The following is a 72,089-nucleotide window of genomic DNA, read 5'->3' on the forward strand; positions in this document are numbered from 1 at the left end:
CCTTGTGCCATAAATATAAAAGTAAAATGCCATAATGTGAAAAATGTAATCTGCATGATAACATATCATTTATGCAATTGTGCTACTAAAGTATTTGCAGGAAAACACAACAAAATAATATTTTTTTTTTTTATTATTTTTGCAGTGAAGTGTTGATGCATGTGTTGCAGTAAAGCGCTGGGCAGGACTGTGTGAAGACGTCATTAGTTACTTGACATGCACACAATCAGAGTTACAGTAACACATACAGGGTGTTGTGATGAAGCAGTAATGATCAGTGCTCTTGTGATAAAAAGCCTTTTTATAACCCTCCTCTATTCTGACACACACTGCCTTTCATATTCCTGACCTCTCCTTCAACTCAGAGCGTCCATTACTGACTCATGCTTCACACACACACACACACACACACACACACACACACACACACACACACACACATGCATTATCCTATCCACACATCCCCCACATACAGTGCCATTACATGCACATGCTCTCAACACACACTTTATTTATTTATTTATTTATCATTTCTTCTACAAAAACTAGATTTGAACAAAAATCAGCACAACCAAAGCAATATTCACTGCAGTGAAATCTACGATAACCAGTCTCATGTACAGTTTAACATGCATTTACAGTAAAGCATGACACGATGATAGTGGATAAAATCACACTAATCCTGTAAACCAGTCGTTAACTAAAGCTTCCTCAATCTCAACAGATGCCATAAACAAACTACAGATGAATAAATCATTGCACGCTCACTGTTACAGAGACTGAAACTGAATTATTCCACACTGGAAACATCTGCTGGATCCCATTAGCTCATGATTATAACCGTTATTAAGCATATGCTTACTGCAGTTTGTACTCTCAGAAATTCTGGTTGAGGTTAACTTATACCGCAGTAATCAAAAAGCACATCTAATTAATTTAAATAATAAAACAAAAAAAGTTACAACAATGTATTATTTATTTATTTGTACAATAATAGGGCCATATAAAATGCTTTTTATTTATTTATTTATTTATTTATTTAAATAATTCTGTGTTGCCTGATTTAATTTAATGTGGATGTATGATTTAATACATAATTAAATACATAGTTCGTTCCTTCCATCGCTGCTCGATGAGCGAATAACCGTTACTTTTGGCGGCAAACTGAATGTTAATCCGGGTATTCCAAAAAACTACATTACAAAACATTAGCGTTTTATTTTTGTGATCTACTAACGTTACATACTAACGTTACTATATTCAGCAGGTAAGCGATATGCGTATGTTATTATGACAGGAAAATCAATTAAATTAACGTGTCTGCTTAAAGATAAATCAATTTAACCGTCTGCAGCATATTAGAGTGAATTAAACATAATCTGAGCATTTCCTCGCGATACTGAGGACGTCTTGAAATGAACGCATTGTTAAAGATTTCCAGGCTGCAGGGGTTCATTAGTGTCAAACTGAGCTAATATCGCTAATTAACACCTGCTTGACATTCCTGTAGTCTAATTTTCAATAATTATTAAAACGTTTTTCTGTCATAATCAGTAACGTACTCCGAGAACCGTATTCGCGCGCTATCGTATTTCCTTTACATTATATATGTTTTTTTTTATTATTATTATTAATATTGATGAGTATATGTGGAAATATTTTTATATTGTATTTTACTTTTTATTTTTTTTTACCTGAATCTGTCACTGTATAACTTAACGTAAATAAGAAAGCGGTGACATCTACTGGTTGTTTCTAAAAGTGACATTGACCGTACCATTTAAAACACACAACTATGCTGCAAAAAGTATATAAATGTACTACTTTACATGTAAGTGATTTTTATATCCAGGAATACACATAAATGTGTTTTTCTAAATGTATTTTCGAGCGCGCTCCGCGTCGGCAGGTGGCGCTGAGCGCAGATGAGAGACGCGTGGACGCGCACTGACGTCACAGCGGTGCTGCATGTGGCAGGAGGATCAGACCTTCATCAAACACTTCAGTTTACGCATTTATTACTATATAAATATTTATTTACCTGTAATCCCACGCTGACTGCGTGAACGCGCCGCGGTCATGGTGAAGGAGCAGTTTAGAGAGACGGATGTGGCCAAAAAGATGTAAGTTGGAGTTTTGCATGCAGGGTAAACATGCTTCATCACAACTTGACACACGAATATATGCTAGCCTGTCTATCTAACTAGCTGATTAGCTGTCTAGCTGACTGTGCATGTGTGTATATGACTGTGTTCATGCACGCAAAAGCTGCATTGATGTCTGTTTCTCTCGTTTGATCAGAAGTCACATCTGTTTTGGCATGAAGTCAGCAGAGCAGATGAGACAACAAGCTCATATTCAGGTGGTCAGCAAGAACCTGTACAGCCAAGACACCAGCCACACACCGCTGCAGTATGGAGTCCTGGACCACCGCATGGTGACTGAGCAAATATGAACGTTACATTTGTAATAATAAAACAGAAAGATGACTGATTAAAAGAGGCCTAATCGTGTCTGTGTTGTTCAGGGAACCAGCGAGAAGGACAGACCGTGTGAGACCTGCGGGAAGAACCTGGCCGACTGTCTCGGTCACTACGGGTATCTGGACCTGGAGCTGCCCTGCTTTCACGTCGGATACTTCAAAGCCATTATTGGGATCCTGCAGGCAAGTACAGGATGTGTCAGATTCATCATAGCATTTATATTGAAATATATGGCCACATCTAGATTTTTGTCACATGTTAAATTATGCTGAAAACTCACCTCTTTCGACGCTACTTGACTTCATGCTAAATTTAAAAACAAAACAAAAAAACTCTTTACTTATTCCTTCTCTTTCTAGCTCGTACTTATTTAAACAATGCCTAAAAGAATTGCTTTATGTATCCCCCAGTTGTAAGTCGCTTTGGATAAAAGCATCTGCAAAATGTCTAAATGTAATATATATTTATAATATTAGGATTTATTTCCATATTATGTATTTATAATATTAGGCTTTATACATTTGTTATTTTATTTTAGTGACAAATATAAACATAATGTGTGAATAATATAAAATACTTTAATAACCAGAAATGTAAATAACAATATGTAACACAATATGAATCATAATGTAATTTAATATTAATATATACATATTTTTTAATATTTTAGTTAAATTATTATGCTTTATATTGTGTTTAGTTTTATATTAAATGCCACAAAAACTAGAAGTAATAATAATACTATGTAAATTATAGGAATGTGAATATTTTTTATCAATTTTTATTATGTATTGTGTACTATTATATTGTATTTATATTGTATTGTGTGTTAGTTTATATTATACATTTATAATTCTATAAATATAATACTGTATAAATGATTTATAATATTAGGATTTATACATTTGTTATTTTATTTTATTGATAAATACAAACATAATGTGTGAACAATATAAAATACCTTAATAACTAGAAGTGTAAATAATAATAAGTAACACAATATGAATCATAATGTCATTTAATATTAATATATAAATATTATTTTTTAATTAATTAGATTATTATGCTTTATATTGTTTCGTTTTATATTAAATGCCACAAAAACTAGAAGTAATAATAATACTATGTAAATTATTAGAATTTTTAATATGTATTGTATGATATATTGTATTTATATTGTATTATGTGTACTATAAATATAATACTGTATAAATCATAATAATACAATTATATGTTAATCAGATTGTTATTTCAGATTTCTGTCATGATTTGCGTTGTATTCTTGTAATAGCATTTTATTGTAATGCCGTATAAAACGTTAATATATTAATGTAATATAATGATTTGTATTATTAGTAGTGTACTTTAAATAAAGTTTTTGTATTATTCTATGTTATTGACTTCATTATATTTGTATTTGTGTTGATTCAGATGATCTGTAAGACGTGTTCTCACATCCTTCTCACCAAAGAGGAAAAGCTTCAGTTTCTGGATTACTTGCGTAGACCTGGACTGGCGTACCTGCAGAAGCGCGGCCTCAAGAAGAAGATCTCCGACAAATGCAGGAAGAAGACCACGTGTGTGCACTGCAACGCATTTAACGGTAAGACGACAGATTGGTGAAGCGTACCGTACTCTTCTGCATTGATTATTTATTATTAGCAGCTTGAACTAGTAAGTGTGTGATGTCTCTCCAGGACCTGTGAAGAAATGTGGCCTGCTGAAGATCATTCATGAGAAGTACAAGACCACAAAGAAGGTCGTCGATCCCATGGTGTCAGATTTCCTCCAGTCCTTTGATATCGCCATCGAGCACAATAAAGAAGTGGAGTCACTCCTGACCAGAGCACAGGTCAGTATCCACCAATCAGAGGACTAGTCAAGCTTAAAATAGTGGTTTTTATTAAATTATGTCTTGTTTTGTCTGATATAATATTCTTGTTCCTCGTCATCCAGGAAAACCTCAATCCTCTGGTCGCGTTGAATCTTTTCCGGAGGATTCCGAACGAGGACGTTCCTCTTCTGCTGATGAATCCCGAATCTGGGAAACCCGCTGACCTCATCCTGACACGTCTGTTAGTGCCGCCCCTCTGCATCCGGCCCTCCGTCGTCAGCGACCTCAAGTCAGGCACCAACGAGGATGATCTGACCATGAAGTTAACGGAAATCATCTTCCTCAATGATGTCATCAAGAAGGTACGCAGGTCACATGATTCAGGTTTGTTTGAGATGCCGCACAGCTGAGGAAAACGAGCTGTAAAGGACAGCAACCCGGGTTGCAACTAACAGTTATTTTGATGCATTAAACAGATGTGATTAATTAATAATGATCATTAACAATTATTAGAGATTTTGTTGATTAGCTGTTACAGATCTACCATGCAAGCTTTGTTGCGGTCAAAGTTGGATGCATATGAAATATTTTGGCTGATTAATGTGATAAACATCCATTTTTAGTTGAATAAAGACATTTGTAGGTTGCTTGGGATAAAAGCGTCAGCTAAAAATGTAAATTATTTTATACCAAATTATTAATCAAGTCAATCCAGATGCATTTGTCTGAAATTAATTTTGGGATTCATAAAGGATTGTTGGACAAAATCGTCAGTCTTTGTTTAGTGGAATGTTCTCACAGACAGCTAGTTAATTACATTTGATTAATCTTATCTTATGATTATCATTATTAGTCACATGATGGCATCAGACAGTGAGTAGTTTTAACTTGTAATAAACGAAATTTGCATTATTATATTCAAATATTTGACCGGTCTGTGGCAAGTTTGACCAATTAGGAGGTTATTAACCTGACAGATTAAATAATATATATTTTTTGTTCAACCTTTAGACAAAATATTTTTTACAAATCTAAAAAAGTTTGCAAATGTGTTGTATGTTTTGTATCATATTTGCTCCATCAGGCTTTTCTGGCTCATATAGTCTGCTAGAGTGAGAATCTGCCTCAAACTGAGCAAAATTATACAATTTGGTGCAGATGCTGATATTTCTATGAAATTCTGCTGCTTGAGATGTAAATCAGTGAAATGTTTTTATATAACAGTAGAGCAGATACTGACATAAAATGATCTAAATATCAGTCGTGGCTCTACATCTCCAATAATGTGTCTCAGTGAGATGAGATGTAAATGATCCGAACATATAATGCAGTGATTGAGAGATGAAGAAATAAAGGCTCCTCAGAAGATGTGAGATGTTCTGGAGGCTTGTGAAGATCATTCCTCCGCTGAGGAACAGTGAAAGTAAAGCTTCTGGAAACAAACGCTCCTCAAAAGATCCTGATGATCAGATTTGAGACTCTAAAACATGATTGATGGAGAATCAAGTAAAGCTGAGCTGCTTCAGTGCAGTAAGAGTTCATCTGGAGATATTACTGCAGTTATTCTGACCTTTACTTTATATAGGTAAAGATTTGACAGCAGAAAGACACGTCAAGCTCGAGCTGAAGCTGGACATTTGTATAATTACACTAAAAGACCTTTTACTTGATTAAAAAAGTAAACTATCAATCAATCAGAAGACAGAAGGCGTGGGAGATTGTGTGTGACAGAATCATGTTGATCATTTAGAGACCTTACAGATTTGTGTATCAAATATAATATGGTGGTATCATTATAGGGTAATTTGTTCCTCACTGCATGCATGTGTCAATACATTTGTGAATGTGGCGTACTTGTCTTTGTGTTTACCCTCAGCACCGCATGACAGGAGCCAAAACGCAGATGATCATGGAGGACTGGGACTTCCTGCAGCTCCAGTGCGCGCTCTACATCAACAGCGAGCTGTCGGGCATCCCGCTCAATATGGCACCCAAGAAATGGACCCGCGGCTTCGTGCAAAGACTCAAGGGAAAACAGGGTACGAGCTGCTGAGAGCTCAAGGGCTGCGCTGAACAGCCAGCTTTTCCCACGAGTCTCTGAAGAAATGGCAGGGTTATATTGGGCTGTTTTGACAGCGGACGCCTCCTGGATCCATGTGTCACAGCAGCTTGCCTTGTTTTGATGTTTTCAGGGCGGTTTCGCGGTAACCTGTCTGGAAAGAGAGTGGATTTCTCAGGCAGAACGGTCATCTCTCCCGACCCGAACCTGAGGATCGATGAGGTCGCTGTACCGGTGCACGTCGCCAAAATCCTCACCTACCCGGAGAAGGTCAGAGCTGAAACATGCTGTGGATCTGAGAGAGATTTAGTCAAACAGCTGGCAAAATAACGTTTACTTCGTGGGACCTATACAATCTGTTCAGATTTTTCTCAAATTCAGTTTTTGCTTTTTAATTTTCCTGGATTTCCGTAAAATTAAATTTGGTAACACTTTAGAATAAGGTTCATTAGTTAACATTAGTTAACTACTTTAGTGTGAGAATGAACAATACTTCTACAGCATTCTCAACATTTACTAATGCGTTATTAAAATCAAAAGTCGTGCTTGTTAACATTAGTTAATGCACTGTGAATTAACAATAAACAACTGCTTTTTTTATTAACAAAGATTAATAAATGCTGTAATAAATGTATTGTTCATTGTTTGTTTATGTTAGTTAATACATTAACTAACATTAACTAATGGAGCCTTATTGTAAAGTGTTACCTAAAATTTAATAATTAAAAAGCACGTCTAGTTAATTGAGCTCATGAGACATATTCAGTCTAATGCTATTTATTAAAAGTTTAACAAAAAATAAGTTTTAAAGTAAATTTCCCAAATTTAATTGAATTTTCCCCAAGTTCTGTGGTTTCCATTTTAATAAATATTTTCATTAATGTGTTTAAATAAAAATATTGTTCAATTGAATTCAAACTTTTCTAAATCAAACTTTATTTATTTATTTATTTATTTAACATGAAATTATCTTGGGGGGGTTTTCTGGTTTTTGAATAATCAATGATTTAACTCAGTTGTAATTATTAAAAAAAAAAAATGCTCAATTTAATTGATTAAACGTTATAATTTTAATTAATTAATTAATTTTATTTATCCAATAATAGGCCCGTATGAAATGTTTTATTTTTCAGAAATTCGGTTGTCATTTGTTTTAATTTTTCTGGATATCATTTAATATGAATTTATCATCACAAATGGTGGTCATCAAATGAAGGCATAAAACATTAACGATTTAATTAATCTTTTAAAATGTAATCAAATGGAAATTTAACAGTTCCTTTTATTTTTTTGGCAAACATGGTGTTGCACCATTAGAGGTTTACTGTTAAAATTTAAGACATGGAATAAAAATGTATTTATTAATTGTACTTTTGATATATTCCTCCAAATTTGGCCAAATATATAATAATGAAGTCGGTGTGTTTTCTCTCAGGTGAATAAAGCCAACATTGAGCTGATGAGGAAGCTGGTGCGTAACGGCCCTGACGTTCATCCGGGAGCAAATTTTATTCAGCAGAGACACATGCAGATGAAGAGGTCAAATACACACTTCTCTATTCTCCCCTTTTACTCTTTGCTCAAAAATAATCCAAAAATGCAGATTCTCTCGTCATTTACTCTCTTTCTCATGTCACTGCAAACCAGATCTGATTTAATTTTCTTAAGTGGAACACAAAAGCAGACGTTTAGCAGAATGCTCGTGCTGCTCTTTTCCAAACAGTGTCAATCTCCAGAATGGATCACAGATTAAAATAGTGATGCACTTCAATGCAGCTCCGAAATACTTTGATGGTATAAATCATTGTCTTGTCTTGGCTGTGTGTTTCAGGTTTCTGAAGTACGGTAATCGTGAGAAGATGGCTCAGGAGCTGAAGTACGGTGACGTGGTTGAGAGACACATGTTTGATGGTGACATCGTTCTGTTCAACCGGCAGCCGTCTCTGCACAAACTCAGCATCATGGCTCATATTGTGAGTAATTGTTTCTCACTATTTCTTTTTATGTGGATGATTAAATTGTCCTGATGAAACAAAGAAAGTGCCTTGTAGGGCTGAATTGACAATATTGTTTAATTGATTTAATTGATGAACCGATATCGATTCTTGCATTTCGAAGTTGATCTTTGGATGGATGGACAGTTTGTAAACAGTGTGTCGCGTAACGTCACGTTTGCCTCAGAAAAGACGTTCAGTCTTCGTAAAGTGATTAGTTTGCTAAAAAAATTAACTCTAGAGAGGAGCATTTTGGTAAATATACGCACTACGTTACATATTCATTATGTTTGTTCTTAACCTGTGATGTTTTCATTATTTAATGTACATTTGAATAAATCTGTGACGAAAGCTAGTTTTTATGAATCACCATCTTAAAATATATATCTCAACAACAAATTGGAGTAGAAACAAGGGTTGTTATAGTTCACTTAAACTAAAAATAAACCATAAAACCGAGAGTAACAAAAAAATTAATTTCAGCTAGTTGCCAAGGAAACATTTGTAATTTTCATTTAGTTTAACTTTGTATTCAAAATAACTAAAACTACAACTGAAATGCAAATAATAAACTGTATAGAATTAATAAATCACTATTAAAAATGACAAAAACGCATAACAAAATTACTAAAACTGAAAGTGGACAATATTAAAATAAAGACTAATTTAAACCATTAATAAAAACTGTAATAGTATCTTGATAAAATAAAACTGGTAGAATCTATTATTTCATTTAAAACTTGATACTTGATTATTATATCTTAAAAATTCCCTTTATAATCTACAACATTAATTGAGAAAATTGTTTTGCTTAAGAAAAACTGACATGTACTGTAACTTATCGATATCCAGATGGATTCAAAAATAGATGAATGAAGAGCTTGTGAATCAGTTCATGAACTCCGTGGCTTTCTGTGCAAGTCTCTTGTGTTCTGTTCCAGGCGCGCGTGAAACCTCATCGGACGTTTCGTTTTAATGAGTGTGTTTGCACACCGTACAATGCTGACTTTGACGGAGACGAGATGAACCTCCACCTGCCGCAGACGGAGGAGGCTAAAGCTGAAGCGCTCGTGCTCATGGGGGTGAGAGAGAGAGACCACATCCATCACAGCGTCTGAACGCCGTCTGATAATGAAATAAACCCCTCTTTCTGTGTTCCTCTCGTAGACGAAGGCTAATCTGGTCACTCCGAGAAACGGAGAGCCGCTGATCGCAGCCATTCAGGACTTCCTCACAGGTGAGCGCTGCCTGTGTTTCCTCCTGAGCCAATCAGAATCCTGCATCTGATGTCTCACCTGTAGATGGCGCTGTTAGACCGCTGATGTCCAGGTGTGTTTGTGTAACAGGTGCGTACCTGCTCACGCTCAAAGACACGTTCTTCGACCGAACCAAAGCCTGTCAGATCGTGGCCTCCATCCTGGTGGGAAAAGACGAGAGAATCAAGATCTCCCTCCCGCCGCCTGCGATTCTGAAGGTGATGAACTTTCTCTCTTTCTGTCCAGCATAAAGAATCATTTGATGCTCAGTGGGGGGGAAATGACAGAATTGCACCTGTAGGTTTCCGGTGCTGATTCTCTCCTCATAAAGGCTGTCTGGAGTGGTTTTAGACTAAAGTAAAGTTCTTTATCGGAGAGACCATTTCCTGTTTAAATTGCTTCTGTCTTTGGAGGTTATTTGACGTTTTTCTCTCAAGAGTTTTGTAATAACTGCTCACAGCGTGTAACTTCAGTTATAAGCTTTTTTCTTTAACTATTAGATTCAATTTTTGATATATCCATGTTAGAATACAGGAAGTGACATCATTTGGAGCCTTTCTACAGTATGGTGGAGAGACAAGTAATCAAAGTCATTCTTTTTCCAAAAAATGTTAGTGACTGCATCAAGCTCAGCTATTCAAACTTGTTAAATTATTATTATTATTATTATTTTTTTTTTTTTCATTATTTATGGGCAGTATAAGTTTATCAATAACTACAAAACAACATTTGATTTCACTTTCCCCTACTGAGTGACAACATTTTCTGTTACTTGCAACTAATAAGATGCTGATGATAATAATAATATTAATAATTATAAATTTTCTTATGAATAATAATGAAAAGCATTTTTATTTGTATATGCATTTTATTTATTCAATTATTTATTAAGTTAATATTTTAAAATGTCTATTGCATTTAATGTGTTGCTAGAAAGTCTTCAGTAAAGTATTCAGACATCTAAAATTCAGAGGTAGCAAAAGCGTCAAACTTCATATAAAATATCTGTTAAAATTTATTTATTTATTTATTTATGTGTAAATCAGCATTTATTCTCACTTGTCTCCTACTGAGAATCTTTCAGTTACTTGCAACTAATCAAAAATTAAATACTGATAATTATCAATAATAATGATAATTATAACACCTTTTGAGAAAGTATTATTATTGTTACAAATAATAATAATTATTATTTTTATATGCATATATTTTCATCTTCATTAAATTTATTAAAATATTCATTATTATTTAATTACATTGTTGTTTATAGATAAAAATCAACATTTGTAATATTTTTTCAGACTTAAAAAAAAAAATGTCAAACCAAATCTAAAATACTTAGACAATAAAACAGCTTATGTAATTTTTTTTAGATTTATGAGCAACATTTCCTGAAGGTTATGTTAATTTATTAATTTATTAAGAGTTGTGCACAGATGTTTTGTCAGTGTAGTGCTGTTGATCTGTGAGTGTGACGGTGACTGTGTTGTTCTGCTGTAGCCGATCCGGCTGTGGACGGGGAAGCAGATCTTCAGTCTCATACTCAAGCCCAGTAGAAGCTGTCCGGTGAAGGCCAACCTGCGCACCAAAGGCAAACAGTACTGCGGTAAAGGGGAGGACCTGTGTCACAATGATTCCTGTGAGTGAGCCGACAGCAGGGAGCGCTAGATACAGCACATATGCTTACATTCGTAGAGCCCTGTGAGTGCTGCACTGTGAAAAACTCAGAGGGGTTCATGGAATTTCCTGAATAACACAGAATGTTACGGAATCGAGCAATTTTAGCACAAGCCAAGATAAATGTTTGGTTTAACTTGAAGTAACTGTGACAGAAATATATTACTTCTCAAAGTAGTAGTAGTAATAATAATAGTAACATTACATTTGGAGAATCTTGTGAATATTACACAATTAAGTCTGTTGTTCAGCACACTTGAATTTTAATTATATTTTTAGACATTCGTTAAATTTTTTATGTTTTATGCCTGCGTTTGTTTACCACCGTTTTTGATAATAAATTTGTATTAAATCTTTAATCCAGAAAAATGAAAACAGGCAACATAGAATTTCTGCAAAAATTAAAGATTTCATTGGGCCCTATTACTGTAAAAATGTAAAAAATTATTCAAGTTTTATTAATTCAGTTGATTAGACATGTTTTTTGATTATTGAAATTCAATTAAACCTTTAAAATGGGATAAAAAAATAAAATAAAAATGGGAAACGTGGAATTTGAGAAAAATAAAACAGAATTTGGGAAAAATAAGCCTCATTTCATAGAGCTCCAAAAATTTTATTTTTGTGGAACTTTTAATAAATTGTTGTTAAATTGTAAAAGTGATTTGCTTTTTGATTACTAAATGTTAATTTACCATTAAAACAGAATGCAGAAAAATTAAAAGGGGAAAAAATGGAATGCAGAAAAATTAAAAAAAAAAAAAAGAATTCTGAAAAATGTAAATTAAATGTAGAAATAAAAATGGATTTCAATATTTGCTGGAAAAAAAAAAAGTTCACTGGATGAGAAACCCTCCTAATACGAGGGAACTTTAATATAAACAGTTTAGGGTTCAGAAAAATGTGAAGTGTGTGTGTGTGTGTGTGTGTGCGTGCGTGCGTGCGTGCGTGCAGTTGTGGTGATCCAGAACAGTGAGCTGATGTGTGGCAGTATGGATAAAGGAACTCTGGGATCTGGATCCAAAAACAACATCTTCTACATCCTGCTGCGAGACTGGGGTCAGCAGGAGGCCGCGGATGCCATGTCACGCCTCGCCCGTCTGGCTCCCGTTTACCTCTGTGAGTGTGTGTGAGTGTGTGTGTGTGTGTGTGCGTGTCAGGTCTGATTTCTCTGGTTGTGTTGCTTGGTTAAAGTCGTGATGTTTTTGTGACTCCTGTGTTGCAGCGAATCGAGGTTTCTCCATCGGGATCGGAGACGTGACGCCTGGACAGGGACTCTTGAAGGCCAAACAGGAACTACTGGACGCTGGCTATAAGAAATGTGACGAGTATATCGAAGCCCTGAAGACGGGCAGGTTACAGCAGCAGCCGGGCTGCACCGCAGAGGAAACGCTGGAGGTCAGAGAGAGAAAACAAAACAGTCTTTCATTTTTCACAATTATTATTATTAAAGCAATTAAAACTTAATAAAATAATAAAAAAAAGAAAAAAATATTTATTATAGCTTTTTAAACTTATTATTATTATTATTATTTTAAATAGAAATAATCATTTTTGATGTATTTGTTTATTTATTTATTTGTAATTATTATTATTTTTTTTATATAATCTGCATTCAAACCAGGCGTTGATCCTGAAGGAGCTGTCCGTCATCAGAGATCACGCTGGCAGTGCGTGTTTGAGAGAACTGGACAAAAGCAACAGTCCGCTGATCATGGCTCTGTGTGGATCCAAAGGTACCAGAACCTCCCTAATGGACCTCAGAGTAGATAACACATTTCATTTTTATCCCAATGAAAGATTTGATGGACAGACGTGGTCCATTTAATGTGGCATACCTTTCTTAAGGTTTAGTGTTTTTTTTACATGAAAATATATATTCATTTTTCTTTTAAATATAGATTATATAACATGCATATATTAAATTAATTTAGTAATTTAATTACTTTTAGTATTAATTATTAGTCATTTAAAAGTTTTAATTAAAGATATGTAATTTTTTATATTAAGATATAAATAAATATATGTCTCAGAATTGTAATAGATTATAAAATTAAATGATTAATTTATTAGCATTTTGTCTAGTATTTGTTAGGATTAATTACTAGTATTTTAAAGTTGTTTATGTGTGTGTATATATGTTTAAGTATACTTAAAATATATAATATATAAATAATACAAAGTAGTGTGTGTATATGAATTTATATAATCATATATTTTTATATTAAAATATTTATGAATTATATGCATTTATAATTTTAGTATACAGTTGAAATACAATTTTTTTATTAATTTTATCAGATAAATTATTTTGTCTTTTGTGTCAGATTCAATAAAGAATCTCCTCTGACTGAAGTTTTACTGACAGAAGGCGATTTCTCTTCAGAAAGTTCAGAACTCATGAAGGAAGTGCAGGCTGTGAGGCACAGATAATGACTGTATAATAATCTCTGCGTCTCCAGGTTCTTTCATCAACATCTCACAGATGATCGCGTGCGTCGGGCAGCAGGCCATCAGCGGGTCTCGTGTCCCCGACGGCTTTGAGAACCGTTCGCTGCCTCACTTCGAAAAGCACTCCAAAGTAAGAACAAACCACTCGAATCTGCAGCTTTTCTTCTGTTTATCCCTTTCTTTCTGCATGCATGAGTGATTCTTCAATTACAGTAACTTTTGTCCTCTGTCTGCTGGGATGATTTCAAATAAATGCTTTTCTTATTAAAAAGCAGTCGTCTGTGTGCACAGGAGAGATTGTAGTAGCTTTTGAGTAGATTTACACGGTTTAATTAGTTTTTCCAAATTTTGAAATAATGCATGCATCCTTATTCAATTAACTGCTAGCAATCTTTGCATTATAAAGTCCACGGTGCACATGCACTAATTGTCCTTTTTCATTGAAATCTTGGCATCAACTCACAAAAACCCAAGACATGTAATGGATATTTTATCTTTTGGGTTTGAGGAAACGCTTCAGAACTTTAAAAGCTATCTGAGGTTAAAGAAGACCCAGACCAAAGGCTGTGTGGAATAAAAGCATGATGTTTGTGTGATTGTTCTTTTATGTTTCAGCTCCCTGCTGCGAAGGGCTTTGTGGCAGACAGCTTTTATTCTGGTTTGACCCCCACTGAGTTCTTCTTCCACACTATGGCTGGTAGGGAAGGTCTGGTCGACACGGCCGTAAAAACAGCGGAGACCGGATACATGCAGGTGTGTTTGCCTCTTGTATAATGATGCAATTAATACTAGTGTCAGATTTATGCATGCATGTAAACTCTGACAAAAAACCTGTAAAGCCTGACATATGAAATGATGTTAGTCAGTTGAAACTTTAGACAAAATATTTTTACAAACATTTTAAAAAGATTGCATATATGTTTTATGTTGTGTATCATAATATCTCCACCATCATTCTCTTCCTCATAATAAAATATTAAAAATATAGAAAAAAGGAGAAAAACTGCTCAAACTGAGCAAAAAAATATTCAATTTGATGCAGATGCTGATATTTCTATGATGAAATTCTGCTGCTTGTGATGTAAATCAATGCAATCTTTATAACAGTAGAGCAGATACTGACATAAAATGCTATAAATATCAGTCGTCACTATAAATCTCCAATGATGTGTCTTGGTAAGATGAGATTGAAATGATCCAAACATATAATGCAGTGATTGAGAGATGAAGAAATAAAGGCTCCTCAGAAGATGTGAGATGTTCTGGAGGCTTGTGAAGATCATTCCTCCGCTGAGGAACCAGTGAAAGTAAAGCTTCTGGAAACAAACGCTCCTCAAAAGATCCTGAGGATCAGATTTGAGACTCTAAAAACATGATTGATGGAGAATCAAGTAAAGCTGAGCTGCTTCAGGCAGTAAGAGTTCATCTGGAGATATTACTGCAGTTATTCTGACCTTTACTTGATCAAAATCACTCAAGATTTGACACGTGAAGCTCGAGCTGAAGCTGACGTTTGTACAATTAGACTAAAAGAGCTTTAAACTCTAAACTATCAATCAGAGACAGAAGACGTGGAGGAGATTGTGCGTGACAGGTTTTTCTGCGAAGACATCAGCTCATCAAATATAGTACAGTGTCTTTATAGGGTTTCAAAACTAACCTTTTTTTATTCTGGAAGTCTCTTCTAGTGGGATCTGCTGTAAGTAATGAATAACTAACGAGCAGTGTTTGTGTGTTTCAGAGGCGTCTGGTGAAGTCTCTGGAGGACTTGTGCTCTCAGTACGATCTGACGGTGCGCAGCTCCACCGGTGACATCATACAGTTCATCTACGGCGGAGACGGACTCGACCCCGCGGCCATGGAGGGAAAAGACGAACCGCTGGAGTTCAGAAGAGTCCTTGACAACATCAGAGTACGTCAAAGATTATTCCCCGGTTAAACCCCGTTAGATGTTTATAATCCACACACGTAGACCAGCGTGTTTATTACATTAAAGTATTAACCAGTATTCATCTCTCTATGATGCTTTGTACATAGAACAGATCAAAACCAAAAATAAAAGTGACAAATAGTTTCTTATTTAATTTTTTTTTACTTTTTTTTGTGGTTCATCTATTACTCATTAATATATATATAGATGATATTAAAAATATACATATATATTGTTTTTTTTTTTTTTTTTTAAAATATTTTAATTAAATATAATACTGTTTTAATTTAATAATAATAAAAAAATCATGTCTAAAACAATTAAATTCATAAAACTTATCATATCATAGTATGATCAAATTTAAGTGACAAATTTGTATTTTTTATGGTTCAAGCTGTTCCTCATGAAATATATAGATGGATGATTAACATTTTTTAATTTTGTCCAAAAAAATTTTTTTCAATGGTTTAATCAAATATAGTACATAAACAAAAAAAAAAATAAAAAAAAATCAATAAAAAACAGATAACATAACAAATAACATTTTATTATATGATTGCGATTATATGATTTTAACAATAATAATCTATTTTGTTTTTCACAAATTGTTTGTTTTTAATTTATTTGGATTCTGTGTTTTATGATTTAATACAAATTAAGCATTAAAATCATGGTATTAATTAATAAAACATGCAATTAATAAAAAAAAAATTAAAATTAAAACATGGAAAAAATCTCTTGATCTCTCAATGTTTAATCAATAAAATGTACATGTATAAATTTCATATATTATTATTATTAGTAGTAGTAGTAGTGTTGATGATTAAAAAATAATAAAAATAATCATAAAAATTATTATTAACGTTGTTAAATATTTTCAATACATGATATACATATCGTCTCATATTTTCACATATTTTCACCATGTAGTAGAAACTGAAGTCTAGTTCGTTCTGTTGTCATGCGGTTCTGCTGGCGTGTGAGTAATCAGAGAGGATGCTGGGATTGAGACGTCTCTGCTCAAATGTGAAATGAGAGACTTGCTGCCCATCAGTTACAATCACCGCTGCCTTATTTCGTCTCCATTCACGTTCTGAAACATGATTAGTGCTTTCTGTGGGGTCTAATAACGGATATAGAAACACTCTGCGGGAACGCTGAAGAGTCATTTTCTCTCTCACTTCTCTGAATCTGAGAGTTAAAGAGTGTGTTTACTCTAACGCTGATGTGGTGTGTGTTCTCAGTCGGTGCACAGCTGTCCGGGTGAGCCTGCGCTGAGCAGAAACGAGCTGATCTTAACCTCCGACTCCATCATGAAGAGAAAAGACTTCCTGTGCTGTAAAGACACGTTTCTGGAGGTGAGACGATGCTCGTTTGTCTACAGAGATTCGTGCCTGTCGTTCCAAACCCTTATGAGTTTATTTCTTCAGTGGGACATAAAAAGTAGATGTTTAGCTGAATGTTCACGCTGCTCTTTTCATACAGTGACGTCAGACAGTGAGCAGATAATGCCAAACAAATCATAAAACATTCTTTTAAGAAAAAAACCTCAACAAACCTATGATACGTTGTGTGAGGAACAGACTGCAACTGACTTGAGTATTTCTCAACCAGGGATCCGCAAGATGATTAAAATTAGTCAAAATAAGCTTTCTTAATAATCTTAAACGGCTAAAAAATTTTTTTTTTTTTTTTTAATTCCTACAGCTTTGGAAAACCTGTGTTTATATATAAAGGAATTTTAAACAATACCTTAAAAAGACCTGAAAAATTTTTAACAATAGTATTTATGATCTATTTATTAATATAATTTTTATATATATGTTATATATATGAACTATTTTGGACTATATGAACTATTATTGATGGATATTATATATTAGTAATATAATATATAAAAATATTTTATTGGGAAGAAAGTGCCTAAATTGTGACTTGTGAGGTAATAATAATAATAATAATAATAATAATAAAATGTTGTTATAACACTCCAAAAATGATAAAAATAGTGACTTCTAGACCTGGAAAAGTCATCAAAATGTTTTGATTAAATTTTTTATAGTTATGTCAAACTCTAAAGTGTTTTATTTGGAAGAAAATGTTGATAAATTGTAATTTGTGACTAAAAATAGTAATAATACCCCCCCCCCCCCCCCCCCCCCCCCACCCCCCCCCCCCGCCCCCCCCCCCCCCCCCCCCCCCCAAAAAAAAAAAAACTTTTGTAAAAAGTTTAAACAGTGAAGTACATTCAGTTATTAAAACGTCTACAAATATGGGTTTTCATTATTTTAATTATTTTCAATTATTTTATGTAATTTGTTTGAATATATTCACTCTCTGAAAAATGATTCAATTCACGATTCATAGGTTTTGTGATTCTGCCTGACTACAAAAGAAATGAAGCAACATGAGGACTCATTTTAACTCATTGAATTGCTCCTTTATCTCACGGTAATTAATATGCTTCCCTAGTTTAACATGTTTAGTATGATCCACGGCTCTGATTTTACCCACATCCCGAGTGTATGATTCGACCACCGAACTCGAACGATCTGTCAAACTATAGAACAGTGATGAATGACAATCTGACGGAAGTTCACACAAGGCCAGAACATACAAAGAAAAAACATTTCCTTTCTCATTTGATGCAGTTCCTCTTAAAGCCTTGAAAGCTTCTTCACTCTTTGAATGCTCAGTTCATCAAGGCGCTTCTTTCGAAGTGTAGAACGCACTCGTCTCTGGTAAAGGAACACGAGTGGTTTTATTGTGCTCACGAGAGGCAGCACTGATGCATTTAACCAACACATGCATGGTGTCAAACAAATCTCTCACATGAAGCTCATTCCAAAAGGGTTAAACTTGTGCCATTAAAGTCAGTGCTGGATTTAAATGTTTTAATGTGGGTTATTTTTATTTGATGTGGTCAGTGTCTGTGTGTTTGGTTTGAAGCGTTGACAGACACTGGCAGTGACAAGTACTTACAGGTACAGTACAGCACGCATGACGTGTGTGTCAGTTTATTCATTTCAATATACGGGAGCCAGATGTGTGTTTAGTTCAGCATGCGTTACAGTCGTAACCAGTGTTTTAACTTGTGCTGGTGTTGATCTACACACACTAATCCTGACGCACACTGGCAGTCAAACAGGTTTCAGGTTTATGTGAATTTGTGTATTTATGCCTCATTCTCTTTGTGACTCACTGCACCATTATAATATATAACTGGCTGGATGTCAGTGACATTTTTATATTTCACCACAGATTATTTTGCTGAAAGCAAATGAAACGCATGTTTTACTTTATTTTTTTATTTGATTTTTTTTAAAACTATTTTCATGATAATTAAGTGTATTTCCCCCCCCAGGTATTTATTACTTACTGTGACTGTTCAGATGTTTTCTCTTTACTGTAATACATTAATGAAAATCATGTAGTCTGGAAATACTGTTATTTATTTATTATAAATCACTGTTATATTAATGTTATTTTATACTAATGTAGTATTTTTTTTAATATTTCGAATTTGCTTTCATTTTTATGTTTTCAATTTTAGTTTATTAATTTTCTTATTTGCTTTTGGCAATTTAATTATTAAAAGAATATTATAATATAAATAAATAAATAAAATTAAAATTAAATAAAAATATAATATATATTATATATATCTATCTAATATATATTCATATATATACTATATATCATATATATTATATATATATATTAATATATATATATATAATTGCTGACTAGCTTTATTCCAGTTTAAGAAATTTTAGTACTTAAACTTTAGTTCTTAAACTTATTGTATTTATTAGTTTGTAAGGCAACAATTTTAATTATCATTTCTAATAAAGTGTGTAAAGTTTGTTTTTTATCTAATATTTTATCATATTTATTTTAATCTTCAAAAAATATTTGTAATAGTTTTAGTTAAAATTTAGGAACAACAATAACTTAAAAATATTAACAATGGTAAAGATTAAAGTCTGTACAATAAATACTACATTATTTAGATATTTTAGGTATTTCAAGAACTTAAATTTAGTTATTTATTTATTGTTTTGTATTACAGTAATGAGATTTTGGATGCATCAAATCCTAATGGTCCTAAAAATAAGTTATACGAAAGAATTATAAGTAATTTTTTTTCTTTTGATTTTGAGGTGATTTTTGGCATTCTTGATAGGCTCTGTCAAATTAATCCAATAATATAGTATTCCTACTTTTGTGCAATGCTGAATTGTTTTAAATGAATGATTTTGCTGCAGTTAATAAACTCTGCATTGCATTCTAGGTTCATTGTGTTCTTGTAAATGTTTCTGATTGCTTAAAAAATCTGTTAAATTCCAGGAAATCAGAAAGTTCATTAAAACGGTTTCGGAGAAAATAAAAAAGACACCCACGCGAACCAATACGGCAATCACGGATAACGGAAACAACACAGAGGTGAGAGCTCAGCCTTCATATGGGACTCTGTGTGTGTGTGTGTGTGTGTGTGTGTGTGTGTGTATGCGCTTGTGTCTGACGACCTGTTTTCTCATTCATTGCAGCCTAAAGTTCTGTACCAGTTGGACAGAATCACTCCGACCCAAAGCGGGCGAAGGAAGTTTTTCTAGAACAACCTTGCAGGGGGGGGTGGACAAAAAAAATATTTTTGAGGTGAGGACAGTGGACGAAACGATCTGCTGCTGCGACGGGCAGAAAAAGCCACACCATTACTAACCACATAACGCTCATTCAATTACTATAAAGTGAGTAATCTGCTGCTGCGACGGGCAGAAAGAGCTGCAGCATTACTGACCACGTCAGGCTCTTTCTAGTTGTATAACGCTTATGCAATGACTTTAATGACTAAAATGAGATCCTGAGATGATTTAACCGATATTGTGAGATGGAAATGGTTTTAATGTGATTTGTATGACGCTCAGGGCGCAGATGGAGCCGGGTTCTGCCGTCGGGGCGCTGTGTGCTCAGAGCATCGGGGAGCCGGGGACTCAGATGACCCTCAAGACGTTTCACTTCGCTGGAGTCGCCATAATGAACATCACTCTGGGAGTCCCGAGAATCAAAGAGATCATCAATGCGTCCAAAAACATCAGGTGACTTCAGAAACCCTGATACTCCTGGAAAACCTGGAAAAGTCAGGGAATTATGTTTTCTAGGCTTGGAAAAGTCATAATATTTTATAGTAAATATTATAATAAAAAATAAAAATAATAAAATAAATTAAAAATTAATAAAAAATTCATAATTAAAAATTAAAAATTATAGTAATATATATTAAATTTTGAACTTTCAAACTGATAATTAAATTTTAGAAATTGGCATTTTTTTATTCCATTTTTTTATTCCAGTTTTCGTTTTAATACTTGAACTTATTTTATTTCAGAAAGTTCCAAACACAACACTAAAACAAATTACACACAAAATAAAATCATCTTACATTAAAACCAAATACAATAAATTAACATGTTCTTAAAATAAATCAAAATATAAAAACATACTCTGTTCTCATAATCATAAACTCCAAGCCTATGAACATAAGAATTAAAAAAAAATGTTTTATAACTTATTAAAATAAAAAAAAATATTCATAACTAATTATAATTAATAAAAATAAACACCAATACTATTAACATAAATTTATAAACTCCAAGCCTATGAACATAACAAATAAAAAGTGTATAAATAAAATTATTATTCTTTTTTTTAATTAAATAAAAATTATAAATAATGTATAATTATATTTTTTATAAATTGTAATTAATATTATTGTATTTATATATTTTATGTTTTGCTCCCTGTCCATATCTCAAATTTTTTTTATATATATAATATTATACGACTATTCTTTATTCCTGCACTGTTCTTTGATATATCTTTGAGTACCATATAAATACTATGGTACATAAGTATGATAATGTGCTACGGTATTACCGTCTGATATGCCACTGTATTAGTAAACACTGCAGGATTTTTTTTTATAATAAACCATAACCATAAGCCTGCCTCAAATCCTTTAAACAGACCTGAAATTGACCTGTCAGAGAAAAATCCTGAAACAACCTCCACAAAATAAAATACAAAATTTCTAGACTTATTGATGTGCAGGCGAGTGTAAGTGCAGCGGCTGACACAAGTGCCATCAATTCATGAGAAGTTTGATCTCGACCCCTGAAGGAGGAAAACTTATTTGTCAATCAGCGGCAGAAGCCTGGAGCCGAGCGCCGCGGGCGGTGGGTGAACGACCACCTGTCACCTCGGTCAGGTGGAGGAGTGTTAGCCTGCAGCTCCGGCGTGATTGCTGCTGCTGACGCTTCACTGATGAATAATGGCTGCAGTAACCCCAGTTCTTATTCCTAATGAGTCTCTCTGTGTCTCAGTACGCCCATCATAAGTGCCAACCTGGATACCGATGATGACCCAGACTTCGCTCGGCTCTACAAAGGACACATACACAAAATTTCACTTCTGACAAATGCACACAGAGTTTGACTTCTGCTGATTATTAATACTGCATTAGTATTGCTATTACCCATGCTTCCTGTTTGGAGTGAAATTAAAATGCGCCTGATTGAATTAGACGTGCATTAAATTAGCAACTCCCTGGCAATCACCTAGAACACCATGCCAACTGCAGAGCAATGCATTAAATACACTCAAAACTCCTTAGCAACCCCATAGCAACGCCCCAGCAACCACCCAAAACATGCCAGCTGCAAAGCAATGCATTAAAACACTCTGAACACCTTAGCAACACCCTGGCAACTACACAGAACACCATGCCAACTGCAGAGCAATGCATTGATGTACTCAGAACACCTTAGCAACGCCCCAGCAACCACCCAAAACATGCCCGCTGCAGAGCAATGCATTAAAAACACTCTGAGCACCTTATCAACACCCTGGCAACCACCCAGAACACTATGCCAACTGCAGAGCAATGCATTACTGTATTCAGAACGCCTTAGCAACCCCATAGCAACGCCCTGGCAACTACCCAGAACACCATGTCAAACACATACTGTAGCAATCCATTAAAAACACTCAGATCACCTTAGCAACCACCCAAATCATGCCCGCTGCAGAGCAATGCATTAATGCACTCAGAACACCTTAGCAACCCCATAGCAACGCACTAAGAACCACCCAGAACGTTATGTCTCCACTAAAATTATTTAGAACACCTTAGCAACACCTTGACAACCACACAGAAAACCATGCCAAGTGCAGAGCAATGCATTAAATAAACTCAAAACACCTTAACAACGCCCTGGCAACCACCCAAAAGATCATGCCAAACACATAGCCATGCATTAAAAACACTCAGAACACCTTAGCAACACCCTGGCAACCATCCAGAATGCACTAGGATCATGTGGTTAGATTTTTTTTTGTGTGTGTGCATGAAAAAACACCACTTTAACTTTAGAAAATGCATTTGTTTTTGAAATGCAGTGCAGTGTGGGAAAATAATCACCTCTCTGGCCTGTGGCATGAGAGATCGTCCTGCGTTTATAATCAGTGTGCGCATGATTGAAATGGGTGTCAGATTGTTTGTCATGGAGGGATGCAGAATAACCTTTGATCTGAGTCGGTCCGAACTGCAGGAATCTGCATCGAAATGCCTTTCATTCATATTTAACGTCATAGAAACTGTTCCAAACATTTCAGAGGAATATAAAGTCATGATAAGGCTTTCAGAAGAAGTAGGATACCTTTTATTTTCTGTTGTTGTTTTTATATTAATCAGTGAATCGATTGATCGTTTCCGTCAGATTTCCGAGTACATCGAGGAGGTTTTCCTGCCTGATGATTGTTTCATCCTGGTGAAGCTGTCGCTGGAGAGGATTCGTCTCCTGAGGTTGGAGGTAACGGCAGATAGATCGTAATTATCTGTTAATGACAAACGAGCTCAAAATGATTCTTCCAGCATCAGTGTTTTTATCAGCCTCTGGATTGTCACTCAGTTATATTGATAGTGCTGCTGTTGTCATTACTGTATTTCTCTCTCTCTCTCGGCAGAGTGATTTTAAATCATGGATGTTCTTGACACACAGTGATGATCCTCCTCTGAAGAGGGTTATAGAGTCATGTGGTTGTTTTGTTGTGTTCAGGTGAACGCAGAGACGGTGCGTTACTCCATCTGTACGTCAAAGCTGCGGGTTAAGCCGGGCGATATCGCGGTTCACGGAGAGGCCGTGGTCTGTGTGACTCCCCGAGAAAACAGCAAGAGCTCCATGTATTACGTCCTGCAGTCGCTCAAACAGCTGCTCCCTAAGGTCAGTCCTGACACAGACTTCTGTACGCTGACATGATAGTCACAAGCTTTCCAGTAGCGGAAGCTGAAAACCATAGAACAGAGTGACCGATATAATCTTTATGCAATGCAATTTTAATTAGCAAATCAGATTCTCTGTTTTGTTGAATAGTGCATGGATTATATTAAGGGAATTATGATGGCGGATAACCTGGAGACACTTTGTGAAACATACAAAAGATCACTTAAACAGCATATCGAAACAATAAACACTAAACACTGGCTTTTATATTGTTATATTAATTGATAGCACTTAATAAAGTTTAACAGTGAAGTTTTTTTTTTTTACAGTATTTTGTACATTTAGAAATATATTGTTCATTAATTTATAATTTGTTCAAAATGCATTTATTAATTAATCAAAATAAAAAAAAAAAATATAATATCATATAACAAACATTGTATTTAAAACAAACTAACAATTAATAAGCAAACAAAAAAAAAAAAAAACAATAAATATTAGATGAAAAAAAAATTGACATGAAACTGAAATAATAAAGTCAAAGTTAAAGTTAAAAACTGAAATAAATTAACGCAAAACAAATGTCAAAAATACTAATAAAAATGAGAAAAGCACATTTCTAAAATTAAAATGCAATCTGAAAAAAACAAGCTAATTCAAATTATTAAATACCATATTAGTATTAAAATGATACTAAAATAACACTAAGTTATTTCATCTTAAGTCATCTGCGTTTGTCAAAGTTGAAGCATTAAAATTACTAAAATTAAAACGGTCAGTTTAAAGCTAAAAAGAAAAAAACGAGTAACAATGACACTTAATATGGAAATGAACAAAACTAGATTGAAATAAAATGTTTAAATACTAAAATTACTAAAACTGAAATAAATTAAAAGCTAAATAGAAATAACTTTTAGAAAATTACAGAATATTGAAATGATCAAACCTAGATTGCTAAATGCTCTACACACATTGTTAGTTCTCAACTAATGTAGTTAAATAATGTTAACAGATTGAACTGTTGTAAAATGCTACAAAATTTCTCTTTAACTAAAATGTGTGTGTTTGCTAATCGAGCAAAGGAGAAGTTTAAACGCAGGGCCTGCTTTCAGCTGATCACCTCACAATAGCCAAAAATCAGCCAGATATTAGTGTGTGGCAAATATATCGGTCAGCTGTTAATAGATCTGTGTGTGTGTGTGTGTGTGTGTGTGTGTGTGTGTGTGTGTGCAGGTGGTGGTCCAGGGCATCCCTGAGGTGGCGCGTGCTGTCATTCACATCGATGAACAGAGCGGCAAACAGAAGTTCAAACTGCTGGTGGAGGGAGATAATCTCAGGGCTGTCATGGCAACACACGGCGTCAACGGCAACAGAACAACATCCAACAACACATACGAGGTAGCGACGGTCAGAGACACACACACACACACACACACACACACACACACACACACACACACACACACACACACACACACACACACACACACACACACTGCAGATGGCATCATATCTACTGAATGAAATACGAGACTTGTTTCTCACCACTTACAACCTTAATGGTTTTTAATGCAAAAATATTGTATTACTAATTTTCCTAATGTGCGAAAATAAATGTTATTCTCCTAGATGTAGAAATGTGATATTCACCCTGCAATTTGGTAGTTTTTAGCAGCGCAATTTAAGATTTTTCACTTTTTAAAATTATTTTATATTATTTATTAATTAATTTTATTACTTTTTTTATTATTTGTTTTTATTTTTCATTATTTTAATGTTTTTTTTAATTTGTTTTTTTATATCTTCTGAATGAAACACAATACTCACATCCAACAAAAACCTAAAACTAATATGTAAAAGGAAGAAGCTTTTATTTATCCCTTAATCGACAGACACGTGAATCCTGTCTGAATCTGAGCCACACTACAACCATTTGTTCAATTCTCAGCTCTTTTTCACACTTGCAAAGTGGTGGAACATTTACGGTAAATTTCTGGAAACGTTACAGAATTTTTTTTTGGAAGTTTTCCAGTATTTTTGGATTTTTTTTTTTTTTTGACAAATTTTTGTAACGTTTCTGGAAATCTTCCGCCCCTTTGCAACCTTAATTATTTTATGCTTAATGTTGACTTCAAGGTTAGAAAACGCAAACCGTATCCAGATGTTTTCTGCTTCCAAACAGTAGCAAAATATTACAGATTTTGTGAAGAAGCTTATTTATTTAAAAAACTCACATTTATTGTAATGTTCTTTGACATTTAAATGAAGTATTTGAACAGATTTTGAAAAGTTAAATGATATCTTTTAAATACTTCTTTTGTTATTAAAACCCAAACTTTTGTTGTTTTGATAAGTGCATTAAAGCTGATACATAAGCATGTTTTGTTTTTTGGTTATTGTTCAGCTTGTATGTCGTGTGTAGAGATGTTTATTCATATCAGTCTGATGATCTGTTTGTGTTTTTCAGGTCGAGAGGACGTTAGGCATCGAAGCGGCGAGGTCCACCATCATTAACGAGATCCAGTACACCATGGTAAACCACGGTATGAGCATCGACCGCAGACACGTCATGCTGCTGGCGGACCTCATGTCCTATAAGGTGAGTTGAGTCCAGCTGCTGAAGGAGATTGTGAAGCAGTGATGCATTGATGACTGATTGAGATGAGAGCGTCTCGATGACTCTTGGGTCGTAGGGTGAGATTCTGGGCATCACCCGCTTCGGTCTGGCCAAGATGAAGGAGAGTGTTCTCATGCTGGCGTCCTTCGAGAAGACTGCCGATCATCTGTTTGACGCGGCTTATTTCGGACAGAAAGACTCGGTCTGCGGTGAGTGACGAGCAGAAACACACATACTGACACAACGGAGAAGATCCATTCATGAGCAATGACTCGCCTGAAAACACACCTGAAATAGTATATTTATATGAATATATATTAATTAATCTAATTTATTTACATGTTGAATTGCTGTTATGATGTAAGACTGAGCTCGTAGATATTTTTTATTGTCCTCATGATGATAATAGGCTCATTGGCTTTTATGTTGTGTGTGTGTGTGTGTGTGTGTGTATATATATATATATATGTATGTATATGTGTATATATGTATATATACACACACAGTTTATAATTATTTCTACAATATATTTACGTTATATATATTTTATGTCTTATAAAAAAATAATATAAAGCTTTTTAGGACCTTTTTTTATTTTTTCCATTCAACATTTTCACCCCTAATTCACCACATTCCTCTTTCTTACATTCTGTCAAACCTAAATTTATTCAGACACCTTCAACATTTCTCACATTATCACAGTTTATTCGCTGTAGTTTAGAAAATGGTTATCACTCGAGTTAAATTGTCTCAATACAAATTCATCTTGATAATGTCAGATAACTTTGATAGAAAAGTATGTAACAAAACATGCTCAGGTCAAAGTGTCAAATCAAACTTTTTTCAATTTTACTGGTACTCCACTGTATGAAGAATTTTTGGGTATATGTCACAGTTTACTTTATTTTGTTATCCTCCTCACTTACATAAATAAACTCTAGTGTAAAAATGATATCTGGTTTCTGAATAATTTTTGGTTTGACTGTATATTTATTTTATATATTTATTTATTTGACATTTTTCAGTCTTAAAGTATTTATACATAATGATAATGCTTTAAGCATTTAATAAGAAATGCGTTGGCTGCAAAATCTGAAACAGTCCTTAATGCAAACATTTTTATTACTAATTTCCCTAATGTGCGAAAATTAAACGTTAGTTTCCTAGATGTAGAAAAGTGAGATTAACCCTGCAATTTAGTAGAAATTTTACATTTTTTAATCATTTTATATTTATTATTATTATTTTATTTTTTTTATATTTATATTTTTTATTTCTTCATATATATATATATATATATATATATATATTATATATATATATATATATATATATATATATATATATATATCTATATATATATATATATATTATTTTAAAGTAAAGCTGTCCTCTTCGAACTCATTGCTCTGTCTTGCTGTGGTTCTGCAGGTGTCTCTGAGTGCATTATAATGGGAATCCCCATGAACATCGGCACTGGACTCTTTAAACTTTTACACAGCGCCACGAAGGAGCCCAGTCCCCCGCGCAGGCCTCTGCTCTTCGACAATCCTGATTTCCACATCCCTGTGGCCTTATAAACCGCCGCCGTGTCTGGAAGGCTGTGACGTCGAGCGTAATGAGCGTTTGCTGCAGATCTCCAGCTGTGCTGCTCCTCTTGGGATTTTTAGTTTAACAGTGTTTACCATTGAAACGAGCTGCAGGAATGATGATCTGATGAATGAATCAGCATAAGACTGATGATTTTTATTATCTTGATGATGATAATAGACCTTTATGTTGGGATTCCTGCAGATGTTCAGCCCTGTTATTTTCTCATTTGAGATTATAATTTTTTACTTGTTAAAGGTTAAATGATTAAGTTTAATTGAGGCACTTGTATTTATAGATTAGTAATCAAATCTAATGTATGCACCTGAATGCACGTGTGATTTTTTTTCTCATTTTCTAAGTGCTGGTGTGATTTCTGAAAACAGGCATGGCTTATGTCCATGTTTTATGTAAATATGTATCAGGTGTGAATAAAATGTATATTACGAAGACACCAGCGGCACATTGCATCACGTTATTTATTTTTTTGCGCATTATTAAAACTGTCAGACACTGTGAAAGCGTTTGAGACCCTGCACATCACATGCTTTTACACATCAAGCTGTTAAGATTCAATGCAAAAACAGACGCAAGGCTTGCAAATCTGCCGCTCCATCATGTGACTTTCACTGTTCCACGCTCTCAGAACAGATCTCGCATGTTCCTCTCCATCAGAGCATGAACGTGGCCTTAAAATGCACCTGTAATCGAGCGTGAAAGTTACAAACTCACTGATAAAGACAAAGTCACCACCTTTAACAAGCACATTTTCACCCTGTAGAGGAACTCGTTAGTTCATTGTCATTAGCATGAATAATTTAACAGTCCCAGTTCGCCTCTGAAGAGCTGAGCTGCCAGAGGAGTATTCACATTATCCAAGACTTTAAAAAAGAAAGAAATAGTGCTAACAATTCACTTGAAGCATTTATATATAATGCATTATAAAAATATTTTGAGTGCATTAATTATGCCTTGTAATGCACCTTATAATGAAATGTAAGACAGTTATAATGCTCATCTTATTCATTGTTACATTTTTAGAAAGTATAATGCAATAAAACACAACAAACAAACAATTTTTGATGTGATGAGAAATATGCAAATATTATAATGCATTTTAACTTTGGTTACAGTTATGTATTGAAATGTACATAATGATATGCATCAAGTAAAGTGTTACTGAAATAGTTTATAAAAAATGTTATTTGCCAATCCTAATTCCTACAGAGCCTGTATTACAAAAATGTGTGTGTGTGTGTGAGAGAGAGAGATAGGAGGAAAAACTCTTTCAAAACTTTTGCATTCTAGAGTTTTTATACAATTATTATTGACATTAACTGAATTAAAATGAATTATAAAAATGTATTTTTCATTTCATCTAGTTTCTATTGCTACATCTCTTTTTTTATTTTTAAATTTGATGTAATAAAGTAACTAAACCCTAAAATGAAGTAAAACAAAAATCCAAATTATATAGACATTTTAAAAAGTGTAAATAAAAGTGTTCTTTTAGTATTGAGATAAACATTTAATAAAAAATAAAAAAAAATCAAATAATTCTAAAATAATTATTAAAAAATACTAAAAGTATTTAAGCACTAAAATAACTTTTTTTGCATCAGATAAACAGAAAAAAAAAAAACCTTACCCCCCACTTCAAATACATTATAAAGAAAGAAAGAAAAACAACCGTATCCGTGTCTGGAATGATATGATTGTGAGTAAACGATGACAGAATGATGATCTCCGTGCTCCTTGAATGAGGTCAGTGCTGTATTTCCACTGCGCTGCACGTGAACCGCTCGGACGTCTCCCATCATAGACTTGATATCCTGAGCTCCTCCGGCAGCGGCGTTGATGATCTCGAGGCTGCGTTTGCTGCCAGCAGATCGCAGTAAAGCTCTCATCCGCCTGCACTGAGTTTATTTCACACAGGAGCTGCTGGACGGAAGCAGAGAGTTTGTGGTTTTGACTTTCTGCTCGGTGAACGCCGTGGACATCTCCAGATCTCCGTGTGACGAGGACAGCACTCGGTTCTGATGCGTGTGCAGGTCGGCGTTGTTCCCGCTGGTTTTGAGGGGTTTGGAGAAGTGCACGCTGAGGTTGGGCCGCTGAACGGCGCCGCTCTGCTGGACGGGACGCCGCAGGTACACAGAAAGCGTGGCCACGCAGTTCTTCTTGAAGTTCTCGTTCATGAAGGCGTAGACGATGGGGTTGTTGAAGGAGTTGGAGAAGCCGATGGCCTGCACCACAGCGATGATCATGTTCACCGTGACCTCGTCGTAGTTCTTCTCCAGCTCGTCTGAATGAAAAATAGACAGGTTTTCAAGGTTTATTCCTTATTAGTTTTAATATCAGATATGTGGAGGGCTCAGATTAACAGTGAATCACCAGTAAAGATGCTTTCAACTATTCTCAGTTTGAGAATAAAACAGTTGAAATCATATGGGAAGGAAATGTGTTAAATGGATTAACGTTTGAAAACTGCAAAATTAAGATTGTAATGTAAAATAAAATACTATAAATATATTAATAAATATATTTTACTGTATGAAATATTATAATGGTATTTTTTTCTGTTTTGATTTAGTAATTGATTATATATAATTATTATATTTAAGTCTAATAATAAATTACTATTGCTCCTAAATAAAAATAAATAAAAATAAAATAAAAATATTATTATTAATAATTATAATAGTGTTATTAATCATCTTTATTATTTTGTATCCAAATTGTGCAGCCCTACATTATTATTACTATTGCAATATAAAAGCATATTATTATTATTTAATAGTCATATTATTGATATATAATCAAGTCATTAATTATTTTTATTATTATTGATGTTGTTGTATAGTTATATTGATAAAATTTTGCAGCACTACAAACCTACAGAAATTTATTTATATACTTTTAATCAAAATTTAATTTCAGAAAAATTAGAAAATATAAAACAATTGTGCAGCCCTACATTATTATTACTTTTTGCAAAATAAAAAAAAATATTATTATTTGATGGCTTGATTATATATCAATAATATGGCCATTAATTATTTTTATTATTATTCATAATATAATTGTAGTTATATTGGTAACATTTTGCAAGCATACAAACCAGCACAGCAAACATAGAATTTTATTAAAACATCAACAAAAAAAATATTACATAAAAAAAAATAAAGTATAAAAAAACTTATGCACCACAACATTATTATTATTACTTTTTTCAAAATAAACAAATATTATTATTATTTAATAGCCATATTATTTATATATAATCAAGTCATTAATCCTTTTTATTAATTATTATTATTATTATTAATATTATTGTATAGTTATATTGATAAAAATTTGAAGCCCTACAAACCAGCACAGCAAACCTAGAATTTATTTTTTACACTTTCAATCAAAAATTTTATTTCAGACAAGTTAGAAAATATAAAACAATTGTGCAGTCCAACATTTAGACTAGCTTATTTAAATGCTATTGCATATTTTAAATGTTTATTCACAGTGTTGAGTGCTAATGAGTCTCCAAATGATGTAGTAATGGATACTGTGTCCGAACCAGACATACTGTAATACAAATACACTTACTGTACTCGAACAGCATGTGCACGATATGAAACGGAGCCCAGCAGACGGTGAACAGCAGGACGATGGTGATCATCATTTTAACGGCACGTTTCTTCTTCCTGTTTGAGCAACAAAATACAGCTGTGAAGGTACGTCTCTGCCATTTAACACCAGTTTATTAATACAAAAACTCATTCACATAATGCATTTGTTTATTTAATGTGATGAACTTTTGAATTAAATATTTACTTGGAGCCTTTATATTTAATGCATGCATTTGTATTTTGAATGCATTGATTATGCCTTGTAATGCACCTCATAATGCATTGCACGATCTCATGAAAAACTGTAAATATAGTTATAATACTCATCTATTCATTGTTACACCGTTAGAAAGTATAAAACACAACAAACAAGTTTCAGATGTAACAATGAAATCTGCTAATATTGTAATGCACACTGTGTAATTAATTAGATTAAACATCTGAATCACTAGACAACCATAATAATTAGTTATTACTAAATAAATAAAATAAGAATTATTATTAGTGATAATTATTATTTTTATTTTATTGCCATAATTATAATGACAAAATTTTGGACAAATTGTGCAGACCTACAAACAAGCAAAGACATTTATTTTTTATAATTATTATTTTTGTTTATCTCAATTGAAATGTTCTATCCCATATCGTGCAATTATTTATTAATACAAGGAATCTGCAAATATTATAATGCATTTTAACTTTAATTTGTTTAGCTTTAGTTTAGTTATTACTACTTTAATTTTGTTTAGTTAGTTATTTAGTTTGTTCATAAAAAGATATAATGCATTTCAACACGCTTTGAATACCTGTATAATGCATTTTACGTAATGGCTTCAAAAGTCATTTTATTCCATATTATTCAGCAAATAATCTTGATTGTGTGGAAACTTGTAATGTTATTGGGTAAAATGCGAAAAAAATGTTGCATCGGAAAGCCATAAATGAAAGGCATTGTGAAGGTGAAGCAAGTTATTTGAATTTTATATTTTCCTGTTTAATTTAAAAACACAACACAATATAAAAAACTGAAAAAAAATAAAAATGTTTTGCCTTTAAAAAATCAACCTTTTATCAGTTGTTTAGACGCTTGCCTTGAGATTTTGCTGATCTCTCTGTGGTTCATGGTGCTGAGGACGGAAGAGTCTCCCACACGTTTCCGGATCCAGAGCTCAACGCCGATGCGGCTGTAGAGGAAGAGCATGGCGGCCAGCGGCAGCAGGAACAGCGCCACCATGATGAAGGTGGTGTAAACCTGACGGTGCAGCAGCGAATGCCAGCGCTCCTGACAGCACACGTGATGATGATCGTACAGGAAGTCGTACTTCACCTGAAGAACACAGATTCATACAGAGCATGCATGACTTTAAAGATGCCGTAAACTGGGATGGCCGATAAAACTATATCACAATATTTTCTGGTGTGTATTGCGATAACGATATCAATGACGATAATTCAGATGCATGCACTGAGAGACAAAAAACTCCTGTTTCTTTAAATAAATCAATAAAAAACACAAAAACTTTATCAACAAAAAAAAAAAAACTGAAAGTAACTAAAAATTTGGTGAACTCAAATAAATCCATGAATAGCACAAAACTTTTGTGATAAGACTATCTGAACTGAACGGCCCTCAAATGAATCTCTTCTACTGTCACCTGAATCGACTGCAGAGATTTCTTTGATCTGCTGACGGTCAAACTTGACTAAATGATCTTTTTCACATGTCACAGCAATTAACCCTGTGCTTGTTAAATACTATCGGTTAACTGTGACTGTGATTAAACGCTCAGTCTGTCTGCTCTCAATATCTTTCGTGATGTCACTCACCTCTAGCTGCTGCACGAACAGCATCGGTGATCCAACCATGACCGCAGCGATCCACACCAGCCCTGTATAGAAACCAGATCATTACTGGCTTCTGTCCCATGAGCCCTTGCTGTTAATGATGAACCGAAATAGAAATGTGACCCTGGAGCACAAACCCAGTCATAAGGATACATTTTTCAAAATTGAGATTTATACATCATCTGAAAGCTGAATAAATAATCTTTCCATTGATGTATGGTTTGTTAGGAGGACAATATTTGACCGAGATACAACTATTTGAAAATCTGGAATCTGAGGGTACAAAAAAAATCTAAATATTGAGAAAATCATCTTTAAAGTTGTTCAAAGGAATTCTTAGCAATGCATATTACTAATCAAAAATTAAGTTTTGATATATTTATAGTAGAACATTTACAAAATATCTTTATTGAACATAATCTTTACTTAATATCCTAATGATTTTTGGCATAAAAGAAAATATCAAAAAAATCTAAAATCTATAATTTTGACCCATACAATGTATTTTTGGCTATTGCTACAAATATACCCCAGAGACTTAAGACTGCTTTTGTGCTCCAGGGTCATAAATATACATGAACCTATCAGAGAATAGACAGAGAAGAGCCCTCGGGTGAAAACTTCATATTTACACATGCATATGAGGTAATGCTTTCATTCTGTCACTGTACTGCAGAGAGAGATTTACATGTTATTTTCTCCATAGGGGAACTGATTTTTAACAGTAACTCATAAACCATTAAAAATAGACCTGCTGCGAGCTGAGAGGTCATTAATTAATGCTATTTGCTTTTGCTTTAAGCCATCAGAATGCATTATTAAAAAATAAAAAAAACAAGTAATGCAGTTATTTCCAAAAATCAGACAATAGTGGCAAGAAAAGAACTTTGTCTGCTCCCATGAAGCAAGCAACTTTTTTTTTTCTTTTCCCTTCAAATCAGAGTTTTTAATGTTGTGGTTCACTTCTTAGCTGCTTGTTTTTTTTTTTACTTTTTTTTGTGTGATCTCTTCTTCCACCTCCTGTTTTGTGTAGTTTGTCTTATGTCATAATGTGTAAATATTGTAAATCCAGACCTCTGTATTATCTCATTTAATTAATCACTGCTCTATTTTAATTTTTGCACCCAATAAATTCACCCGTCCGTTGCTTGTAGACATCAGGCTCTTTCATCCTTTGCACAGCATGCAGCTTGTATATATATTTCTCTTTTATTGTCCATTCCAAATGTTAAACCCCTGTACCCCAAAGACTCTATCAGGCTTTAACAAAAACTTTTTTTTTTTTTTTAATCCCTAGGAGATAAAATAAATGGAAAAAATACTTCTGGAACTAAAGCCACTGAAAAAGTGATCAGAAACATTTTACAGTTTTTAATAGTTTAATAAATTTCTTTATATATCAGTCCACAGATGTCCCAATGAACAGCAGTCTGTGGATTTAATGACATGCTCTCCGTGCTTTAGTTAATCTCGATACGCTGCAGTGCATGATGGGAGTTACGTTAGACAGATCCTCCGGAGGCTTTCTGAAACCAAGCTGCACATGGAGGTGACATTTGAAAAGAAAACGTGATACATTTAAAGGAAACATCTTCTCTTCTTAAGAGTGGCCACCAAGAGCGTGCGTTAAGAAGCTAAGTGCTGTGGGATTTGACCTCACGTTGATTTTTAGGGCTTTTGGAGCATTGCTTTTCTGAAGGTTTATCTGAATAATCAAGGGTTGAGCGTGTGGGCGTTTGACCTCACCTAGCATCCTGTAGGCTCGTTTCGGAGTGTACTGCCTCTTCATTTTGAGCGGATAGACGATGCCCTGGTATCTCTCCACAGCGATGCAGGTCATGGTGAGGATGCCTGTGACGATGGCTGTGGTCTGTACGAAAGGAACGGTCTTGCATACTAGAACCCCTGCGTGTGCAACATAAAGAAAACACAAGATACACACACAGTGAAAAAATCAAACACAATATAATCATACATAACAAGACCTCACATAAATTAAATTAAATAAAAAAAAATATAAAAATTACATATAATTAAAAAAATCATAAAAAAAAAAAAATTAATTAATATTAACCTTAACCTTAAATATTGACCTTCAGCACATTGGTCCCCATTGAAGTCCATTATATGGAGAAAAATCCATAGAAATTTCTTTGCGTCCGAAGACAGAAAGACGTGAACATATTGGATGACGTGAATGATCAGGAAATTTTTTTTTTAAATAGCTTTTTGTTCATTGCTATTTATTCTGTTTTCGCCATGCTTGCCTTGCTGCTGACGCGGTGTTTAATAAATAAATAAAACGATGGCTGATATTTATAATACAATTTAATGATAGTAAATTCAGTTAAATCAGCTTGTATTTCGTACAATATTTGCTCAAAATCCCCAAAAGAAATTTAAAACAGGACATGTTTATTATGAATATTAATGAATCAGTCAAGTAGGAACGTGTATTGGTGCAGTGTTTAATATTGAGATACTGTTATTTTTAATTTAATGTATCGAATTTCAATTTTTTTGTTATATTTTTAATTTCTTAGTATTTTCCGTTTTCATTTTAATGTGCACTTATGTTGTGTGCTTTTGTCATTTTTATTAATTATTGTGTTTTTATTATTTTATATTGTATTTTTAAATATGTCTATATAGTGCTTATTTTTTTCAGTGGTAGCGTTTAAGATTAGGGAACACGTATTCACTATTAACTAAGAATTTTCCCTCAATAAACTAAGTGAGGTAGTTAAGTTTAGGTTCTGGGCCGGGTTAAGGGATGTAGAACATGATCATGCAGAATAAGGCATTTATATGTGCCAAATAAGTACTAATAATCAGCCAAATACTAGTAATATGCATGCTCATAAGCAACTAGAATTAACCTTAAAGTGTTACCCTTTCAGTGTTTTTTTCTCTGGCTCCGGACAGAGAATACAAACTTCCGCACTGCATGAATTACAGATTTATGGTAAATTTTAGCATATGTTCAAAACCTGTGCAGCTCACTCGCAGATCATGTGACCACTGTCTGCACTCTCATTGGCTGTGGATCGTTTGTTGCTTAGCATAAAGTCAGACTTGCCAAAGTGTGCTGTCGCTCATAACAGTGCCAGTATGCGTGTTTCCATACAGGTGTGTATTTATTGGTCTAATGACTTCTTGCTGTATCTCGCAGTGATGATAAACATAAAAATGAGAGACGTTTGCCGTGTCACTTCTCACAATCCTACTTTAGATTCAGACCTGGAGCTGAATCTCTTTAATTAAACCCCACAGGAAAACTGTCCATGGGGTTTTTAAACTTATACTGTGGTACTGACTGATTACCATGTTTTTAAATCATGCTATTTACACCATATAGGCTACCAAAGTACTTAACATGATACCATGGTGCTATCTTACATGCCACAAAACATTTGTATTATAATAATATTTTCATGATACTTTGTGGTGCTTTTGTGTATATAAAGTATATAATTTAGTGTATGTGAATGTGTGTGTGTGTGTATATATATATATATATATATATATACAGTATATATAAGTTCAGGATAGTTGACAGCACGTTTTTCAGCATCAAGATTGTTACTTTTATGTGAAAATATAAATTAATTAAATTAAATGTAATTAATAAAAATGTAAAATATAAATAAAATATATTTTTAAAAATGTATTTAAGTTCTGTAAATGTGAATTTAACGTTTCACTTTACATTATTTAAATTTTTTAATTACATTTTAATTACCTTTTTATCGTCACTAGTTAGTTTTAATTCTTTCCTACAGTCTGACAAATGAGTTTACAAGCCTACTAATATTCCATGTAGCCTCTTTAAATAATATTTTATTTGTAAAATAAAAATTTTTGCTCTGCAATTATTATAAAATGTTACCCAATAACGTTTGATTTATGCGCAATTCACAAAGCACTCAACAGTTGTATGATTGTACAGGAGAAAATGTGTTTGCTACATACTTTTTACATACAAGTTGTTCATTGCACATTCTAATTAATATGACCTCATGAGCTGTAGAATAATGCATGTAAAATAACTGTGTAAATAGTTTCAGTTGGAGAACACTGCATGTAGCATTGACTCTTCTAAGTATTTCCAGTCATTTTCATGTTATGTCATGTTTATTAGTGACTAATTATAAAGCAGACTCTGACCTCCCAGCCACTCTGAAGAGATGTTCTGCAGCAGTGTGAACGGGATGCAGAAGAAGGTGATGAGCAGGTCGCTGACCGCCAGAGAACAGATGAAGATGTTGGTGGCGGTGCGCATCGCGCGCTTACGCAGCACGACACAAACCACCAGACTGTTCCCGACCAGCGCCAGCGCGAATATAATCACGTACATCACGACAAACGTGGTCTTCGCTCCAGCAGGGAGCTCGGGGATGTAGACCAGAGGCTGGATGTTGTAGGTGTGGATGAATTCCTGACGCGAGAGGTTGTAGAACTGCAGGAGTTCCTGGAGAACCTCCGGAGTGATCTTCGTGGTAGCCGTCATCTCTGTAGAAGAAGACATGTCGGCTTTCAGTTTATACTGAGGGCAGAAGTATAAGTCCAGTGCTCCAGTGAGGTTTGGTGAACTGTGAGTGAATCGCGCTGCTGCTGTCAGGCTGCTCCGCGTCTTCTGCTGTCTGTGCGTCAGCGCGCGCGCGCTCGCTATGCGCTGGACCTGCCAAGAATAGACTACTTTTTTTTTTCTTTTTTTTTTTTTTTTTTTGTAATGTTGTTTAAAGCTTTGACTTGCACCTCACGAGGTCAAACTACTTTCCTTATTTTCTAAACGTTTAATAGTATCCAAATGAAATGTCTTTGAGGATCCCTAGGTTATAGTAATGTGAAATAAATGTTTTCAAATAACATTTCCCGTCTCATTCTAACAAGACTATAGCAGGTTTGGGTACCAAATGTTAGTAGGACTTCAAAGTCTGCCCTTGCACAAACTAAGACATTAAAAGTTATAGCAGAAATCGTAAGAAAGTCATGGTATTAAGTGTTGCATGCACTGCGGGAAATCGAGGATTTTGGTTTTCCAGTAAATCCATTAAATCAAGATACTTGAGATGCAAAATGAAGATATTAAGTTTTTTTGTCTGAGAAACTAAACAAACTTAAGCAAGTTTATGCTTAAGACAAGAACCAATATCTGTCAGCAGGGAATGAAAACTTGTTTTTCCTTTGAATTAAATTGTTTTTTCTGAGCCCATTGGTAGATATTCTTCTTCTTTTTATTTTTTTTTTTATCATAAACTTTCAATTCCTTGTATTTCTTTTTTTCCAAGTAAATCCAAGTGAATGCATCTTGATTTATGCTATGATTCTTTTGCACTGGAAAACAAGACAAAAATAAACACTTTTTTTTTTGCAATAAAAGATAATTCCATATTCTAGTATTTGTGATCAGCGCTATTCAAGCATTAAGCTTTTTTTTTGTAATATTCATTAAAAAGGAGATCTGTTGGAAGTGGAATTTTCAAGCTTTTAAGTGTGGCCCATACATCTCCTTGTGTTCTCCCTAGAGATTAAATAATGAGAACGTTAGGAGAACATTCTGTGTTTGCTGGTCTACTCACAATTTGCCTGACAATTGATACAGATTGAGGCTATTTTTCTTTCTGCCATGTTTTGAGGTGGGTGGACGTGCTTGTGTTAATTTGAATTTGTTATATCATAGTTTATCTAATATGTTTAAGAGGAAGCATCCCTTTGTTGCTTCACAAAAAGTAATTTCCAATTATTTCTGTGAATCCAATCTGCATGAGCCAATTTATCACAGCGGAGTTGGAAATTGAGGTATTAGAGTTTGTTCTCCATGCTGAAGCATATGTGGTGATGATACTTCAGTAGGACACACTTCATGTGATGCAGAAAATCACAGCTGAGTGCTCATGATTGATGTGCAAAAGTGGCACTCACAGTTGCCATACAGCAGAAATGTGACACTGCATTGTATTGGTTAGTTTAGATTCTTTAAGTGGTTTCAAAATCCAGATTTAATCCCTATGTGCATTAACCTCATGCACTGTGGAAATTGTCTTTAATTTGGCCTTCGTATAGATCCTAATGTTGAATTTCCAAAAATGCATTAAGCAACAGATAGGAGGTCTTAACATGTGAGTCAAGAGGCATTTTTTCCTCATTAAAAATGCTTGTGACGAGGCTCATTCTAAGATATTTTTGACAAGACTATACACAAATAAAGTAAACATGACCATATACAGTACAATTAGACACAGACAGGTGGAGTGCACTGGTAGAGTTCAGTTTTTGTTGATAATCATTTCTCTGTTGAATCTGAAAGATGTTTTAAAAGCTACTTGAAAGGCCCCAGAGCACAAGCATAAAGGTTAATGCGTTAACTTGAACTCGCGACTGCTTCAAGTGGCTTAAAATAATGCAAAACGAGTAGGTCGAGGGTTTTTAGCAGTCCTCAGCTCTGCTGTTGGAGCTTTAATCTGGCTTTGTTCAGAGTCTCCAGGCAACGACAGCAAACAGAGGAACACAGCGAACCGAGGTGAGCTGCGCATTTCAAAGTAGTTCTACTTATAAGTTACACTACCTGTTCAAAAACTGATTAATGCATGAAGACCTCTGTGTCTAAATTGCTAAAATGATGACGTATTGTGTGTGAAAGTACATGCAGGTTGCTTTCTGTCAAAGGACATGAGTGGAGATGCTTTTATCTCTGTGACTACTGGTGAACTTTTGTACTGTAAAAGGCATTTGGCATTTGGGATTTGTGCAGTTTTTTCCTTCCAGAGATTATGGAGCCATCGGAGGAGCAGGTGAATGAAGCTCTGCGGATCAGTCCTGAATCTGTGCGTCAGGAGAAAGCGCTGTGTGAGACCCCGGTCACGAGCAGGACCTCCACTAGAGGCAGCCTTCGCTTCGGGAGCCTCAGCCATCATTCCTTCTTCTCCAGACACAATCCTCATCCTCACAGAGTCAGACACATGCAGGGTGAGCCGCTCCGGACGCACAGACCTGTCCAAAAACATGCTTGTGTTTGTCTGAAATCTGCTCCGATCAAGATCAGACACTTCTTTTAATTATAACTTGATTATTCACACAATGACAGGAAAATAAACCGGTTCAGTGAGGGATTGACAGTAATCATGCACGAGGATGGACAATAAATTTAAATATATATGAACATATATTTACATGACTACATAGAAAGAAACTGTGCATTTAAAATATATTAATATTCAGGTTTCACATTTGTTTTTTTGTCAGCACTTCCAGATATGTAAGTAAAAATGTATAAACTCAGGCATCATTAAAGCCTGTCTTCATACTAAAACTCTGCTGTGATTAATTGTTTATTTTATTAATTTGAGGTGTTTTCGGTGTCAATTATACAGTATGTCAACTCAATTAAGCAATTTGCTAAATAAATTCTTAGAGATTTTCATACTGCAAAAGATTATTTTCTTTCTCAGTATTTTATTTTGTTTTCCAGAACAAATATTTAAACGTTCTTGAATCAAGATACATTTACAAAATGACTTGATATTAAGTCTTGTGTTCTGATAAAATTATCAAAATGATGTTAGTTGATGCTTAAAATAAGAAAAAATTATCTGCTAGTGGGGTCAGAAAAATACATTTAATTTAAAGGGAAAATAAATTTATTTTTCTTGCCCCATTGTCAGACTTTTTTTTTTTAAGTGTAAATTCACAAACTTTTGATGCATTCTCAGAAAACAAGACTTGTTTTTGTACATCACTTTTGTTTTCAAGTAAATGTATCTAGATTTATGAATGTTTGGATATTTGTACTGCAAAACAAGACAAAAACAAGAAGAAAATCTTGTTTCTTCTTCTTTCTTTTTCTCATTTTATGTACAGTAGGTCCAGAAAAACAAAATGACTTCTGCATTGAATGTTTGTGTGATGTGCAAAATGATCATATTTTCTTCAATAGATTAATCAGTCAGTTTGTAACCGTCCTCTAAATTCATTCTTAATCTTCATTCTTAAATGCTAGATTTGTCATGACACTGCACTGTTGACAGAAAGTGTTGACATGTAATGATGGATGAAGTCAAGGAGAACATATTTTGTGATAAAAGCAGTAGCTGAATGCCTGAAGGACTAATCCAACATTATGTTTTAGTACAAAAACATTCATTTCTTCATCTTTTATCTTGTTGTCACATCACTGGAGGCTCGCTGCATAGTAAAACATGCCTGTAGCAGCAGGACTCCTGACACAGAGGCTGTTTTGTGAGGTTTAGTCTCTATTAGCATAATAAAGGCACCTGAATCTGTCAAAAGCCTCGTAGCCAAAACAAGCCTGGGTCTCTATGAATATTCACACAAAACTCTGACTTGAGGTGCTGCTTTAGGCAACACAGGATTTATTTGTGATTGACAGCATCTCAGAGCTCACAGATTCTCATCTCAGATGGTTTCCGCCTGTAAAAACCTGTTTCCTTTAGCAGCTGCGAGTAACTTTACTATATTCCTGTAAAGAGCTTGGGCCACAGGGAGTCCAGTGTGGTTTAATGTGGGTCTGAATCCTGAGAGATTTCTAATGCTCTTCTCTCTCTCCGTAGGGTTGAATGGTAAGCCGGTTTGTACGGTGAATGATGACTGGTACGGCTTCACTCCTCTCTGTCCTCATCCGCTCATTAAAAGTCAAGTGTCTGGGAGCCGTTGGTCGGTGTTTCTAACACCTGAGATCGGCTCGGCTCGCTCTGGAGCACGAGCAGGTATAGATACCACGGTATTACACAAACACCAATGCTGCTTTTGTGATAGTTCACACAAAAATAAACATTTCTGTCATCACTGACTCACCAAACCCACATGACTTTATTTCTTCAGGGAACACAAAAAGAGATCCAAGACTGAATATTCATAGTCTGTCGAGCTCAAAAAGTACTTAATAACTGACTTAAATGTAGCTTTTTCATTGAAAAACTCAAATCTCATTTGTGATGCTTAAACAAACCAGTCTGAGTTTTGAATGTTTCAAATTTTGAAACAAAAAAGTGAAAACAAACAACATTTGATACATCAAACAGAATGACAACATTCTTTTTTTATGACAGAGAGAGAGAGAAGAAATACGCATACGCACCCATTTTTTTATTTATATTTTTATTTATTTTAATATTTTATTTCTATATTGCTTTTTCTATATGTGCATTTTTTTTTCCAAAAAAAGTTTGGCTTAAGCTTGACTTTAAAAAAGTTTGACAAAATATGCATACTGTATATAGAAAAATTACATAAATAGAAATACAAAAAAAATGGATGTTGAGGTAGTTGTAAATGTGCATAATGAATGTTTCGATGTATTGAATGTTTTCTGGGGAATCAGCCTACTCCTAACTTATTCTTTGTTTGACTTTGAATATATAAATCTGGGATAAAAAAATAAAAAAATAAAAATCAGCATAAAAATGACATGCTTCAAACTCAGAATCGTGAGAAACATACATTCTGTCAGGTTTGTGCAAACCAAAGTGCTTTTTTTATATAAGAAAGTCATTCAATTAAATGAAGAAAAGGCCAAAATATCTAAAACTGCTTGTCAATATTTAGAATTAATTTTATTTATTTATTTATTCTATTGTATTTTATTTTATTTAAAAAAAATTAAAACAATGTTGCCAGTATGAATTGTAACTTGAAATATATATATATATATATATATATATATATATATATATATATATATATATATTATTTGGTTACTAAATGATTACTATTATTTTAAAAATGATCATTGCTATACATTTTACTAGTTTAATTAATGCTGTTGCTCTCAATAATAGTTAGCTGTCATATGGTTCAGAGTGTATATTTTTACTTAATTAACATTTGTTGATCATCGCCATGTTTGAGATTTGTGTGTTGAGTTTATGTGCATCTCATTAGAACTTTTGGATTTAATATATTGGCCTCTAGGTTTAAAAAAAAAAAAACATTGCAAAGCTCATATCATGTATAAGGCACTGAAAATCAAGCAAAGATGACAGACTGAATAACAGATTGTAGTTACATACAATCTCACATTGCTAAAAAATAAAGTTTAACAAAATTAATTAATTACAAAAATTCAATTTAAACGCAGATCAAAGGTATTTAAGTTGTCAAACAGTAATTTGAGTTGCTTGTGTTTGAGATAATTAAAAAAAATCAAGTGTAATATGTTGCATTATTATTATTATTATAATTGTTATAAAATAATTGTTATAATCCTCTAAATAGTCATATATGACTATTTAGAGGATCTTAAAAAACACTCCAGAAAATGGCTCTCAAATCTTTATTTATTTCCGTCAGTAGTAGTAGTTATTTTATCTGTTTCTTGTTCTTGCTCTCTTTCATCTCTCATGTCTTTTCACAGAACTGATTTCTGAAAGCTGGCGTGAGGAACTGAAGGATTTGGCCACCAAAGTCAGTCTTTCAGCGACCCAGCAGGACACGAGAGAGGTACCTGACCTTTCACTTTCTTTAGGTATCACCAGTGACACTGATGCTTGAATAATGTTCAGAACAGCATGAGCAGAAAGCAGAGAATGCAGCGTTTCTGAAAGGATGGAGTGACTGTCAGTTTTAAAGATCCTGCTGTAACACCTACATCAAACATTTGTTTTTAAGCTTTTAAATCACATCTTGCATTGCAATGCAATTTTCAGTTGGGTTTGTAAAAATCAGATTTCATGAAATGACTCTCTAGAAGGCCATGGGTTTGATTCCTAGTGAATGCATGAACTCATAAAAAAAATTAAGCATTTAATGCAATGCAAGACGCTTTTTCCCAATGCATAAATGCACAAAGCTTGCTTGCTTGTTTATTTATATATTTATTAGTATTTCAGTATGCACTGATTTTGAATTCTGTGAAATTTATTCAAATATGATAAAGCAGAGATTACTGCACTCTTATTAAAAGCTGAAATCATAATCAAATCAGCCAAAATACTTAGCAAATAAACAAAGGGGTGATTTGACTGATTTTAGATTATCCACCTTTTTCTGTGCCCCATGACACTGAATTATGGGAGTAACTTCTGTTAAACTGCAAACAAACAGCAAAAGATTTGCTTTATGGATGCATTAATAAACATTTTCAAAAACTGGGTACAATGAGGCAACATTATTCTACTCACCCTTCAACCATCAAACATTAAAAGGGAATGTAAAAGTGTAAAAGCAATAACAAATGACCACAGCAGACCATGAATAACCCCAAAAAGCTCAGTTCTTTCTGCAGAAACATTATGGATGTGTTAAATTAATATGTTATGAATGTGTCATTAACTGGATTAAATCAAAATAAATTGATTGTAGAAGCCTGAATGCATCCAGTCTTTGTGTTTGTCTGTGATTAAACTCAAAGAAACTCACAGATGAGGAAGTTCCTCGCAGGAAGACGCAGTATTCGGCGCAGTCCGGCCGGATCATCCCTGCTTCGTCCTGGGGAGGGAAGAAGCGCAGCAGCAGGACTTCACACAAACGAGCTCAGCGATGGCAGACGCAAACCCTGGAGGGGGTGGAGCTCAAGGTAACACACCTGTGCTGATCACTGACCTTCAGCGACGACACGCTTTCTGAACACGTGCATCTCACAGAAACTTTCACATTGCATCTGGTTAGAACTCAATACTGGCAGATATAAGAAAGGAAATATCATTGTCACATCACTGGTAAAGGCGTCACCCGGTTTTTAAGACAGATTGCATGAGGCGTATGGAAATAAAGTGCATGTATTTATGGAATTAAAATATCAAACTGGAATACACAACCAGTCAAAAGTTTTATTTTATGTTCTATTAATAAACTGTAAACTGTTATCATTGTCTTTGGACTGCCAAAACTTTAGACATTTCTATACAAAATTGATTTAAAAAGTGTATTTATTGCTCTTGCTGAATTATACGAGCAATGTGATGTGGATAATCATGTAGCTAACTACCAATTGAAAATATAACAGTACAAATTTGGAATTGAAACATTTCGCTAATAATTTATTCAGAATACCTCCCGTGTGTCAGGACGGATCCTGAAGCTCTCCTTATTTGGTCATTTTCAATTTAAGATATGATGAATATGAAAATTGTATACAGACCGCATGCCAAAGAAATTTAATAAGCAAATCAAATATTTAAATACCATTCCATAATTTCAATATTTGGTTAGCTGGTTTTATTCAGTCATGTGAGAATGAGCTGCTGAGATCAGTGTTCACTCTCTCTGGTTATTAAAGTTATTCTCTTTTTCATTTAGTTGAACCTGATGCACTAATCTAATATCTAATATCTCAATTGTACTAAAATAACTTTATATTTCTCAGGTGCTGGAGCTTTTGTGTCAGATCCTGCAGACGGATTCTCTCTCAATGGTTCAGCAGTGGCTTTTGTTGGCGAGTGAAAAAGGTGAACAACTGCCCTTTGCTTTAATTGATTTATTAGCAGTTAAACAAATAATTGATTGACGCATGGTGAATGTCGCAATTGTGAGATGTAAAGTCAGAATTGCGAGATATAAAGTCGGAATTGCGAGATGTAAAGTCAGAAATTAAGAGATGTATAGTCGGAATTGCGAGATGTAAAGTCGGAATTGCAAGATGTAAAGTTGGAAATTAAGAGATGTAAAGTCGGAATTGAGAGATGTATAGTCGGAAATTAAGAGATGTATAGTCAGAATTGCAAGATGTAAAGTTGGAAATTAAGAGATGTAAAGTCAGAACTGTGAGATGTATAGTCGGAATTGAGAGATGTATAGTCGGAATTGCGAGATGTAAAGTCGGAAATTAAGAGATGTAATGTCAGAACTGTGAGATGTATAGTCGGAATTGAGAGATGTATAGTCGGAATTGAGAGATGTATAGTCGGAATTGAGAGATGTAAAGTCGGAATTGAGAGATGTATAGTCGGAAATTAAGAGATGTATAGTCAGAATTGCAAGATGTAAAGTTGGAATTGCGAGATGTAAAGTCGGAAATTAAGAGATGTAATGTCAGAACTGTGAGATGTATAGTCGGAATTGCGAGATGTAAATTCGGAATTGCGAGATGTAAAGTTGGAAATTAAGAGATGTAAAGTCAGAATTGCGAGATGTAAAGTCAGAATTGCGAGATGTAAAGTCAGAAATTAAGAGATGTATAGTCGGAATTGAGAGATGTAAAGTCGGAATTGAGAGATGTATAGTCGGAATTGAGAGATGTAAAGTCGGAATTGCGAGATGTAAAGTTGAAATTGAGAGATGTATAGTCGGAATTTCGAGATGTAAAGTCGGAATTGAGAGATGTAAAGTCGGAATTGCGAGATGTATAGTCGGAATTGCGAGATGTAAAGTCGGAATTGAGAGATGTAAAGTCGGAATTGAGAGATGTATAGTCGGAATTGCGAGATGCAAAGTCGGAAATTAAGAGATGTATAGTCGGAATTGCGAGATGTAAAGTCGGAATTGCAAGATGTAAAGTTGGAAATTAAGAGATGTAAAGTCAGAACTGTGAGATGTATAGTCGGAATTGCGAGATGTAAAGTCAGAATTGCGAGATGTAAAGTCGGAATTGAGAGATGTATAGTCGGAATTGCGAGATGTAAAGTCAGAATTGCGAGATGTAAAGTCGGAATTGAGAGATGTAAAGTCGGAATTGCGAGATGTATAGTCGGAATTTCGAGATGTAAAGTCGGAATTGAGAGATGTAAAGTCGGAAATGAAGAGATGTAAAGTCGGAATTGAGAGATGTATAGTCGGAATTGCGAGATGTAAAGTCGGAATTGAGAGATGTAAAGTCGGAATTGCGAGATGTAAAGTCGGAATTGAGAGATGTAAAGTCGGAATTGCGAGATGTTAAGTCGGAATTGCGAGATGTAAAGTTGGAAATTAAGAGATGTAAAGTCAGAACTGTGAGATGTATAGTCGGAATTGAGAGATATAGTCGGAATTGCGAGATGTAAAGTCGGAAATTAAGAGATGTAAAGTCAGAATTGAGAGATGTAAAGTCAGAATTGCGAGATGTAAAGTCGGAAATGAAGAGATGTAAAGTCGGAATTGCGAGATGTATAGTCGGAATTGAGAGATGTATAGTCGGAATTGCGAGATGTAAAGTCGGAAATTAAGAGATGTAAAGTCAGAACTGTGAGATGTATAGTCGGAATTGAGAGATGTAAATTCGGAATTGCGAGATGTAAAGTCGGAATTTCGAGATGTAAAGTCGGAATTGAGAGATGTAAAGTCAGAATTGCGAGATGTAAAGTCGGAATTGAGAGATGTAAAGTCGGAAATGAAGAGATGTAAAGTCGGAATTGAGAGATGTATAGTCGGAATTGCGAGATGTAAAGTCGGAATTGAGAGATGTAAAGTCGGAATTGCGAGATGTATAGTCGGAATTGCGAGATGTAAAGTCGGAATTGCGAGATGTAAAGTCGGAATTGCGAGATGTAAAGTCGGAATTGCGAGATGTAAAGTCGGAATTGAGAGATGTAAAGTCGGAATTGAGAGATGTAAAGTCGGAATTGCGAGATGTAAAGTCGGAATTGCGAGATGTAAAGTTGGAAATTAAGAGATGTAAAGTCAGAACTGTGAGATGTATAGTCGGAATTGAGAGATGTAAAGTCGGAATTGCGAGATGTAAAGTCGGAAATTAAGAGATGTAAAGTCGGAAATTGCGAGATGTAAAGTCAGAATTGCGAGATGTAAAGTCGGAAATTGCGAGATGTAAAGTCGGAATTGAGAGATGTATAGTCGGAATTGAGAGATGTAAAGTCGGAATTGCGAGATGTAAAGTCGGAAATTAAGAGATGTAAAGTCGGAATTGAGAGATGTTAAGTCGGAATTGCGAGATGTAAAGTCAGAAATCGGAAAAAAATCACAATTGTGACAATCACAAGCTTCCATAGTTCCACAGTTTGTCATGAGAAAATTTTGTTTCATTTGCACTTTGTCTCAATTTATTCAAGTTACTTATGAGATCTTCTCTTAAAATAATCACCACCACCAACAAAAATACATAATGCACAGCAGGGCAGCACAAATATTCCTATTAGTTTCCATTATGGAAACATCAGTGAGTTTAACACTTGGAGACGTGCTGCTTGTGTCCTGCAGATAGATGAAGGCTCATTAGATGTGTTTCTGCTCTCAGAGAAAGAGCTGGTTCAGGGGTTACTCCAGAAAGCCATGGTCGACTCCAGCTCTCTGACCCAGCAGACATCTGGATCAGAACTTCTGCCTTTGACGTCTGAAGATCTGCCTGATCATGTGTTCCTCAGCTCATCTGTCAGCCGGAGGAAGAGCAGGTGAGTGTTTCCTGCAGGGTTTACAGCTGCTGTCTTACTATCAGTGAAAACACTTTAAAATACTGTTGCATCATTAATGAATGGCTAAAGAGGAATAAACGGAAATGCAGCATTCTAGTAACTTCTATGAACTAACAAGGATCTCTGGTTAACAAACAAGTAATAGCACTCAGCTGAATGTGGTAGTTAATCAGTACTATTTTTTCATAACTCTCAGAGAACTACTAAGAATCCAAATTAAGTTTCATAATTCCACAGTGCAAAAAAATAAATAAAAAAATTCTTACTCAGTATTTTTGTTTTGTTTTGTTTTTCAGTACAAATATCTAAAAACATTCTTAAATCAAGATACATTTACTTGAGAAGTAAATATTAAGTCTTGTTTACTGAAAAATAGATCAAAATTAATTGAGTTTATGCTTAAAATTAAAACAAGCAAAAATATCTGTCACTGTTGTTAGAAAAAAAAAAAAAAAATTTCCTTTTAACTCACTTACATTTTTTTTTTTTAGAAAACAAGTTATAATATCTGAAGTCATTTTGCTTTTCAAGTAGATATCTTGATCTAAGAATTTTTAGAACTTTTGTTTGTTTGTTTGTTTGTTTATTTTGTGGAAAACGACAAAAATACTAAGCAAGAATAATTTGTTTGTAGTTAATAAAGTGCTAACTGACTGGTCCAACTAGTACCCTAGAAATAATTTTCATTCAGAAATCGTTAGTAAGTTTCACAAATCATTCCAAAAATGCAGCAAGTGACACTGAATTAAATATGAAATTCTGAAGTAGAAACACGGAAATTGTATTTTCTCGTAAAATGTACTCCAATAATTTATTTACAACTTTGAAAAATAAAATAAAATAGAAGAATCAAGGAAGAATCAATAAATTATGAATAATTTACTGCCAATGTGTGAATATGTAAGCATGTAATACACCAAAAACAAATACAATCTAATTATAATCATAATAAAAAATAAAATACTCTAATTATAATATTTATATATTTTAATCATTTTTACCTTCTTTACTAATTAATGATTATTTATGTATTCTAAAGTGAAATGCATAACAACTCACAAGTTAAGACATTAGTCATTGTAAGCATTTGAGGGTTTTGTAATGGTTGTTTATGGACAGTAATTTCTTCTGAAGGATAATAACTCATAGTAAACTAGTAGTGCTATTACTGATTAATTAATTAATCGTAGTTTCTTGTTGGTTAATATTAGTTACTAGAATGTTAATACTGTGTTACTCATTGCTTCAGTATTCTGAAGTGTTGCCCTATATTTTTATCATCATGTGATTATATGACTGTCATCATAATTGTTACAATGAGTTTTATTTGGCTTTTGCACAGTTCACATCCCGCAGAGCCGTTACAGGACAAACCAGGTGAGCTTTCTGTACTTGTGTCAGATGTATTGTGCACTGATGTGAACTGGAGCGTTATTAATACGCCATTGTCATTCTGAGAGGACTGAGTTCATGATTTCACGTGGGCTGCTTTTGGTAGAGAGCAGTAATATTGCTCTCAGCTTTTATTAAAACACAATTTGGCTCCGTTTCAAACTTTAGTAAGTCTACCGCTTGCATCAGGGCATTCAAGACTGGCACTGAGGAACCCTGGTCTACACATACAGCTGGAAAGACTGGAAAACACTCTTAAAAATAAAGGTTGCTTATTGGCATTGAAGCTTTAACATCCATGGAATCTTTCCGCTGGACAAAGGGTTCTTTAGATAATTAAAATGTTCCTTACACTAAGAAAAACTATGTTTCTTTTAAGAACCGTTCAATGAAAGGAACCCAAAATGCTGCTTTTTATAGTGTTCATTTATTTTTGAGAATTTGCCCAATTTTTTTCCTATTTTGCAGTCTGGAGGAGTCGACACTATAGTGTGTACTGGACACAGACTCGGGTTTTTAGTGTCAGTCTATGATTCCATCCAGTCAGAGAAGATCAAACCTGTTTGATATTGTGAGACAATTTAAGAACACCTATTGTTTTCATCTGTCATGCGTCTCCTAGCAATGAGGTGCATGTTTCTGTGTTTGTTTGGTGTGAACGTCTGGTAGTGTTTGCTCCTCTGTAACCACCTACTGTACAATGTGTGATGCTTTCATGTTGTGTCATGAATTGCAGCCAAAGCAATAGTTTCCCAAAATGAAAATTTGCTGAAAATTTACTCCATCCCAGATCAGGATGAGTTTGTTTCTTCATCAGGTTTGTAGAAATGTAGCACTGCATCAGTGTCTCGCAAAGGATGCTCTGAAGTGAATGGGTGCCGTCAGAATGAGAGTCCAAACAGCTGATAAAAACATCACAATAATCCACAAGTAATCCACAGCACTCCAGTCCATCAGTAAACATCTGGAGAAGACAAAAGATTAAACAAATCCAGCATTAAGATGTTTATAACTCAAATACACAGAGTCTATAATCCATAATAACACTTCCTCCAGTGAAATGTAATGTTTTAGTTCATGTCTGTAGCTTTGAGGTTAAGGTCTGTATTCATAAACATCATATACCCATTTTAAAATTTTGAGAAAATATATAGACTTGAAGCATGCAATCGAGTGAGCATTAGTCCACTACACAGACGTCAGATTCTAGTAAACAAGCAGGGGCTTTAAAAGCGCTTCTGTTTGTAGTTTCCATAGTAACAGATTCCTGCTTAACGACTAGCATCCGTACAAGTAATTTCAGCTTGGACTCTAATGGCTGAAGTCATGCTCTCATTATGTTCTGTTATTGTTTATAAGCATTTCTTTCTGTTCCAGAGCGGATCGGAGAGGCAGAAGTTCTCACGCTGTACCCAGAGAACACATAACGCCGCTGCTGTCCTCTACATCACTGATTTAGTTTGCTCTTTTAGCAGTTGTGTTACTGTAATCGTCATACTGTAATGCAATGTCAATTTTTAATTGCTAATAAAGCATGGAAACAGGCATTTTTCTTAAGCGTATTTATTTTCTGTGGGAGGCATGTCTCATGTGAAATGAAAAGAGTCAGGCAATGAATTGAACAATTAAGACAGTTTAGAGCTCAAATAACACTATTTGTATGGAAGATTTAATAAAAGCGCTTTAACACAAATATGAGCTCGATGAAAACATCGCTTTACACTATTTTCATTTTGCAGTTTTAATTGCTTAGGCAATGCATATACAAATATTTTTTTTTTTTTGCCAATAAAGCACTTTAAACCTCAAAACTACTTGTGCTGTTTCAAACTCATATGACTTTCTTTATGATTAAATTTCAGTCTGAATGACTTTAAAAAACTTGGAATATATGCCACAAGTCATATGAATATTATTATAATGCCTAATGGTGCTTTTGTGTCATTTTTGCAGCTTTAAGCCATCATTTTCTTTGTTATTTCATGGAAAACATTCTTTAAAACTTCTCCTGTTGCGTTCCAATGAAGAAAGTAAATCGTAAAGTTTGGAAGAACATGAGGGTGAGTGAATTGTATTAATGTGTTAATATTCATTTTTGGATTAACCCTTTGCTGTCCTGGCTTTTAATAAATCTGCTTGTAAGTCTTTTATTATGCTATTTAATTACCAAATATTGGATGCAGTCCTTTTGTATTTCTTTTTGCAGCTGATTGATCGTAGGCCTCATTGATTTGAGTTCATCAGTTTTTGGTTGGAGAAGAGCAATTAATTTTGGGAATGTTCACTCAAAAACGGATGTGCACAAGTTCAAATCATTGAAAACGAATGATCTGATAAAAAATAAATACTAAACATAATTTATTTGAAAGAAAGCAAGTAAATAAAACATTTAAATCCAATATTTGGTAATGATATAGCATAATGAGAAATAGTCATTTCTAACCAAGAACACAAAGTATAAAAAGGTGGGGGAAATCCAAATAAAGTACTAAAATTATCAGTTTTTGGGAAGATTTTGTTAAACCCTGTGTGTGCAAAGTCAGTATGTTTTAAATTTAGCATTTTCGGGAAAAATGACTCCGGGCCAAAATGACCCGAAAAGATATTCGTTTGATATTATCATAGTCCAAACAGTTTGCTCGTGCAATGTTTAACTTCATGTTAAGGTTTCTGATGCTTGTTTGCAGACTGTGGCAGTTCAGAGGACAGTTCAAGACAATGTTGAGGCTCTAAAACTGATCTTGAGATGAGACTTGAACAAACATCTCATCGTCATCCACGACAAACAACTGCGGCATTTAAGAGATCTTGTGTGAGAGTTTTATTTCCCATGAGTGAGTAAGTGAGCAGCTGCTGTTGCTCTGGTTCTGATTCTACATACATGTAACCATGGCGACGGGCCGATCACCAGTACAGTTCTAAATCAACACTAATATCATTAACCTTATGCCATGTTTGCTTGCTATGCTGTTACACACAGGGTGACAAAATTCATTTTTCTGTCCAAATAGCTCACGTAGCCAGACAGAAAAATGTGATTTTGTAACATAATAATGTAATTTTACTGTGCAATTGGGCAGTTTTGGGGGATTTATGATATTTTTTTATTAGCTTCAATTTTTTTATTTATTTATTTTTTTTTTTTGGAAAATTCATTTCAAAGAAGATCCATATTTATTAAACTAGATGAAGTGAGTAAAACAAAAAATGTACCATGGTTTAGTGGATGATTGCTGCCATCTAATGGAAAAAACTTTTAAAATTAAAAGAACACGAATGCCACTAGATGGCAGCAGAGGATTACTCAATGCCTCATATACCATTCCCAAGTTTTTCATTTAGATTTATGTTTAGATATTATTATAACAACAATTTCACACTTTTGCATTTTTTTTCCAAACATGCCACAACATCACTTTATGTGTGTGTGCGTGTGTGTGTGTGTGTGTGTGTGTGTGTGTGTGTGTGTGAGAGAGAGTGTAGGAGTGTATGTGTTTGTGTTAGAGTGTGTGTGTGTGTGTTTGTGTGTGTGAGTGAGTGAGTGAGTGAGTGAGTGAGTGAGTGAGTGAGTGTGTGTTTGTGTTAGAGAGTGTGTGGGTGGGTGTCTTAACAAAATTTTGGGGACAAATTTGTACCCAAAAGTGAGCTAAACCTGATAAAATCTGTGCACGTGCATCATTATGACACACATTTTTATAATGACATTGTGTGTGTGTGTGCGCGCACTGGTTTGGGTGGTTCATGAGGACACACATTTGTATAATGACATGGGTATGACACAGGTATTACAATATAAAGATGGTTTACCTACACTACCTGTGTCCCCATAATTCAAAAGGCTTAAAAACATACTAAATGGTGTTTTTTTTTTTTTTTTTTTTTGAAAAATCTAAAAATGCAGAAAGTTTTCTGTGAGGGGAAGGTTTAGGTGTAGGGTTGCTGTAGGGAGATAGAAAATACAGCTATAAAAACGTTTACACCTATGTAGAGTCCCCTTAAACCACCAGTACCAACAGGTGTGTGTGTGTGTGTGTGTGTGTGTGTGTGTGTGTGTGTGTGTGTGTGAGAGAGAGAGAAAGTGTGTGTGTGTGTGTGTGTGTGTGTTTCAAATTATGTAAGGGCTGGCAGATGGGTGGATACAAGCTAGAACACCCACTGGCTGTAATGGAGGGTTGTCATTTTCAGCCTTTTATTTCAATTTGTAACTTATTATTCAGACTTTATAATCATCATATAACCATCAGTAATGAGGTGACATTTTTCTGTGATTTTAGGGCAGTGAAAAATGAAAGTCTTTACAGCGGCGCATCCATGGTGCACTTTATACTTTCATTAATTGAACTGTCAGTTTCTAAACTGTGGCAGGCAGATGCAATCAGAGCGAGTGCTGAGAAATCAGACATTAGGACAGGAATAAAACCATGTTGCATGAGTCATCCTATACACCGGCTGCATCAGTGCATTAAAGTCTGCAGTAAAAGCAGCTCTTTCTGTCAGTGCATTGAAATCTTGTTTGTTTCAGACAGACTCCCATCATCTCTTCACACCCTGCTCATCCATATAGAGCTCAGATTGGTCTGTTCCTTGCTTGTGTAACTTCAACTAACAAATATTAGTCATATTGAATCTTTGGGTGAGTTAGGAAGTGAGGAAGACGGATGGTCTCAAGCCTTCAAACTGAGCCATTAAGTCACTCGAGAGCAGTGTGAAAGACTGGTGGAGAGCATGCCGAAGTGCATGAAAGCTGTGATCGAAAATCAGGGTTATTCCACCAAATATTGATTTCTGAACTCTTCTTAAGTTAAAACAGTAGTATTGTGTTGTTTAAAACTAAATATGAACTTGTTTTCTTTGCTTTATTTGAGAAAACACTGCGTCTTTTTTTTTTATGTTGACCAACTGTCATTTTCTGCAAATAAATGCTCTAAATGACAACATGCTTATCTGGAACTTAGGAGCAATGTTGGCAGTAGTTTATATAATTAAACCAAAATGTTAATTTTACTCAATCACATACCCATAACTAGTAAAACCAGAGAAACTGATAATTGCAGTGGTCTCTTCTACAGTGCTTTCCAGAGCACTATATATATTTAAACTTTTATTCAATACGTCACTAATGAGGAACAACATATGCATTTTCACAGTAATCAAATCCAATCAGAATTTGTTCAATTTTAAGAGAATTTTACGTTACGATAACTAATCACAGCAATTTGTTTACAGTCAATAAATGCTCTTTTTAAACAGCAAAAATAGTTCTGATGGTTACAGCATGTTTGCATTATTTTCTCTAAAGATCAAGGACGATGAGATTCCATTTCATGTCATACAGACGCTTCTATTAATGAGTTTTTGCACTGAAATGATCATGCTTTTATGCAGAACATAAAGAGCCTGCTTCTGTCGCGTGGATGCAGGTTGTGTTTGATTAATGAGTGCAGGTCATATGTGACGTGACCTCTAATATCAGTGCACACTAAAGGTCAGAGGTCAGTCAGTCGCTCAGGCCACCTGTGTGCCGCATGATAAAGTGCATCTCTCCGTTATCAGCGAGCAGGTGTCCTTGTGTGAGGATGAATGACGCGGACACTGAACTTCACCTGCTGACCACATGCTCAAACTCTGGCCGAGCTCCAAACACATGCATTACAGCAGCTTTATCTGACTAACAACACTGAGATGTGACTGCATTCAGCTTGAGCAGTTAACAAGCACACAATTATTGTATCAACTTCAGGCAAGATGCATGACAATAACTAGCAATGACCTGCTGGTTAAAATATAATGTGATGTCAACCGCAATAGAAAGCCATTTTAGAGGCATTTCAGGCAGAGAATGCTATGAAAGGCTATTCTTCAGAATAACATGCACTGTTTGATCGTCCACGATTAAACCAAGGATGTGTATTAAGTGCAATTGGATTTCATGTTTACATTCTGACGAGCATACTATTCACATTATTTCACCCATGAATAACTTATCCATCTTTGAAAGAGAGTCAATTATACATCAAGAAGCTATTCAAAAGCTATTCACACATTAATGTCTCATCCTTGATCAAACTGACATGTTCAGTCCCTGAGATCTTGTAGTTGGTTCCTTACTGAAACAGAAGCTTTTCAATTACAGATTTACAACATATGGCAAAAGATCAAAACATCTTGTGTGCATCCAGGAGGGAGTCATGAATGCGTCAGGATTTAGTGTTAAAACCCTCCTGGAGAAAATCACAATCACTTCAGCACTAATGCAAATCCACCGAAACTCAACAATAAACCCCCTCAACCATCTCACATTATACTCAAAAAATTGAATAATATTTTGCATAAACAAATTAAAGATCCTTATTTTTTTAATTTATTTTTTTTGAAGCACTGTGACATTATTTTCAGGACAATTAATAACATTTTATAATACAATTCTCATTACTATAATGCAAATTAAAGTCTCTTTTTTTTACTGTAACATGAACAACATGAATGCACTTATAATAACTTTATTTATTTAAAGCATCTTTCTCCTTTTTTGCCTTTCACCCATTTTCCTGCTCTTTTTTTACTCTTTTTTTCCCCTTTATTTTTACTAAATTTGGCATTGTATACTATGAATATGATTGACTGACAAACTGAATATAATGTTCCTCATTAGTAACTCACTAAATGAATAAATAAATCTATATAATATTTATTATATATTTACTGAATGACATCAGTTTTAAAACATCATTGCAAAACATTGTAATGTATTTTTAATGTATCACAGTAAAAATGTTTTTGAATGTTTTAAAAAAATTGTTAGATACATCAAGTATTTAAGCCATTGTGTTAGAAACACTCACACAAAACACATTAAAACACAACGAATAGTGTTGTGTATATACATTACATTTTTAAAAAATGAAAATAGAAAAAACCTATGACGCTAATAACCGTGGACATGCATATTCGGACCAGATCTCTGATCTGAACACTAAAGATGCATTTCAGTGTTGACTGATTTATGAAAGTGTCATCACAGACTGATGCAACTATACATAGAGTTTGTAATTAAAGTATAAGCAAATAAACACTAGATTTAACCTTCAGCTCTTGCATGAGTAGATACAGCCTGTTTAATTGTACAGGTACAAAACGGTCACAAAACGTGATTGTTTAATGCACAAGAAACTTTAATAACATCATAAATGTGGAAAAAGTAATAGAAGGAATCATGCAGAGATGTTTGAGTTGTGCCTGATAATGAGCACCTGAAGAGGTACTAATGAACTTTTGTCTCTGTGCTGCTCGTTAATGCAGATTCTTGATGAGGTAAACATACCTAAGTGTTTGAAGGGTCGACCAATTGCTAGAGCTTCACATCTGCTGCATTTAGCCTTTATGAAACCCTATTATTTTACCACGCATTATGAACTGAAATAGTAGACAAATGATTAATTAGAAGCAGCAGATTCAGAAAGAATACAGTACCATCATCACTGTATAAGTTGATTTGTGCAGCAGTTTCTTCATTTTAGTCTCCAAAGGGTAACATTTTATTTTAAGGACCAGTTCTCACTATTATTTAGCATTCGTGTTATAGCATGTTGGATGTTTATTAATATTTATATGGCACCTATTAATCCATATTTTAGATCCCTTAAACCTACACCATACCTAAACTTAACAAATACATTACTAACTATTAATATTACTAAACAGTCAAACCCTTTAAAAATACTAATATTATCCTCTGAGCTGCTGAAACCCTCATGAATGACACCAGGAAAATATTAATACAAATGTGCAATCATCCAGAAATTCTCATTTGTCTACTATAACAGACCTTGTGTGCCTGATGGATTTTTCTAAATTGAATTAATTCTGCCTAGTTGAACATTTCAGACATGAAAACAAAGACAAATGACTTTAATTTGACACCCAGGACGAACAAATCTCTCTAAACTCATTAATCTCAGTGTTTCGGGTGCATCTGTCGTCCTCATGCATGATGATTGAGAGCTTGTTCTTCACTGAACTCTCAGTGAAAGCATGTGGAAGCTATGATGCATGCTTCATATGAGGTGGATTTATGCGTGTTTCAGCACATCTTCTGTCCTCTGGTCGGAGGTGTGGCTGCTGAAGGAGGTGAAGGTTTCTCTCAGGGTTTAACGGAGGTTAAGGTCAGTGTTAGGGTCGTTCTGCTGATCTCTCTAACTAGTCCTCAATCTGTGGGACATTAAAGCTTTAAACACCTTGAAGAGAAAACATTTGTATGTATGTATGTATGTATAAACATGTTTTTCTTTTTTGTGCTTGTAATAAATAAAGAAATAATTCACTTTATAAATAAACATTTTACAATAAGGTCTCATTTGTTATCATTAGTTAATGCACTAAATAAGATGAACTTGCAATGAGCAATATATTTCCATTGACCTTTGTAAAAAAATAAATATTAAAGAAAATGTATTTAACAATAACTAAATAAACACAATCTTAATTCACAGCTGTTATATGAATTTAAAACACTAACAAACATTAACAAATTGTACATCGTTATCAAACAACTAATCAATCAAATAAATAAATAATTTAATAATAATATATACAATTATTCAATAAGAAATGCATTGCTTAGTAATAATAAATAAAGAAAATTTAATTAATAATAATAAATAAATACACTTTCTGTCTTATCTTAACTCACAACTATTATATGACTTTAAAAGATTAAAAAAAGATTGTAAAGTGTTAACAAACACGCAAAAATAAATATAAGTAAATTAAAAAAAATTAATTAATGATAAAGTACAATAAAAAAAATAAAAATAAAAAGTAATTAAAATAGAATAAAATAGTACAATTTCTATATTAAAAAATAAAATAAATAAACAATAAAATAAAAAGTAATAAAAATAAAATAAAATAGTACAATTTCTATATTATCGTAACTCACAGCTGTTATATAAATATAAAAGACTAACAAATTTTAACAAATGAGACCGTATTATAAAAAGTTACCAGCCGAATAAACAAATGAATACATAACTGTTTTATTAATAATAAATCAATATCTTAACCCATCTGATTTGGACAGATATGAAGGTGACAGAATTGTGATTTTTATCATGTATAGCAGGTTCCAGTGACAGTGCAAACCCACATTCTTGTTCCTCCTGAATGTGGCCTTGTAGGCAAAGCCGAACTGAATCCTATCTTGTAAATGGAGCCGTTATCTTCGTCTGTGTCCTTCAGCGGCTCTATAAAAGCGTCCCGCAGCCTCCTCCTCTTCGCCATCTCAGCGGGAGCCAACATGCTGCGGGCCGTCCTGAAGCTCTGCTGTGGAATCACATACCCACACCTACGGAGCATGACAGGTGCCTGACCTAACGCTGCAGCTCGATGCGTGAGCTTGTGTTTGTATTGTGTTTTATTTCTGGTGTCTTCACTGTTCTGCAGGTCTGCAGCGAGCAGCTCTGGCAGCGTTCGGCCAGGAGATCGCACACTTACAGAGCCGAGGACAGATGGCCCTTCCAGCATGGAGCTCTTTGAGATGGACTGAAAGTGAGTCTGTGCATTCATATTTAACTTCAGTTTACATCCAATACTCTAGCAAAATAATCAACAGTTTGGAGTCACTAAGATTTTTTAAAATGGTGAACATAAAAAAACACTTCTGCTCATCAAGGCTGCATTTATTTGATCAAAAATACAGTAAAAATTGTAAAATATATTAATATTTAAAACAGCTGTTTTCTATGTGAATATGTATTAAACTGTTATTTATTTCTGTGATGCACAGCTGTATTTTCAGCATCAATACTCCAGTCTTCAGTGTCACATGATCTTCAGAAATCATTCTAATATGATTATCCGCTCAACAAAAAACACTTATTATTATCAACAATGAACAAAACAGTTCTGCACAACATTATATTTGAAACTAAAATGCAATTCACTTTACTTTTACTTTTCAGAGTCTTTGATGAATTGAAAGTTCAAAAGAACATAAAACAAACACTGACAATGATCCAAAAAGCATCTTCAGATTCAATGATGGAAGAAAATCTGACTGTCACATGATTACTGACACACTTTTACTTTCATTTGATCACTCACATAGAAACAGTGCAGAATCTGAAATATTTATAATTTATTTGCATATATATATATATGCAAAAGGAAGTATACATATTTTAGATTCTGCACTGTTTCTATGTGAGTGATCAAATGTAAGTTTAATATAATTATTATTTAATTGCTCAAAATCCTAAAACTTGTATATGAATGTCTTCAGAGACCGAGGCGGCGGAGCAGAGGACGGCTGCACTGGCCGATGAGGACGTGTTTTATCTGAAACAAGGAGACGCAGCACTGAATGAAGCTCTGAAGATCGTGGAGTCTGAGGACGGATGGAAACTGGAGACGGCTGAGGTGATTGTCTGCGAATCTAAAATGTTCTTCTGATGTGCAGATCACCAGAATGTGCTCTCGCAGGAAATTGTTACCATCTTTTTCCTTTAGGAGAACGGAGATGTGATCTGTAGCAAAGTTCTGACGGGCAACAGGAAGGTTTTCAGATTAGAGGCTGAACTGAACGCGTCTACAGAGGAACTTTACGACATCTTATTCTTCAGAGTGGAGGAGATGCACGAATGGAACCCCAGCATCAGACGCATCAAAGTAAGACATATGTATACTTATTTATATCTTATCATATTTTCTTATTTTTTATTCATCAAGGATGCATTAAATTGATGAAAAGTGGCAGTAAAGACATTTATAATGTTCTAAAGGATTTCTATTTCAAATAAATGCTGTTCTTTTGAACTTTCAATTTATCTGTGAATCATAAAAAAAAATGTATCACGGTTTCCTTTCCACAAAAAAATATTGTGCAGCACAACTGTTTCCAACATTGATAATAATCAGAAATGTTTATTGAGCAGCAAATCATCATATAAGAATGATTTCTGAAGATCATGTGACACTGAAGACTGGAGTAATGATGCTGAAAATACAGCTGCGCATCACAGAAATAAATTACTTTTTTACAGATATTCACATAGAAAACAGCTGTTATTAAATTGAAATAATATTTCACAATTTTTACTGTATTTTTAATTAAATAAATGCAACCTTGATGAGCAGAAAAGACATCTTTTGTGTGTGTGTGTGTATATATATATATATATAAAATCATTGTAAAGTCTGATGCTGTTATTCTGAAATTCTAAATAAATAAACAAATAAATGTATATTATTTAAAAATGCTATATTACTTATATATTTGATATACACCGAGGATAAACTGAGGAATTTCATTCTGAGAAGCATAATTTATTTATAAAATTGTGAGACAAGCATAAAACAGACTAAGAGAAGAAGTCGTTAGCATAGATATTTATGTATTTATGTTATGAATAAATATGATAGGAAACCATTCCACTACTTTCTACTTTTAAGAATACTGTGTTAATAATAAAATAAAATAATAAACAAAATAATAATGTAATACTAGGCTCATACTACTGTAATTACATTTTATTTAAACAACTAAACATAATTATCACGTGTTGTTTAGTATATATTTTGCATGTTATTGATGCAGCAATGCTTATTAATATGAAAAATATTCATAAGTAGTGTATTATGAATAATAAGTAAATACATTGATTCTCCACACCTAGCTGATAGTAAATTATAAATTGTGAAGCAATCAATAACTCGCAGAAAACAGACTGAACAGAGAGGAGACACAAACACATTAAACAGAAGAAAAGCCTCAATTTAAGTAACTTGCATTTAATTCGTTTGTAACTTGTGCATCTTCATCTTGAGACAAACATCTTTTGCCAACAGCTATGTGTCTGTCTCTAGATAATCAGGTAAAATGGGTTGTTTTCATGTGTCCTCGTGATTAATGCTCTGTTCACTGTCATAATCACTGTAATTACTAGATGATCTGAACAATCTACTCAGAGATATTCACTTCCTCAGACTCAGAGTTATGTGTTTCTATGGCAAAACTATTAATGTAAAATGTAATTTGTGTAATCAATAGAAAAAAACACAATACAGCAAATAACATAATGCAAATCTCTTATGTATTAAATTGTAGTTCTCAGAATATTATGAGTTGTAATTATGAGTTCTGCAAGGATGCAAATGTCTTTTTCCTGTAATTCCGTCAGTTGAAGTTAAGTATTTATTTACAACAATGAAACTCAGAATTCAAGATGAGCTGCAATGTTGAAAGTGGCGTGTCCATTTGAAACACTAATTTATGATTTAAATAATATAATATAATACAATACACTCTAAAAAAATGCTGGGCTGTTTCAACCCAACTTTGGGTCAAATATGGACTAACCCAACTTTTAGGTTAAATTTTTTAAATTAAAATTTTAACCCACATAATATAATAAATATAATATAGCATAATTAGTGCTGTCAAATGATTAATCGCAACCAAAAAAAATGTGTGTAATGTGTATATTTATGTTATATAAATACACACATATGCATGTGTATATTTAAGAAAAAAATGTTTTGTTTATATATAAATATTTATATTTTTATATAATATAAATATATATATATATATATATATATATATATATATATATATATATATATATATAATATCGTATCATATATATATAAAATACAGTACACACACACATATACTATGTAAACAAAAACTTTTATTTTGGTTGCGATTAATATAATATAATATAATATAATATAATATAATATAATATAATATAATATAATATAATATAATATAATATAATATAATATAATCAGTGAGCATAAAGCAAGTCTGCAGTGAATGGTAAATGTGAACCACACAACTTTCCGGGTTTGCTTTTTGTAAGAAAAACATACATTTCACAGTATAACTATTTTGTTTTCATTAGTCTCTTTCAGTGTTATGTTTCTGTGAAATGCGTGAAATAAGCTTCCAGCATTAAAACAAGCACGTTTATCCCCCGCAGGTTCTGAAACACGTGGGGCAGGAACACCATGGTTACCCACGAGGTTTCGGCGGAAACGGCGGGAAACCTGATTGGGCCAGCGGGACTTCCTGAGCGTCAGGCATTTCGTCCAAGAGCGAGTCACGTGTTTATTTGGGCGGAGCCTCGACGCGGTGGGAGTCTCTGCCGCCTCAGCCCGGGTTTGTCAGGTAGAATAACGCATAAGCTTCTGTTTCATTCAAACCGAGCGCAACTTTGAGATTTTAAGCGAACACCGGCTACAATTTGATTCTGTTTGTTACTCAAAGCTCTCATGTGCCCTCCGAAGACTTTGCATACAGCGCTCTCGAGCCCGTATGCACCACACCAAGGCACCTTGCACGTGTTTTTTCTAACAGTATAAATCACCATCCCACTTTTAAGGAGAGCAGAAGCTTACCTGTATTTAATACAGGTTTTGCATCGATGGGGTGAATAACTGATGACAATTTAGTTTTGGGGTGAATTATTACTTTTCATGTACATTTTAATTATACTATGTGTAAAGTATTTGAGTAAATTAAATTAATAAATTTAATTAAATAAAGTACTTGAGTATCTTTTTGGATGCTCTGTAGTTTTACTGAGTATCAAAGGTCTTTACTCCTACATTTATCACGAGTGTTGCACTTACACATTACATTTTGCATGGCACCAGGATTTTTCTGCACAGCAGTTTATTGCTGCTACAAAATAAGTGATATCACAACTACAGGGCACTGAAAGCACGATGTCTTATGCGTTTTGCCCTTACTTACCCAAACTTGTCAATAATGCTGCTTTACATGAATGCGAGTTCCTTAGCAATGCAGTGCAAGAAGGTGTTGACTTTTTAATTTTACTTAACATAGTTTTATCACTATTCTCCTGTATTCTTATCCTGTTATCATTGTAAACATCCAATAAACAAAGTGAAACAAAAAATTAATTAATTAAAAATACCTTTACATTCATTTATCTGTTATACCGAAGAACATTTTTTTAAAAGAATATAGAGTGAGTAGCATCACGCAATCACATGTGGGAAAGCTTAACACCCCGTGGGTTTCCTGATGATGGACTAACCCAACTTTTAGGTTAAATTTTTTAAATAAATTCGTAACCCTACACTAATATAATCAATATAATATAGCATAATTAGTGCTGTCAAATGATTAATCGCAACCAAAAAAAATGTGTGTAATGTGTATATTTATGTTATATAAATACACACATATGCATGTGTATATTTAAGAAAAAAATGTTTTGTTTATATATAAAATATTTATATTTTTATATAATATAAATTATACAATATATATATATATATATAGATATTATATATATATATTATATTATATATATATATATATATATATATATAAAATACAGTACCACACACATATACTATGTAAACAAAAACTTTTATTTTGGTTGCGATTAATATAATATAATATAAATATAATATAATATAATATAATATAATATAATATATATATATAATATAATATAATATAATATAATATAATCAGTGAGCATAAAGCAAGTCTGCAGTGAATGGTAAATGTGAACCACACAACTTTCGGGTTTGCTTTTTTGTAAGAAAAAAACCTACATTTCACAGTATAACTATTTGTTTTCATTAGTCTCTTTCAGTGTTATGTTTCTGTGAAATGCGTGAAATAAGCTTCCAGCATTAAAACAAGCACGTTTATCCCGCAGGTTCTGAAACACGTGGGCAGGAACACCATGGTTACCCACGAGGTTTCGGCGGAAACGGCGGGAAACCTGATTGGCCAGCGGGACTTCCTGAGCGTCAGGCATTCGTCCAAGAGCGAGTCACGTGTTTATTTGGGCGGAGCCTCGACGCGGTGGGAGTCTCTGCCGCCTCAGCCCGGGTTTGTCAGGTAGAATAACGCATAAGCTTCTGTTTCATTCAAACCGAGCGCAACTTTGAGATTTTAAGTGAACACCGGCTACAATTTGATTCTGTTTGTTACTCAAAGCTCTCATGTGCCCTCCGAAGACTTTGCATACAGCGCTCGAGCCGTATGCACCACACCAAGGCACCTTGCACGTGTTTTTCTAACAGTATAAATCACCATCCACTTTAAGGAGAGCAGAAGCTTACCTGTAGTTAATACAGGTTTGCATCGATGGGGTGAATAACTGATGACAATTTAGTTTTTGGGGTGAATTATTACTTTCATGTACATTTTAATTATACTATGACTGGACCAGAGGTGTAAAGTATTTGAGTAAATGTAATTAATTACAGTACTTGAGTATCTTTTTGGATGCTCTGTAGTTTTACTGAGTATCAAAGGTCTTTACTCCTACATTTATCACGAGTGTTGCACTTACACATTACATTTTGCATGGCACCAGGCTTTTTCTGCAGCAGTTTATTGCTGCTACAAAATAAGTGATATCACAACTACAGGGCACTGAAAGCACGATGTCTTATGCGTTTTGCCCTTACTTACCCAAACTTGTCAATAATGCTGCTTTACATGAATGAAACAAAAAAATAAATTAATTAAAAAAAGGTGTTGACCTTTTAATTTTACTTAACATAGTTTTATCACTATTCTCCTGTATTCTTATCCTGTTATCATTGTAAACATCCAATAAACAAAGTGAAACAAAAAATTAATTAATTAAAAATACTTTACATTACTTTATTTATCTGTTATACCGAAGAAACATTTTTTAAAATGTAATTTTGGTTTTAGAAAATAAACATGATTGCTCTCCTCAAACACATCAAATCTTTCTTGTTTTTCGTCTCTTTGACTTGTGCATCTTTGAGCCCATATTCAGTACGAGTAAAATACTTTTAAGTACTGTTAAAATCAAATACTCTAAGACTTTTACTCAAGTTGTTTTGAAATTGGTAACTCGTGGAGTAAGGTATCTGTACTTTTACTCAAGTATGGTTTTCAGCTACTTTTTTAACGGGAGATAATCTGAAAGTAGTTTGTCATGCTAAAGCCTGTCTGTAAGTGTGTGTTTGGTGTCTGTTGTGTTCAGAGCTGAAGATGGACCGACCTGCATCATCCTGCATCCGCTTCAGGACCGTCCCGACCGCAGTCGCTTCATCTGGCTGCTCAACATGGACGTCAAGGTACAAAACATGCATGTTTTATGATTTATCAAGATTTGCCTGTTTGTGAGATGACCAACAGATGAACAGAGATGTTACACACTCAAAAAATCGATTTTTCAAATACTATTTCAATCTTTCTGCTTCAAAATTGTATTTCAGTGTTACTTGGTATTATTTGTGAAATGTACTAGCAAGTCGTCCTTGTGTGTTCAGGGTTGGCTGCCGCAGTCACTAGTGAACACGGCTCTTCCTCGAGCACAAGCGGACTTCACTAAACACCTGCGGCGCCGGCTGGCCACACAACACCCAGAAACCAAGAGGTGATGAGAGACGCTTCTGTCAGACTTCAACACTATAGGAACACAGCCATGCAACATACACCTCAGACGAACAGGATGAAAGTCATGTGGAAGACAGCGAAGTAGCAAATCAGCTACTTTGAAATTGAGTTGACCATAAAATGACAATAAAAAATATCTTTCACAGGAGTGTTATTTTAGTATCATTTTATTTTTTATATTTGTATTTTCAATGTAATTTTAACTATTAGTCTGTCAGTAATTTTGTTGTTGATTTGTAATTTTTATTGTTTTTATTAAATATATCTATAGTTTGTATTAATTTTTATTTTCAATTTTAGTTAATTTTAGTTAAAATAAATGAAAATGAGAAATATAAACACAATTCAGATTTTTTTCTCAAATTTAATATATATATAAAATTTGTATTTTTTTATGTCAATATACTTTGTTGTAATTCCATTTTTTTATTTTTTTCATAACGAGTTAAACTAAATTAAAATGAGAAATGTTTCCTCTGTAAATAGCTACAGATAGAAAAGTAGCAAATCAGTTACTATGAAACTGAGTTGACCATATAAAATGAAAATAATAAATATATTTCACAGGAGTGTTATTTTAGTATCATTTTATTTATGTTTTTAAATTTTTTATATTTAAATTTTTAATTTCTGTTTTCAGTTTAACTATTAGTAATTTTGTTGGTTTTTGTTATTTTTGGTTTTATTAAATATATCTATAGTTTGTATTCCTTTTATTTTTTTTACAATTTCAGTTAAACTAAATGAAAATGAGAAATATAAACACAATTCCTGATTTTATTCTCAAAATTCATCTTGCAATTTGACATCTCGCAATTCTGTGTTTGTTTCTGCCATGGAATAAAAAATAGCAAACTTATTTATTTATTTTTATATGCCTTTATACTTTGTTTAATTTTTTTTTTTTAAATTTTTAGTTATTTTAGTACATCAAGCTAAACAAAATGAAAATGATAAATGTTGCCTCGATAAAAAGCTGAAATAAGTTTATTTTATTTCAAGTATCAAATATGCTTATTTTTTTTCTTTCTGATTTTGGTTTAGTTAACCCTGCTCTGCAGTCATACTGTATTTTGTGCTTCATATAATTCTTCCAAAAATGAAAGTTTAAATGCGCTGCAGTGATGGAAACAGGAAAAAGAGCAGCACACGGGTTTGGAAAAACATGAGGGTAAATAATGACCGAATGATTTTTTCGGTGAACTGTTCCTTTGGCCTTCAGTCTTGTTATCATTCAGACTCGCAGTGACAGAATGCAGACGGAGATCATCTCAACCTCCGTCTGACAGACCCTGCATGTTTCACTGCGGATCAACACTTCAAAAGGACAAATGACATTTGAAGAGACTCTAACGAGACAATCTCAAGAGTGAACTTTAATCTCTAATAGTCTGAAAATCAGCAGAGTGGCCAGAACGACTGGAGAACATCAGCAGAGCACAATGACTCCATTCAATCGTCTGAAAAGAGTTTAGACACGCCTCAAATCCACAATATAATGAGCTCCGAACCTACAACACGCTCCAGGGTCATAGCACTTTATTTTTTAGTGCAACTTAAAGGAATCGTTCACTCAGAAACAGAACGATCTGTCATTATCTACACCTTCATGTCGATCAAACTCTAAAAGTATGCTGAATGCAAGAAAAGTAATTTTCACAAAACTGTTTTTCATAAATCTGTCAAGAGTCATGCAGCATTTTTAGATGTACTATACATCGAATGAAAGCTCAATGAAAAATGTTTCCTTCGCATCCGTTTGCATTTTGACAACTTCTTTGTACCATTGTACCATCTTTTTCTCCAGATGTCAAAACAGCTTCAGATCTGCTGCTGCATTAAAACACATGGATTTAATAAATTATGGCTGGATACTCTATTTCAAAATTGCATTATGATTAATATTTGTTTTATAAAGATGCACAAATCATAATGCACTGCATATTAACATTTTGTCTTTAGGAAACCAGCTTGCTGGAGAAAAAAAGGTAATTGCAACTTTGTATCTCAGTTTATATCTTGCAATTGAGTTCATATTAATAATAATAAAAAAAGTATGAATTGTGAGATATAAACTCAGAATTGCGAGTGAAAAAAAAGGCAGAATTATGAGATAAAAAGTTGTAATTACCTTTTTTTTAATTTAATGGCTTCCACTTTAGTCATATTGTTTGCTGATGGAAAATTAGTGAAATATTAATCTTAGATATCAGTTTTGTATTTCATATCGTTTCTTTCTTTCTTTCTTTCTTAAGCTTTTTCTGCATTAAAAATAACCCAAGCTAGTTAAACCTGATGTTTCAAACGTGCAAATCATCAAATAAAAATCAGAAATAAAAACTCCAATTTTCTTTCATTGTGTATACTTTCATGTATTTCATCATCCTACAACTTAAAAATTTAATAAATATTAACACTTAAAGCTCTCATTCATGTATATACAAGTACTATACAATACAGAAATTAGGTTAAACCACGTGAGAGACTCTCGCACCTTCTGAAAACCTGCAACTATTTACAATATATACAAAACATCACAACGGTTTAAAAGCAGATGCAAGCTCAAAAAACACGAACTCAGACACAAACTGCAGGCGATGCGTTGGAGGTGGTTGCTGTTGTTTCACAGGTGAGTGACGTCACATTGATGAACATCAGGAGCACCAGGAGGCGTCTAGAACGACTCGCACACTTGCTTTGTAACACTTCAGTAGTTTTGCGTAGGTCAGATTCATAAAAATATGAAAATGAACAAGAAATACATTAATGGCTATGCAGACAATAGATAACTATACTATTATAGAATACACTATAACAGTATAGTAAAATATACTCTAAAAATACATAAAATCTAAAAATATTTTGTTTTATAAAAGCACATAATAAATTACTAAGATGAAAACTGAAAATAAAAAATATGTATTTATACATTTTATATATATATATATATATATATATATATATATATATATATATATATATATATATACACACATATATACTGTGTGTGAGTGTATATATATATATATATATATATCAAATAAAAATTAGAAAAGAAAAATTACTAAAATGAAAACTAAAAATATAAAATGTATTTATATTAGCATTTTATATATTTTTTAATATATATTTCCAGAAAGCTTACGTGTGTGTGTGTGTGTATATATATATATATATATATATATATATATACATATACATACACTACCGGTCAAAAGTTTGGGATCAGAATGATTTTTAATGTTTTTTACAGGAGTCTCTTCTGCTCATCAAGGCTGCATTTATTTAAAATGTATCAAAAATACAGGAAAAAAAATTAATATTGTGAAATATTATTATGATGTAAAATAACGTTTTTAATACATTAAAATCTTATTCCTGTGATGCAAAGCTGAATTTTCAGCATCATTACTCCAGTCTTCAATGAATAAAAAGATAAAAAGAGGAGCATTTATTTAAAATAGAAATCTTTTCTAACAATATACACTACCGTTCAACAGTTTGGGGTCAGTACATTTTTATTCTTTCTTTTTTTGAAAGAAATTAAAACTTTTATTCAGCAAAGATGTGTTAAATTGTAAAGAAGTGATAGCAAAGATTTATATTGTTAGAAAAGATTTATATTTTGAATAAATGCTGTTCTTTTTAACTTTTTATTCATCAAAGAATCCTGAAAAAAGTATCTCAGTTTCCAAAAAAATATTTGGCAGCACAACTGTTGATAATTCTAATAATAAATCTGCATATAAGAATGATTTCTGAAGATCATGTGACACTGAAGACTGTAAATGATGTAATGATGATGGAAATTCAGCTTTGCATCACAGAAATAAATTATGTTTTAAAGGATATTAAAATAGAAAGCATTATTTTATATTGTAATAACATTTTGCAAGATTACTATTTTTTTCTGTATTTTTGATCAAATAAATGCAGCCTTGATGAGCAGAAGAGACTTCTTTAAAAACATTACAATATATATATAAGCTATTTGAAAATATACATAAATAGATATAAAAAATATAAAAATATATTTTATTTCAATATTTCTTTACATTTTGAATTAGCCTTTATTTTTATATTTTTTATTTTTATACTTTTTAGTAATTTTATGTGCTTTTCTAATTTTTTTTTTTTACTATTTCTAAATAGCTTTAATATTTTTCACTCTAAATTTAAGTATAATTAATACTTCAACTTAAAATTATTTCAGTCAATTGCCAAGACAACATTTCTTCCTATGATTAAACTAAGCTTTTCTTCTAATACTTATTTTCAATTTTTTTTCAATTTCCAAAAACGATTAGTAATAATAAATGGTATATGAAAATCGTGTGCTCTGTCACGTGCTGCACATTTGGACAATACAGACATAATCTATTAACATACAGGCATCTGTTTCCACATCTCACCGAGAGAAGCTTCTTTCTCGCCTCTTCATTTGTTCATTTCTCACTTCCTCCCCTTCACTCAGCTCACTCAGAAAGGTCAACAGAATAATATAATGTTCTGTATGAATGCAAATGAAGCTCACAATCATGTCTGGTATCATTTGAAATGTCTCAGTGTGACTGGTGCGATGCTCTCAATCTTACAAGAAGCAGACTTAAAGGTACTAAAGAGTTTAGAGATATGTTGCTTACTTTAGAGGATGTGCTCTTTCATGCAAATTACAATCTGTACCCAAAAGGAGTAAATGCTCGACATATAGGACTTAATCAAAGCACATTTCCAATTGTTAGTTCCTGTCTCCATTTGGAGGATGTTTGTCTTGCTCTGAGTCTTTAAGTGAAAGCTGCAAGAGGACCAGGGCGCTTCTGTATCTTTCTAAAGTCAGGTATGCATGCTTTTCTCTTAGATGCATCTTGGCATAATACATGTTTAGCTGACTAATAATAAATTGTAAGATAAAAAAGTTTGTCAAGACAAACTTTAAGTTTGAAAAAGTTTGAAAAGATTAAAAAGTTTAAGTTTAAAAAGTTTTAAGTTTGACGGTTTTCATTCTGTAATAGTTTGAAGTTTAAAGTAGTTTTGAAAGCTTAAAGTTTGACTGAAGATAGATAGATAGATAGATAGATAGATAGATAGATAGAAATGCAGATGCTAGAATACCCCTGTGGTTGCTAAGGTGTTGCTATGCGGTTGCTAGGATACCCGGGATGGTTGCTAAGGTGTTGCTATGCCGTTGCTAGGGTACATGGGGTGGTTGCTAAGGTGTTGCCATGCAGTTGCTAGGGAACCGGGGTGGTTGCTAAGGTGTTGCTATGCGGTTGCTAGGGTACCCGGGGTGGTTGCTAAGGTGTTGCCATGCAGTTGCTAGGGAACCGG

The 72,089-nt window shown here is 33.7% G+C and overlaps 5 protein-coding genes across 6 annotated transcripts in view; 3 read left to right on the plus strand and 2 right to left on the minus strand.

Annotated features, from left to right (window-relative positions):
* The first annotated feature begins 1,900 nt into the window (after window positions 1–1,900).
* polr3a (polymerase (RNA) III (DNA directed) polypeptide A) lies at window positions 1,901–28,625 on the plus strand. Its single transcript, XM_042768183.1, has 31 exons — window positions 1,901–2,123; window positions 2,302–2,437; window positions 2,528–2,665; window positions 3,915–4,086; window positions 4,181–4,335; window positions 4,440–4,679; window positions 6,194–6,356; window positions 6,510–6,646; window positions 7,812–7,915; window positions 8,208–8,349; window positions 9,312–9,452; window positions 9,538–9,607; window positions 9,717–9,844; window positions 11,127–11,265; window positions 12,258–12,422; window positions 12,529–12,701; window positions 12,928–13,039; window positions 13,766–13,884; window positions 14,370–14,507; window positions 15,496–15,666; window positions 16,929–17,042; window positions 20,035–20,130; window positions 20,235–20,277; window positions 20,576–20,783; window positions 22,068–22,164; window positions 23,463–23,555; window positions 23,802–23,966; window positions 25,200–25,364; window positions 26,434–26,565; window positions 26,660–26,792; window positions 28,015–28,625. Exons 1-31 carry the CDS (start codon window positions 2,080–2,082, stop codon window positions 28,161–28,163), a joined length of 4,182 nt encoding a protein of 1,393 aa, XP_042624117.1. The 5' UTR covers window positions 1,901–2,079; the 3' UTR covers window positions 28,164–28,625.
* Window positions 28,626–29,854: 1,229 nt separating this feature from the next.
* Window positions 29,855–38,343, minus strand: LOC109061457 (pyroglutamylated RF-amide peptide receptor). Its single transcript, XM_042768250.1, has 6 exons — window positions 37,812–38,343; window positions 35,391–35,549; window positions 33,627–33,688; window positions 32,891–33,126; window positions 31,774–31,871; window positions 29,855–30,475 (listed from the first exon to the last, which is right to left on the minus strand). The coding sequence occupies exons 1-6, from the start codon at window positions 38,170–38,172 to the stop codon at window positions 30,096–30,098; spliced, it is 1,296 nt and encodes a 431-aa protein (XP_042624184.1). The 5' UTR covers window positions 38,173–38,343; the 3' UTR covers window positions 29,855–30,095.
* Window positions 38,344–40,014: 1,671 nt separating this feature from the next.
* tbata (thymus, brain and testes associated) lies at window positions 40,015–51,877 on the plus strand. 2 transcript variants are annotated; one of them, XM_042768184.1, is made up of 9 exons: window positions 40,015–40,167; window positions 40,399–40,613; window positions 42,215–42,370; window positions 44,017–44,102; window positions 45,013–45,177; window positions 45,967–46,048; window positions 48,766–48,919; window positions 50,283–50,317; window positions 51,710–51,877. In XM_042768184.1, exons 2-9 carry the CDS (start codon window positions 40,418–40,420, stop codon window positions 51,757–51,759), a joined length of 924 nt encoding a protein of 307 aa, XP_042624118.1. In that variant the 5' UTR covers window positions 40,015–40,167; window positions 40,399–40,417; the 3' UTR covers window positions 51,760–51,877. The 2 variants fall into 2 exon arrangements, with proteins under 2 accessions (XP_042624118.1, XP_042624119.1); XM_042768185.1 differs by having other exon boundaries at window positions 40,070–40,167; window positions 40,413–40,613.
* A 7,731-nt stretch (window positions 51,878–59,608) lies between these two features.
* On the plus strand, window positions 59,609–66,909 carry star2 (steroidogenic acute regulatory protein 2). Its single transcript, XM_019110223.2, has 7 exons — window positions 59,609–59,691; window positions 59,774–59,878; window positions 60,612–60,748; window positions 60,839–60,997; window positions 65,035–65,219; window positions 66,346–66,439; window positions 66,635–66,909. The coding sequence occupies exons 1-7, from the start codon at window positions 59,628–59,630 to the stop codon at window positions 66,743–66,745; spliced, it is 855 nt and encodes a 284-aa protein (XP_018965768.2). The 5' UTR covers window positions 59,609–59,627; the 3' UTR covers window positions 66,746–66,909.
* A 5,118-nt stretch (window positions 66,910–72,027) lies between these two features.
* The window catches only part of LOC122147086 (A disintegrin and metalloproteinase with thrombospondin motifs 2-like), a 2,704-nt gene continuing 2,642 nt past the window's right edge, over window positions 72,028–72,089 (minus strand). The window contains exon 2 of the mRNA XM_042768188.1: window positions 72,028–72,089. This exon is cut by the window's right edge and continues 1,360 nt beyond it. The gene's annotated coding sequence lies outside the window, so the exon portion shown is untranslated.

This window comes from Cyprinus carpio, chromosome A12 (assembly GCF_018340385.1).
Source record: "Cyprinus carpio isolate SPL01 chromosome A12, ASM1834038v1, whole genome shotgun sequence".
In the NCBI taxonomy this organism is placed as follows: Eukaryota; Metazoa; Chordata; class Actinopteri; order Cypriniformes; family Cyprinidae; genus Cyprinus; species Cyprinus carpio.

Bases quoted from the DNA above. Each gene is read 5' to 3' on its own strand.
- LOC109061457 (XM_042768250.1), bottom strand. From the start codon at position 38,172: ATGTCTTCTTCTACAGAGATGACGGCTACCACGAAGATCACTCCGGAG. The intron at 31,872-32,890 runs GCAAGCGTCTAA...TTGCTCAAACAG, and splicing joins GAGATCAGCAAAATCTCAAG to GAAGAAGAAACGTGCCGTTA. The intron at 30,476-31,773 runs GTAAGTGTATTT...TTTTTCATTCAG, and splicing joins GCACATGCTGTTCGAGTACA to ACGAGCTGGAGAAGAACTAC.
- polr3a (XM_042768183.1), top strand. From the start codon at position 2,080: ATGGTGAAGGAGCAGTTTAGAGAGACGGATGTGGCCAAAAAGAT. The intron at 20,784-22,067 runs GTGACTTCAGAA...TCTGTGTCTCAG, and splicing joins AATGCGTCCAAAAACATCAG to TACGCCCATCATAAGTGCCA. The intron at 23,556-23,801 runs GTAACGGCAGAT...TGTTGTGTTCAG, and splicing joins TTCGTCTCCTGAGGTTGGAG to GTGAACGCAGAGACGGTGCG.
- star2 (XM_019110223.2), top strand. From the start codon at position 59,628: ATGCTGCGGGCCGTCCTGAAGCTCTGCTGTGGAATCACATACCCACAC. The intron at 59,879-60,611 runs GTGAGTCTGTGC...GAATGTCTTCAG, and splicing joins CTCTTTGAGATGGACTGAAA to AGACCGAGGCGGCGGAGCAG. The intron at 60,749-60,838 runs GTGATTGTCTGC...TTTTTCCTTTAG, and splicing joins GGAAACTGGAGACGGCTGAG to GAGAACGGAGATGTGATCTG.
- tbata (XM_042768184.1), top strand. From the start codon at position 40,418: ATGGAGCCATCGGAGGAGCAGGTGAATGAAGCTCTGCGGATCAGTCCT. The intron at 42,371-44,016 runs GTATAGATACCA...GTCTTTTCACAG, and splicing joins TCGCTCTGGAGCACGAGCAG to AACTGATTTCTGAAAGCTGG. The intron at 46,049-48,765 runs GTGAACAACTGC...TTCTGCTCTCAG, and splicing joins TTTGTTGGCGAGTGAAAAAG to AGAAAGAGCTGGTTCAGGGG.